The sequence below is a fragment of the Rutilus rutilus genome, assembly GCF_951802725.1.
Source record: "Rutilus rutilus genome assembly, chromosome: 8".
NCBI lineage: Eukaryota > Metazoa > Chordata > Actinopteri > Cypriniformes > Leuciscidae > Rutilus > Rutilus rutilus.
Genome location: NC_140222.1, coordinates 6,671,138 through 6,732,085, shown reverse-complemented (window position 1 = coordinate 6,732,085; position 60,948 = coordinate 6,671,138). Strand labels below are relative to the sequence as shown.

At 39.2% G+C, this 60,948-nt stretch overlaps 1 protein-coding gene and 2 long non-coding RNA genes across 4 annotated transcripts; all 3 read right to left on the bottom strand.

Annotated features, from left to right (window-relative positions):
* Nucleotides 1-302: 302 nt before the first annotated feature.
* On the bottom strand, nt 303-7,508 carry LOC311294924. Its single transcript, XR_014628135.1, has 3 exons — nt 7,428-7,508; nt 7,292-7,347; nt 303-448 (listed from the first exon to the last, which is right to left on the bottom strand). It is a non-coding gene; the product is annotated as an uncharacterized lncRNA (long non-coding RNA).
* Nucleotides 7,509-21,460: 13,952 nt separating this feature from the next.
* Nucleotides 21,461-22,816, bottom strand: LOC311294927. The gene is made up of 3 exons (XR_014628137.1): nt 22,631-22,816; nt 22,489-22,555; nt 21,461-22,090 (listed from the first exon to the last, which is right to left on the bottom strand). It is a non-coding gene; the product is annotated as an uncharacterized lncRNA (long non-coding RNA).
* A 13,762-nt stretch (nt 22,817-36,578) lies between these two features.
* Nucleotides 36,579-49,951, bottom strand: LOC311294923 (uncharacterized protein). Of its 2 annotated transcripts, none has more exons than XM_084416018.1 (5): nt 49,795-49,933; nt 41,278-41,595; nt 39,920-40,075; nt 39,787-39,842; nt 36,579-36,695 (listed from the first exon to the last, which is right to left on the bottom strand). In XM_084416018.1, the coding sequence occupies exons 1-5, from the start codon at nt 49,838-49,840 to the stop codon at nt 36,660-36,662; spliced, it is 612 nt and encodes a 203-aa protein (XP_084272144.1). In that variant the 5' UTR covers nt 49,841-49,933; the 3' UTR covers nt 36,579-36,659. The 2 variants fall into 2 exon arrangements, with proteins under 2 accessions (XP_084272144.1, XP_084272143.1); XM_084416017.1 differs by lacking the exon at nt 36,579-36,695 and adding an exon at nt 37,332-37,618 and having other exon boundaries at nt 49,795-49,951.
* Between the last annotated feature and the right edge of the window lie 10,997 nt (nt 49,952-60,948).

Here is a 60,948-nt window from a genome sequence, read left to right as displayed (position 1 = left end):
ATTAAACAGCAAGTGCAAACTATGCAAAAGCTTCCAGTGAACTCAGTGTCCATATTCACTCACTCGTTTTCATTCACTCCCTCAAGTGGACTATATTAGTGGAGTAATGTAGGGAGCAGTGAATGAGGGTATAGGGGATTTCAGACACAGCAATGGAGAGACTCTTGAACCTCAGAGAGAGAAAACTTTATTGATAAACACAAGCAGACACATATGGAGGATAAAGCATGTTATGCTAAATATTTAAAACAGTCTTTGGAAATCTACAGTATTTATCATTCAGAATCGCAATAAACTCACACAGAGGAAATATAAATGACAAAACAACAAATCAGATTATATGTGAAACAGTAATAAACTGTAAAGACAGATGCAGTTGTTGTGATCAGATCATCATTTGTGATTAAAATGTGAAATATGTGTAAATCACCTCCGTCATCTCAGATTCCTGTAACACAAACACAAAAGGAGAAAAACAAACTTGATAGAAACATAATCAATTAAAATGTATAAATGAGTTTTGAGGATTGTGATAGAAATATTTAATGTAATGGGTATTTTCAACATTAAATGTACAGAGAAATGCAGATTAAGGATGCTCAGGTCAAAGGTCATATATACTTACTTACCAGTGATGTGCGGGTTGATCCAAAATGAGCATTTTCCAATAACATTGTCTCTTAGCGCGCTACGAAAGACTCTTAAGGTATATCTTAACTAAAGGTATACTACCACTAAAGGTATATCATTGCTAGGCGTCTTCAGGGCTATCATCCACTCGCGAGGCAGAGGCGCTGAAAGGCAGAGGCGCTGGCGCCCTCCTAGCAATGGCGCTGTTTTTGGTAAAACATGATTTTGACGACTTCATTAAGTTTTGTTTTATAGAAAACTATTTTTAAAAGATTTTCTTTTTGTATAAATTGTATCTTAATTTAGATCAATGTTTTATCAATCAATTGTCCGTATTTAATAAATAAGAAGCAAATATACAGCAGACAATGTAATAAGGCGCCAGCACAATCACTTGCATTGCACGTGAACTGGAGGGTGCCGAAACTCAGCTTGTGCCTCACAGATTTGAGAAATATAGGCTATATATTACAGAAAGCTTTAAATGTCTACTTTTAAACGAAAATATTCAAACCAAAATAAATAGGCTACTCTCTGATTATGTAATCCATATGAAATGTGCATTTCTCTCTGGCGTTCATGGCGAGTCCGCAATCTCCGCATCATCAACTTCATCTTTGCAGCGACACAGAAAACACCAGTTTATTACCAAACAATTAAATGTCTCCTTGCTAATTTAGACACATTCATAATCATTACTTTAACCGGTTCTTTGTGGCAAGCTTTATGCGTGCGGTCATAACGCTTATTATCCTGTAGACTATAGCCTATTTAAGTAATTAAATTAATATAAAGGGGTGATTTGTCCACGAATGGCTTAAATGAATAACTACTAGTCGACTAGAAAAAAAAAAATTGTCGGAGGCAGCCCTTATTCCGCATATTTTCGAACCAGGTTTAGGCCGGTCTGGGTTGAGCGAGCGACCCTGCGGAATGAGCGAGCGGAGCGGAATATTCAGAAATGCGCTCTCCACTCACGAGCTCTGATCGGAACAAACCCGAACCGCACTGTCTGCTGAACTTGCGCAGAAACATCAAAATAGACATAGCCAGCTTTTTAAAATTGATTTTAAAACTAAACATTTAGACTATTTTAGTACAAATTATGAGCTTATTGACGATTTTTTATAATTCTTGACAAAATTAGAATATATTAAGTTATATTAAAGGAGTCATAACCTGCAATTTTCACTTTTCCACGAGAATCAATGTATGTTATGATCGACTAACGATTATACACTGGCCGGGAAGCCGATATTTAAAAGTGAAGCGTTTGTTTACCTCAGGGTAAATAAACCAGCGCGCGTGCACGCGCACTCAAATACGAGATTTTGATTTCAGCTCCCTCTTGACGTCATGAGGTAGTAGGATATACCATATATGGACACCGCAGCAGGAAGCCCCCCCTTCCCCTCTCCCCTCTCCCCCTCATATTCAGTTCAGTCGAGAAAGATGGAGAAACCGAGTGCACACCGGACTTGCTCTGTGGTTGGTTGCCATAAAAAACATGTAAATGTGTTTTATCTCCCAAAATCGGACGAAACTATCAGGGACCAGTGGATGAAATTCATTTTTAATGACGCTGTCCCAACAACCCTTTCAACTGGCGTATCGTTATGTGTGTGCGCTAAACATTTGACACCTGAATCATTTACAAATTTGGGGCAATATCAGGCGAAGTTGGCCTCGAAGCTCAGTTTGGGAAAAGGTGCCATCGTGATAGTAAACGTCTCATCTCAATAACCACTGTAAGCTGATAAAATAAGTAGACTACATCTCCGTTAATGTAATCGACATTAAATAAAAGGTAAACCTATGTGGGAGAAAATAGCAACAAACGTTTTAGCTCGTTACCGATGTTAATGTATGTCTCAGTCAAAATGATTGTCTTTACCATTCAGAGACATCTTGATGTAGACGTTCATCCAACAACTCTACATCTTCCCTTTCCAGCTCTGGTTCAGAGTCCGGCTCAAACATGTAGGGTTGAATCCCGTAGGTCGCGGCCGAGTCGGGTTCATTCACCACTTGCGCCATGATGTCAGTTTGTAATGATGCTGACGTTACCTGCGTGTCAACCCCCCTCCTTCCTTCAACCAATCAACGCGCCCCTCATTTGCATTATTAAAATGAGCGTCCACGACAGCCAAAACATCGCATTGATCTCGCGAGACAATAATGCCTTCAGAAATAAGGGTAAAAGTAGGTCTGTGTTTATTTTTTTTCCACTTTTCTTTTTTAGAAGGGCCTGAAAGACTATAATACAGCAGTAGGTATCCAATGTAATACTAGGTTATGACTCCTTTAAGACGCTACGATGAGCATTTACTACTTTTAAAAAATGCGGGTCAGGAAGAGGGTCGGGTACAATATTTTCTTTTTCTTTTTTTGCGGTCCGAGTTGCGGGCGGGTTAGTTGAAAACGTCGGTCGGGTGCGGTTTGTTTATACATTGACCCGCACATCACTGATACTTACCAAAATAGTGCTTAACACAGAAGAACTAACAGTCATATGATTAGCTTAGATCATTTTAAACTAATCACCAGAACAAATCACAGTGAAGAAGACTTGAGTGACATTGATTTTTACTCAACTGTATGATATAAATGTACATGTATCTTTTGTTCTGGAGACTCACTTGGTTGTTGTGGCCAGTGATCTCCCAGGTGAATAAAACTTCAAGGGCTCTATCTTGCACTCAGCGCAATTGACTTTGTACACCGACGCATGTATCATTCCTATTTTGCACCCGAGGCACAGCGGACTTTTCCCTCCACAGACACAATTCGGTAAATTAGAGAATGAACTTGCGCTCCTGGGGGCGGTTCAGCGCAAAAAAGGAGGCGTGTTCCAGCGCAAACGTTTCCTGGTGCTATTTTGCAGTTCCAGAAAAAAATTCCACCACAGACCAGGAGAAACCTAGTCTAAAGTCAGTGGCGCGTTATTCAGATGCTATTTTAAGGGCGCATGCTTGGCCATAATGTAGCGTGTGCACAACGCACATACACTTTGCTTCTCTCATCTACACACAGATGCAGCAGTTTTCATTTTTGCAAATCATGAAGATGTGAAAAAATAGGCATAAATCTAGCTTACACATTTACCCAAATTATCATACGCCTGTTTAACCGAAGCTAATTTGGGTGTGTTTCTCCATCCCCAATGTCACTTCTCTGTGTTTTACGGCCCTGACGAGAAAGTCGGTCTCCTCGGCTGTGAACCGCTCCTGGCGTGCGTCTGGCAAATCCACCGTTATAATAGCAATCCGCCATGGAACAAGCGCGCCTGCTCTTAAAGGGAATGTGAGATGACGCTCTGATTGGTTTATTTCACGTTACGCCCAAACCACACCTATGAGTAATGAAGCTACTTCAGACCAACCCCTTTTAGATTTGCGTTGGGTGCAAGAGTCATTTATCCCCCCGGTATAATAGCAACATCGCCCGAGACCTGCCCACAAAGTTACTTGCGTTTCGTGCTTGATACTTGCGTTTCAGATCGTTAAAATAGGGCCCTATTTCTACAAAGAGCAACTTGTCGTGTCAGGTATTTGCTGCGCAGCTGAGAAACAGATTCTACGCTCAAAAGACAACAACAGAACATCTATGTATGATTGAGGTAGTATTAGAAGTACTAAAGATTCTACGCTCAAAAGACCATCGCAGAGACAGTGATAGTGTTGAAGACTATAGAGCCACCCTCGGGGTGAGGCGGTGATACTCTGAGTTAGTATTAATGATCCTGTGTCGGACCAGCGTACACCTGAGAAGGACGGTGAGAGTGTATAGATGATAAAGACCTGTGTGCTCATGTGTGATTGAGGTAGTGATAGTAGCTTCTTGACAGGACGCCGTCACCTTACTTCAGGGAGGTATTGTACAGTAAGTATTCAGGTAATTCAGGGAATTACCTCGAGAGACTGAATTTATTATTTTTTACAACTGGAAGTTGTCCGTGGCGAAGAAGTCAGATTAAGTAGGTTGTATTCGTAAGAATTTCCACGACAGGATTGATAATGCACTGGACCTGAGCATTGTTATAATACTCAAATGTGCAGATTGAGTATTATCGGATACAAATCAGTTTTTTTTTTTTTTTTTTTATCGACTGATTGTTTTGTGTTTGTTCATAATGTAGGATTTCTGTCTTTTAAATTTTATTCTGAAATTTTAGAACACAAGAGCAACTTTATTACCAGTACCAAAAATAAAAACCAACAAGAGAGACTCTGGAAACCATAAAACTTGTTCAACAACAACACATATTATACCGCACACTGCCAAAAATATGTTCAACAAGTTTGTTTAAAGGTAGGGTAGGTAGGAATTGTCTAAAAAACTTCTTTTCCAAATTTGTTTAAACTTTATTTATATATCAATACATAATTAAAATGTAAGTACTCTGAAAAAGAAAGTATAAAAATCGAGTGTCTGTAGACCTCTCACGACTGTTTTAAAGACAGCTCATTATTTCCATTCACTCCACCCCCTCCCTTCTGGGCTCCTTCCAAAGCCACGCCCCCAAAACACATGAACGTGCGACTCCGACCGCTGAGCTGGAAGACGCATTATTTACCTGAGACGAGCGGAGAGGAAGGAGCACAGTGCATGTAGTGACATCATGTCCGAATCACATGTAATAAAAAAATCGAACTTTATCATTATGAATATAAACAAATAAGATGTATTTTAGTACTCACTATCAAGCTAGCATATTGATATTGGTAAAGTTTAAAATATATATTTTTTGATTCGCTAACGAGGTAGTTATATCTATAAGGCAAAGCTAAAAACAGGTTGCATTGATACACGTTTTTCCATTACCATCAGTTACATTGTGATGAAGATGAATTTCGTGTAAGATTCATAACATATATGGTGTTCTGCATGTAGGGGTGGGAGATATTGACAAAAATGAATATCTCGATATTTTTTCCCAATATCTCGATATCGATATTCAGGCGATATTTTTGCCATCCTTCAAAGAAATGTGTGCAAACTGGCAAAGAAGGTCCAGTTGGTCTTTTGACTTGCTGCATTTGACCTATTATTGTAGGCTTTAGAAAAATAAAAAACAATAAAGGATCCGAGCTAACTAAACAGAATCTGAGGTCGCCCCTACTTTTTCCACTCACTAAAAAAGAAAAGAAAAACGGAACTAGGTATCTCTTGCAACAGTGATTATTAAATCAAACAACAATATTGTTGATGATCAATTCAAAGTAAAAAAATATATATATATTTTCAAAACGCTATAAATCCATCCATTTTTTCCCCCAAAACGCTATAAATCCATCTTTTTTATTTTTTCAAAAATGTATGGTTTGTCTTTTTAAAAAAGTCTTGCATTTATGAGGAAAAACAATATTACATGACAGTTCTCCATTATGGACGCGAGCGCTCTGAAAGCGCACTAAAAGACTTTCAAACTTTCACAGAGACCTCAAAACAGAAAGCACAAAGCCTTTCTTTAAAACGAATTTCGTTTTGTTTTAATTGTATCTTAATTTTAATATTTTTTTCATTAACCAATTTCCTGGATTTATTACATAAAAGTAAATATATCAATCACAACATAAGGTGCTTGAACTGGAGATTATATCATCACCTCGCCTCACAGGCCTAAAAAATGTGAAATATATTTACAGAAATCTGGTTCTAAACAAAACCATCCAAAAATAAAATAAAACTATGTAATAAATGTGCATTTCTCCGGTGCGTTCACTACTGCGAAGATCGCGAGTCAATAGCCTATCGTCAATTTCATCTTTGCAGCCGACACAGAAATTAATAAACAATTAAAATGTCTTATTGCAATATTTTACATATTCATAATCATTACTTTTGCTGGTTCTTTGAGGCAGCTTTTTAGGTTTATGGCGTTTTGGAAAAGAGCTCTTCACGTAGGCTACAAACACCGTTTCACCAAGGCACAGCAGCCCTTCAGCACATAAGAAAAAAAAGAGAAAAAGCACGGACTTACTAATTACGAAACTTTGATGTGGTTGAACATGTGAAACAGTCACAAATTCCTCTGCAACTCAAACCTTCTCAGTACGAGTTATGAAGGAAGAGAACAGCATTACAGTTTTCAGCGCGTCCTCCTCTGATTGCGGTGTTGTGACTGGAAAAGTGCGTGCAGAAGCACATGCAAAACGTAAGTTTGTAAAATGTCCTTTTGTCTTCCTTTTTTAGCCTTGTTTGCTGGTAATGTGAATTTTGATTGCTCTTTCTCTGCCATTGTTTTGCTCCTAGGTTCCGTGCCTTTTGAATTCCTCAAATCAAACGTGCGCGCGCAAGTGGGCAGATCCCGTGGCAAAAGGGTGGTTGCTATGGTTGCGAGTGAGAGTGACAGTTGCCTAAGCCAATCCTTTGTTTCGTCCCGAATGGAAATAATGAGCTGTGTTTAACACAGATTAAACGGTCTAGAGTCACGCGATTTTTATACTCTTTTTTTTCAGAGTACTTACATTTTAATTATGTATTGATATATATAGAAAGTTTAAACAAATTTGGAAAAAAGTATTTTATAAAATTCCTACCTACCCTGCCTTTAAGTAGTTTGCGGAATGAAATCATACACATTTTAAACAGGAATCTTGATATATGCTCTGCGGTTATTTGTTAATTAAACTGACTGAAATGACTCAGAGACACTTACCTTCATTTGTCCAAAGTGTTTATAGAGAGTTGCATCAGTTTGATCATGATTCTGATCTGTAATGACACACACGTTCAATCAAAACATGAATAATATTGTTTTTTTTAAGGATGTTCAAGCTGTAGTTTCACTTTACCTTCATCTCTGTGTTTCCTGCAGTAACAAAACATCCAAATTACAGCCACAATCAGCAGAACACCAGCACCAGCAGCAACAGCAGCAGAGACCAGCACTGTCAGAGAAACAGAACCTGAAGAAGGATCTGAAGGAGTGTGTGGGTCCAGTGTTATAGCGGAGAAAGAAAGACAGTCTTTAGTCTGAGTGAATTTGTCTGATCTACAACAGAAGACAGAGATCGGCTCAATAAATAAACACTATATAGTCAAATTTAACAAGATTACACTGCCAGAGAAGAACAAGTCATATCAAAATGCCCAATCTTAACCCTTGTGTGGTGTTCATATTTTTGTTATTCAGCCTTTTCTGCATTTTTGGGTTTTTAATTCAACATAATCAATAATTTATGTTAAAATACTCAACAGATGTTTACTTAATCCCAATTACAAGCAATATAAACAGCATACATGGTTAATATTTTCCCTTTACCTTTGTTAGATCACATTTAAGAATTGCAACCTTGTGCAGGAACGGCAGGGGTAGAAACAATACTCACTTTTGCACTCACACTCTCTCACACTTACACACAATCTCTCTCTCACACGCATGCACACACTCACTCGCACACACGTACACACGCACACACACACACACACACACACACACACACACTCACTCACTTGGATATGTGGTTTACGGGGACTCTCCATAGGCGTAATGGTTTTACTAATGTTGTAGGCCCCTTCTGTCTCAAAAGACAATGGCTGCGCCTTCTTTATCTTTTTCAGTCAATTTTGTTGTTGGCAACATCTGGAGTGGCTCAGTAGTCCTATCCGTGCATGGCAGTCTCTGCCGCAATTTAGGCAGACAAAGCTGGATGGCGGGTTAGAGTCATGGCTTGGTTTCCTCTCCTTCCTGCGACTTCTTTTGTCCTTCAACTGCTGGAGTCTCTTCACTTCTCCCCTTTGGATTCCATTACATACTGTGGTTCTCCATGCGCTGCGATTTTCTGCAAGTGACTCCCAGGTAGCTGGGTTTATACCAGTGGTTTTCAAATCACGCTTGAAAACATCCTTGTAACGCAGTGCTGGTCGGCCTAGAGGACGGTGTCCTGTAGCTAGTTCACCATATAGTATATCTTTGGGAATACGGCCGTCCTTCATACGGCGCACATGACCTATCTATCGGAGCCGACGTTGAGTTAGTAAAATATGCATGCTGTGGGAATTTGTCTGTTCCAGGACAGATGTGTTGGTGATCTTGTCTTCCCAGGTTATACCAAGGATTCGACGCAGGCAGCGGAGATGGAAACTTTCCAAGCGGTTTTCCTGTCTGGCATATGTCGTCCAGGTTTCGCTGCTATACAGCAAGGTGTTGAGAACGCATGCTTGGTATACTCTGAGTTTGGTATTCAATGAGATGTTATTGTTGTCCCACACTTTCATGCTGAGTTTGGACAATATTGCAGCAGCTTTTGCAATACGTGTGTCTATTTCTTTGTCAAGCGACAGGTGACTGGTGATAGTGGAGCCCAGATACTTGAAGTGGTCAGTGTTTTCTAGCACCTTGTCGTCAATGCTGATTGATGGTGGTGAAGGAACATTTTGGCTCATGACATTGGTCTTTTTAATGCTGATCGTGAGCCCGAACTCTTTGCAGGCATGGGAAAACTGACTGAGCAGCTGCTGTAGTTCTTCTTTAGTGTGCGCCACCAGGGCTGCATCGTCTGCAAACAGCATCTCTCTAATGAGTACTGAGCGGACTTTAGTCTTGGCTTTCAGGCGGGTCAGATTGAACAACCTTCCGTCACTCCTGGTGTGTAAATGAACACCTTCTGTGGAGTGTCTAAAGGCAAATGTTAGCAGCATGGAGAAGAAGATGCCAAACAAGGTTGAGGCAAGGACACATCCTTGTTTGACGCCGCTCTTGATTTCAAAGGGTTTAGAAGTTTCGCCATCACAGCTTACTATCCCCTTCATGTCATCATGAAAAGAGGCTATGATATTGAGCAACTGTGGGGGGCAACCAATCTTCTGCATCAGCTGGAACAGAACCTTCCTGCTCACTAGGTCAAACGCCTTAGTGAGGTCGATGAAGGCGATGAAGAGTGGCATCTGCTGTTCTCTACATTTTTCTTGAAGCTAACGCACAGAGAATATCATGTCCACTGTACCTCTTTTAGCCCTGAATCCGCATTGTGACTCTGGATAGATGCGGTCAGCAAGGACTTGCAGTCATTTTAAGATCACTCTAGCAAACACCTTGCCCACTACGCTCAACAGTGAGATGCCCCGGTAGTTGTTGCAGTCTCTGCGGTCGCCCTTGTTCTTATAGAGTGTAATGATCTTAACATTTCGCATGTCATGAGGCACCATCCCTTCTCTCCAGCAGAGGCACAAGAGATCATGCAGCGGTTCCAGCAAAGCTGGTTTACCACACTTGATGATTTCCAGTGGTATGCTGTCCTCACCTGGTGCCTTGCCACTGGCTAATTCGTTGATGGCTTTGCTGAGATCTTCCAAAGTTGGCTCAGTGTCCAGGTCATCCAGCACTGGCAGGTTTTCAAAGCTGTCGAGGGCTTCTTGGGTAACAATGTTTTCTTTGGAAAAGAGTTCCAGGTAGTGCTCAGCCCAACGACATATTTGCTTGTCCCTGCCAGTGATGACATCTCCTGTTTTGGACTTCAGAGGCGCAGTTTTCCATGTTGGTATGCCTGTTGCCTGCTTGATCCCCTCATACATTTTCCTAATGTTGCCAGTGTCTGAGGCTTCCTGGATGTTGTCTGAGAGTTGGAGCCAATAATCGTTTGCGCAGCGTCTTGCTGTTCGTTGTGCTTCATTGCGAGCAGTTCTCAGTGCTTGCATATTTTTCTGGCTGGGGTTTCGCTTATAGTTGATCAGTGCATCCCGTTTGGCTTCAATGACTGGTTCCAATTCCATAATGTTGGCCTCAAACCAGTCCGTGCTCTTGTGTTCTTTCTTTCCATATGTCAAGAGTGCAGAGTCAAAGATGGTATTCCTGAGGAAATTCCATTGATCTTCTGCATTCAGCCCTTCTCTTTTGGCCAGAGTCTCTTCAAGTCGCTTGATGAACTCCTGGTTTTTGTCAGCGTAGGCAGTTTTGCAGGTATCAATCTTTGGTTGACCTTTCTGTTTCTTGTGGTGAAGTTTCTTGGGCTTCAGTTTGACCATGGAGGCTACCAGAGAGTGGTCAGTATCACAGTCGGCACTGTGGTATGCTCTGGTGTTGCAGACACTGTTCAGGGAATCCTTCCTAGTGATAATCAGGTCTAGCTGATGCCAGTGTTTTGACCTGGGATGTCTCCAAGATGTTTTGTGACACGCCTTGTTCTGGAAAAAGGTGTTGGCCACACAGAGGTTGTGATAGCAGCAGAGTTCTAAAAGTCTCTGACCATTTTCGTTCATGTTTCCTATGCCTTGATGACCTAGGATGCTTGGCCAAGACTCTCTGTCTGCACCAACCTGAGCATTGAAGTCCCCCAGAAGATAGACTTGTTCTGATGATGATATGCCCTTGATGATGTGGTCTAGTAACTCGTAAAACTGGTCTTTGGTCTCAGTTGAGGCTAGCTGTGTTGGTGCATAAATACATATAAGATTTATAACACCTCGGACTGTTGAGAGACGTAGGGTAAGGGTTCTCTCTGTACCACCTGTTGGTGGCTCAATCATACTTCGTAGAGTGTTCATGACGGCAAACCCCACCCCATATTCTCTGGTTTCCTCTGCGCTTTTCCCTTGCCAGAAGATGGTATAGTTTTCCTCCTTCAATGATCCACTGTTTGGCAGACGCGTCTCCTGCAGAGCTGCTATGTCGATGTTTAGCCTTAGCAGTTCACAATAAATTACTGCTGTCTTGCGAGTGTCATCAATGGCTTACCAATGGGATACGAAGAGCTGGAATCTTCGGTTTATCCTTTTTATTTTTGCTTGGTGCAAGGTTAACAGTCAGCTTGTTGAGCAGTGCTCTTATCTCCAGGCACCCAATGGAGCAGGCAGACCGTGGCGTGCCAACACCTAACTGGCCGGGGGCTGCCCGGCTTGAGGCGGGCGGTAGTTGACAAGTGGAATACTGGCGTCCCACTCTACGCCAATAGAGCAGGGACTTATAACCCGTAACTGCTGTCTTCCGTGTTGTGCACTCGCCAGATGGCGAGACTGGAGTGACCTCTCCAGGGCGCAGACCTGGGCAAGTATATATGGAGGCCTAGTGCTGCCCAGACGACAGGACCCCCCTCTCGGCTTCGCCGGCAGAGTCCAAGGGAATGCTATACATTACTTTTGGGGCCAGCTTTGCTGCAGGAGTTGCCGGGAGAAAGCCATTTTTGACTTCCAACCGCCTACGGGGCTCCACTCCGGATTTTGTCTCTGGATTTCCTTCCATAGCCTTTCCCATGATTGGATATAGCCGCAAGGCAGTGGAGGTTTTAATATCAGGGTTTTCCTTCCCTTAGATGAACTGCCTTTCTAGGCTTACAAGCTCCGTCTGCCCTAAGCAACTGGTTTTGAGGCGCCAGTGATCCGACTACGACCCTGGTTTTACTGATGGTTTTACTAATGTAAATGTTTTTAATGGTTTTACTAATATACAAACTGTATAATCTATCCCCCTACACTAACCCTACCCCTAAACCTGCCAATCACAGAAAACTTTTAATATGTTTTTTTACACAGATGTCCTCATAAACCATGTTTACGTTGTAATACCCATGTCATTATACACATTTGTGTCCTCATAAACCATATACAAGCACGCACACACACACACACACACACACACACACACACACACACACACAATAACAGCAAGCCCTGACAGGAGGAGGACAAAGTAAAGGTACACAGGGGTGTACAGTGTGTGGTCATTGAAAATGTGTTCTGATATATGATCTTCACAGAAAATGAGCCAAGGCCAATGAGTCTAGGGTAGAAAATATAATTAATCTTATCATTTTTCTTTTGATAAAAAATGAAAACGGGTCCTACAGACCCGAACACCATACAATGATTAAATGAGTAAGTGGTTGTGTTGCTGGGCCAGAACTAATCTGGAGAAATGTATATCTAAACCAAGCGAAGGTGGAGGACACATATCTAGTTTATACAACATGCTATTATTAGGTTCTCAGGGGTAATCTTCATCCAGATTAGCCATGTGGGAACAAGACCTCGGATTGGAGATAGATAAGGAAAAATGGGATCAAAAAAAAGGCTGTAAAGGTTCATTTTTTGCTATTATCCAGATAACTGGAATATTAAAAAGGACAATCAAATATTGATAGACGTGTATTCTACATGCCAAATGGCTCATCGCCATCTATTGAAGAAGAAAAAAAGACAGAAAGGCCTACTATAACTCAGTGGTTAATGCCGAGACACACTTAACAAACATTCTACGACCGACTTCACACACTTACAGAGTGTTTCCAACGATTGAAGATTTTAAACACCGACTGAACGCAACTGTCCTGACTCAGCCCAGTTTGATCAGTCGTACATTCATAATCGGGCTTAAAGTCGTTAAGTGTGTCTGGGCTTAAGAGAAATATCTTCACGCACTGCAATGGAAAAGAGAACCGATATTCTTAAATGATAATTCCGGTATTTAGCGTCTATTTTCTGGTTTGTTTTGGATGAACTAGAGTGGTGGACACGGAAATTTTGTCGAGACAGGGCCCATCGTCAACATTTCTGTGTCCACCACTCTAGTTCATCCAAAACAAACCAGAAAAGAGACTCAAAGTGCTAATTATCCTTTAAGGGCAAAGAAGACGAATTTAGGGTCTGAGTCCATTTTTATTTATTGAACATGGGGATATTAACAATATAATAGAGGAATGAAATTGATTAGGTATTATATTAATATGAAAATATATTTGAATGTGCACTATATTAACCATACTTTATTGCTTATATGTGGTTATTAATGACTGCAATGTATTGTTAACTCTGACTCACAAAGTACTGTATTATCCAATGTCGGTTTGTGCTATTGCACTTCTCATGTATGAGCCCTAGTGTTTGTTTTTTATTGTTTTAAAAAAAGTTATTGTTTTTGGGCATTATATGTGTTGTTACAGACATGTGATGTACATTGTTGTGTAAGTGTTTAAGAGAACTTCATAAAAAAAATAGTATTAAAAAGTATTATTATTGTGTAAAAATATTTAAAACACAATTATTATTGTGTAATTGTGTCTCACCATAGACAGTAACACTGAATCTGTGTTGAGTCACTGATCTGCTGCCGCTGATGATCTCAACTTCATAAAGTCCAGTATGTTCAGTTCTGATGTTCATGATGGTCAGAGATCCAGTCTTCCTGTCCAGCTTCAGTCTGTCTCTGAATCTCCCATCAAGATTATCAGGGATCATGTTGTTCACTCCATCAGTTTTAGCTATAAGAGGCCCGTTAGTTCCAAACCTCCAGAATATCTGTTCACCTCTCTGTATTTCAGTAAGATCAGAGTTTAGAGTGACTGAATCTCCCTCCATCACTGACACTGACTTCACTTCATCATCAGCACACACTCCTGAAGAACAAACAGAAAAAGTCGAACCTGTTTGAGATTTGAATAACATCTCTACAACAGAACAGACACAACAGAAGCAAAATGGTGTTAAAATGGCATGAATCATTGCATCTCATGTTGAATAAAACTCTGATTTGCACGGCTGGAACTGAAGTTGGTCTGATCTCCACACAACATCAAACACAGAAGACACTTTTACTTCAGACGAGAATCACGTCACACTGAAACTAATGCTGTTTGAGCTTCAGTGTTTTATAGAACCAACATTTACAACATCAACATTTAGAGAAACAAACAGTGAATCTGATGCAGAAGCAACTGAAGTCATAAAAACGCATTTAAACTCACCATCCAGACGCCAGAAACACAAGCAGAGCAAAACAGGGAGAAACATCTTCATCGGTTTCAGTCCACAAATATGAAAAGACAAACTCTTCAAAACTGGTTCAGTAATAAACAGACGTGCTGATGTGAAGCTGCTCTGTAGTAAAGTGAAGTCAAACTCTACAATCAGTTAAAATATCTGCCTATTAATTCAGAGTTAATGCATGTTACCGTCTAACTCTTTCTTTGCTGATTAATTTATACTCTGAACATTGTCAGTTTGAGCTCCAGTAGACCTCAACTTCCTGTAAGTCAATGACATCATTTTCAGCAGAAATAAACTGACCAATAATGTGTTAAAAACATCTTAAAGCAACAGTTTGATCTTGTCATGAGATCCTGTGAGTGTTTGGCTCTGCTCTCTCCTGTAACTCTCTTCAGGACATTAGTTGTTCATTTCTGATCAAATGTCTCGATTGTTTCTCCTCTCAGACTGATTTCAGAGTTTCTCTAATGGTTTTATGGAGCAGGAACAGATCGCCTGCTATAACTGTGTGGATGAAAGTGTTCTCTGATATCTTCATATGATTAATATTCAATTATACCATGGTCTGGGTGAATACTCGATTCTGATTGGCTGCAGGGTGTCCGTTAAAAAGTGATAATGTACACCTAGGAAAGGCGTCCCGTCAATTTGCCTGATGACAGTTCTAAATGATTGCGCTGGCTCAAACTCATTGACCAAATGCTGCGGTCGGGTCGCTGTGGCCACGTTGCTTGGCAACACCTGTATACGGGAGATATTAAATAGTGCGCTCGACTTAATAAATAAAAACCCTCACGATTTTTACTCTAAAACACATTCAAGTATTATTAATTGATTAAATATTTCTTTCTTTCGTAAGTAACCATGGAATAAGCGGGTTAATGCCCTTCGAGGTGTCCGTTATCAGATTTTAATGGACTTCCGCTGCGCGTCGGACGGTTCACGCCTCGCCATCGTCCATTAAAACCTGATAATGGACACCTCGTCGGGCATTAACCCTTACATAATATGCTCAATTCATACAAACAATATCTGTGTCAGGAACAGGAAATACTGCTGTAATCATATCAAATGTTTATAGAATAGAATAGAATAGAATAGAATAGAATAGAATAGAATAGAATAGAATAGAATAGAATAGAATGTTAGAGAAGATATGAGAGATGAACATCAAACATCTTAATGTTGAGATTTAAACAACCTTCAATCTCACACTGACGTCATACAGCAATGATGGAGCGGATCCTGTTCAGCTCTTCTGGATCTGATGTCATAAACCAGTATAATGACAGTAGCCACGCCCACCAGAGCAGAGAGGACCAATCGGATCACAGCTTCAGTAGGACCACAACAGTGGACAGAGTCTGAGGAATAAACACATCAAACTGAGATCAGATCAGTCAATAAACGGTTTGTAAAGTCATTCTGTGAGTTTTATTGTGATTTTAGATATATATTTTTAAAAGTTACACTTCCTGATATCGGAATAATTCATGAAAATAAATAATCTCAGATTGTCTCATTTCAAGATATCAAATACTTTTATTCATTTAAATGTGAAGTGAATAATATTCTGCAGCAGTAAACACAAACAAAAGATGATAAATGAAAAGATAAATAGATTAAAAAAATGTATATGAATCAATAACTAAGCAACAAATAGACAAAATTTTACTTCACATAAGTGTAATGTCACACTCAAACTAATGCTGTTGGGTATTTGAGCTTCATATTCATTTTATGTTATATTATTTTATTTAATAATCACTAATAACTGAGTTTAGAGCTGAACTCAAACTTGATCTTTCAGTAAAATCACAGTTAAATAATTTCTATATGAGACTAACTGTGAATGTTAATCTTTGACTAATTTCACCAGTTATAAAATGCCACAATGATAGTGGGAAACGGGAAGACTCCTCTAGTGGTCATCAAGAGCACTTCATTATTTAATGTGACATTTTTATTTTTAAAAATAATTTATAGGAAAAATGACTCATGACTCATTGATTACTCTGTGAGGAAACAAACAAATATACAGAATTTATTGTCTTTTATAAACATTAATTTCTTAAATCTAACCATGACAGAAAGTTTATAAACAATAAAATGTTTTTGTTTTTTTCTAAAAAAAAATGATAAAAAAGTGTACAGAGTAAACAAATTACAATTTAATAGTAAATGAAAAAAATATATATTTTTGAAAAAGAATAATGATCTTAACAATAATGTACATTTACCAATGATGGTTTAAATAATGTAAAGCTGTATATGTTGCTCTCTGCTGGAAATATATATATATATATAAAGTTAGTATTCCTCCAGGAGGCGCTCGACATAATAAATGTAATAAAACATGCATGGGCTGTGTCCGAAATCACCACTAGACCCTTAAATAGGCCATAATTTGAGGGAACAGCCATTTGTAGTGGTGTCTGACACCATAGTGGACGTTACTGAGTGCACTCATTCAATCCCACAATGCACCGCAATAACGAGTGTACGGCTGCGTCCGAAAGCTGATAAATGCTGCCGGATTCTGTTGTAGATCATTAAACTGTTACTGTACGCTGCCTCAGAAGAGTGTCTGAAATCAGTTTTGAGACGTATCTTCGTACGCAAACGCTGCCAGCCGGCTCCATCTTCACACAGATCTGCAACAGATCACTAGAGCTGTGTGAAGTTTCTTCCTGCTTCAAACGCTCCACCATCATCCCCGTCCCAAAGAAACCCAAAATCACTGGACTGAATGACTACTGACCTGTTGCCTTAACATCTGTGGTCATGAAGTCATTTGAAAGACTGGTGCTGGCCCACCTGGAGAACCTCACTGGACCCTTGCTGGACAGTTTGCTTATCGAGCGATCAGGTCTGTGGATGATGCAGTCAACTTGGGACTGCATTATATCCTACAACATCTGGACAAACCAGGGACTTATGTGAGGATCCTGTATGTGGACTTCAGCTCGGCCTTCAACACCATCATACCAAACATCCTCCTGTCCAAATGAACCCAGCTCCCTGTGCCCGCCTCCATCTGTCAGTGGATCACCAGCTTCCTGACCGACAGGCAAAATCCTCATCCAGCTCCTGCATAATCAGCACTGGCGCCCCCCAGGGGTACTGTGGACTGTTCACAGCGCCATCTAGTGGCTTTCTTGAGTAACAGACACAATCACTGGATCTCATTACAGAGACTGAGTAAATAACTCCTGATAACATGTGAGTTCAGGTTGAGCCACTAGATGGAGGTGTTGCTCCTCAGACGAGACCACAGAGACAAATCACACTAGAGATTTAAAGACTTTATCGTTGGAGGAAATGGAGAATGATTCCTGTTAACTTTGAAGAAGTTGATGTTATACTAAAATGTTTTTCATTTGATGGTGATAAAAATCTTTTGTTTAAATTTGATTTCATTATTATGATTGGCCGATACTATATTCATAAAGTCAAATGGAATGAAAAAGCCACATTTTGAACAATTTAAAATTGATATTAAAATATATTTAAAAACAATATTCAAATATAAAAACTTAAAAGCAAGGAAAACTACACAGCAGTTTACAGTTTTTCTCGATTGGTTAAACACTATAGCCAGGCTTTTGAACTAAAATTTCAAAACCATAATGCCATTTATCAAAAAGCACACCCATTTCACTAAACTATAAACACTATTCCCTGTTTTGACACATGAGTCAGATTTGTTGAACTGTCACTGCAAAACTCTACACACAAATCCCTTATTTTCTCATTGCCTACACCATGTTGTCATTTAGAAAGCACTAGCATTCAAAATTGTTCACTCAAGTCAGCACAGCTTCAGCTCAGTTAGCACACAATTACCCAGGTGGAAACACTAAGAGTCAAAATTGAACACACATCAATCAGATCCTTCAATAGATAGATAAAAGGGTCCAAATCAGTTTATTGAGTTTTGGAACAATGGATCAAGAAAGACATGAAGGAAGAGGGATAAGGAGGAGGAGGAGGAGGAGGAGGAGGAGGAGGAGGAGGAGGAGGAGGAGGAGGAGGAAGGGCAAGGGCAAGAAGACAAGCAGTCTCAGATGAAATTCAAGCCACTCTAGTTGCCCATGTCTTAGTCAATGGTATGACTATGAGGGAGGCTGGAAGGCCAAATTTGAGTCGCTTTACCGTCGCCTCGAGAACCTTCAGGGAGGTGTGGTGGCAAACAGAATTATATCACTGAATAAAAGACAAACATTTCCAATAGTCTCTGATGAGGTGTATTTTCTTGCAAGAAAAGTCCAGCAGTCGTACAGTCACCCAGAGTGACACAGAGTGTGACAGTGAAGGTTGGCCATCCTTCATCCTTTATAGTCTTGACTCCCAGAATGTTATCTTTCTAGGCCAATGATGGTATTTCAACCATATGTGGAACATTCTTAGACGTGTTCATCATATTGTCTCCTTGAGTGGAGGCCCTCCTGTCACGTAACAACACTCTTTACCATTCCAATACAATTCCATATTAGAATAAGGTTTGTGTGTGCTCTTTTACTGTCATATGATGGTCACACACATCTTACTGTAAGTAAATATAAAATAAATGTTTAGAGGAGAGAATAAAAAAAGAAGAAGAGTAAAAAAAAAAAGAATGTTTTTTTGTGTGTGTTGTACTGTGTAGTACATGAATGAATAAAAATGTGCCAATGTATCCACTGGTTGTGTCTTTTGTGTTCATCATGTGAAAAGGTTTGTGAGGGGGGAACCACAAGCAACATAACTTACCAGTTTTGGAAATGTTGTTTTGAATTTATTGCACCAGTGTGTTAGACTATGTTGTAGTGTGTGTGATTTTGAGGGCTTGTGTGTCCTGTCTGAGGCCAAAGTTTGGTTTTTCAGCAAGAGTGAATGGTTTTGAGTGAAGAGCTTCATTTTGACCTGAAAATAGGATGTTTGGGGAATTGGGTGAGACGTTATGGATTTGTGTTTACAGTTTCGAGAATACGAGGCATAGTTTCAAGAAATGTGTTTAAGCAATCGAGAAAAACTGTAATAGGTTCAAGTTTTCTTTTCCTGTAAAATGACTTTCCTTTTCTCTCTTTCTTTCTTCCTTTTCCCCCTTGTTTACCCCTGACATATATGGTTATATGTACTCCTGTACGTACATTATGTTTTGTTGTTATTAAAATGCATACAAAAAATTAAATAAGTATTGTGAGATCGTTGACGTGATAATAAAGTAAAATATATGTGATCTGTAACACAAACTTATGGCTTTTTACGATTGCTATGACAGATTTTTCAATACATTTAACAATTTTCCAAAACTCTTAACACAGTTAGCACTACATCCGTCTGTGTAAGCTATACTATTACAGTTTTTCTCGATTGCTTAAACACATTTCTTGAAACTATGCCTCGTATTCTCAAAACTATAAACACAAATCCATAACGTCTCACCCAATTCCCCACACATCCTATTTTCAGGTCAAAATGAAGCTCTACACTCAAAACCATTCACTCTTGCTGAAAAACCAAACTTTGCCCTCAGACAGGACACACAAGCCCTCAAAATCACACACACTACAACATAGTCTAACACACTGGTGCAATAAATTCAAAACAACATTTCCAAAACTGGTAAGTTATGTTGCTTGTGGTTCCCCCCCCTCACAAACCTTTTCACATGATGAACACAAAAGACACAATCAATGGATACATTGGCACATTTTTATTCATTCATGTACTACACAGTACAACACACACACACACACACACAAAAAAACAAAAAAAAATTCTTCCTGTTTTACTCTTCTTTTTTTTTTTTTACTCTCTCCTCTAAAGATGTGTGTGACCATCATATGACAGTAAAAGAGCACACACAAACCTTATTCTAATATGAAATTGTACTGGAATGGTAAAGAGTGTTGGGACGTGACAGGAGGACCTCCACTCAAGGAGACAATATGATCAACACGTCTAAGAATGTTCCACATATGGTTGAAATACCATCATTTGCCTAGAAAGACAACATTCTGGGAGTCAAGACTATAAAGGAGAAAGGATGCCCTCCCTTCACTGTCACACTCTGCAACCACTCTGTGTGTGACTGTACGACTGCTGGCCTTTTCTTGCAAGAAAATAAACCTCATCAAAGACTATTGGAAATGTTTGTCTTTTATTCAGTGATAGAATTTTGTTTGCCACTACACCTCCATGAAGGTTCTCGAGGCGACGATAAAGCTACTCAAATTTGGCCTTACTCGTAGCCCAGCCTCCCTCATAGTCATACCATTGACTAAGACATGGGCAACTAAATTTCATCTGAGACTGCTTGTCTTCTTGCCCTTCATCCTCCTCCTCCTCCTCCTCCTCCTCCTCCTCCTCCTCCTTCTCCTCCTCCTCCTCCTCCTTCTCCTCCTCCTCCTCCTCCATCTCTTCCTTCATGTCTTTCTGGATCCATTGTTCCAAAACTCAATAAACTGATTTGGGTTCTTTCATCTATCTATTGAAGGATCTGATTGATGTGTGTTAAATTTTGACTCTTAGTGTTTCCACCTGGGTAATTGTGTGCTAACTGAGCTGAAGCTGTGCTGACTTGAGTGAACAATATTGAATGCTAGTGCTTTATACATGACAACATGGTGTAGGCAATGAGAAATGAAGGGATTTGTGTGTAGAGTTTTGCAGTGACAGTTCAACAAATCTGACTCATGTGTCAAAACAGGGAATAGTGTTTATAGTTTAGTGAAATGGGTGTGCTTTTTGATAAATGGCATTATGGTTTTGAAATTTTAGTTCAAAAGCCTGGTTATAGTGTTTAAGCAATCGAGAAAAACTGTAAAATGCATACAAAAAATTAAATAAGTATTGTGAGATCGTTGACGTGATAATAAAGTAAAATATATGTGATCTGTAACACAAACTTATGGCTTTTTACGATTGCTATGACAGATTTTTCAATACATTTAACAATTTTCCAAAACTCTTAACACAGTTAGCACTACATCCGTCTGTGTAAGCTATACTATTACAGTTTTTCTCGATTGCTTAAACACATTTCTTGAAACTATGCCTCGTATTCTCAAAACTATAAACACAAATCCATAACGTCTCACCCAATTCCCCACACATCCTATTTTCAGGTCAAAATGAAGCTCTACACTCAAAACCATTTGTAACGGGTGTTTGAGACGGTTAACCGATATTAATATGTCTTAGGCTAGTAAAATAACAGAAGTCTAAATTCGTCTACAGGAGCTGGTGGTCAGTAACAACACAGAAACATAAGTTTAAATTTGGTGCAGGTACCATATATTGCAAAATAATTAAACAAAATATTTACAAATAGAAATAATGAAAGAAAAGAAAAAGAAAAGAATCCCAAAATATTTACAGACTGCAGTTGAACCGGTTTGTAGTTAAGTGCACTTGATAGTTGTTGTTCAAGTATAGACTAATATAAATTACAGCAAATACACACACACAAAAACCAAAAAGAAAAAGAACTGTCCCAGCAATAGATGGTATACAAGACCAGCGCGACAACCCACAAGGGTTTTATGGAAGTTTGTAGTGATAAGTCCGTAAGTTATTGTTCATCATGTGAAGGATGTGTATGTGGGGTTGAAGCACTAGTCTATGGAGAAGTGTGTGGGGGACAGGCTGTGGACAACCTTCCTACCAGACCAGTAGGATGGCTATTCAGTGGATGCTACACGGATGGTAGGCTCCCAGCAATAGAAATTCGGCTCGCCATCATTCGTCTCCAGACAGAGAGAAAAAACCTGGCCTGTAGTACAACAACAGGACCAGTAAATAACAGGGCAAAGTTGAAACTAAGCATCAGCTCATTCCACACTCAGATATCATTTTCATGTGCACACAATTCTAAATTATTACAAAATGAATCAATAAATGTACAAACTACAAATAATAAACATTAAGGGCATGACAACACAATAAACAGTACAATGTTAAAGTTGTATTGGCTGCACAAAGTTCAAATAAATTCAACAGTACTATAATCAGATTTCCTTACTACATATAAACACACTTACTGAAAACAAATATATTTGTAACCCACAAATGCAAATGTCACAAAAGCATAAAATTAATCAAAACCAGTTGGTGAATATTTGGCTAATATGTTAGCTTTCAGCATGTAGTTCATTCATTCAGAGTACTCACCAGTTCCTCTAAGTAAACATATGGCAATCTGGTGACGGTGGCAATCCCCTGCAGCCACTAAGTTATTCTAAAAGTTACAATGATGTGTTTAACTTAAAAGAATAAATCAAGTAAAAGAGTGAATTGTTTGTTGAACACAAACCTGTCCACAGCTGCCGATCAGCTTCCCCACACCTCTGAATGAGGAAGAAGCTGCAGCCTAATTAAACTCGTGCTCTACTGCGCGATTGGCCAAGCACAGTCACATGACTGGGGTGGCATGAGATCACTTCTTAAAGGGGCAGCAGAACTAATAATATATTACCAGATTTCAACCTGGGTTACACCCTCCCCCTTTAAACCCATGCACGTCCCGTTGCATGTTAAACCACGTGAATAACTGAACTGGTGGTAGAAGCAGGATTAAATGCCTCAGATATACTATGTAAAAGGGTTTGAACCACAGATATCAGGGGATTACCAAGCGAACTGTACTGCAACCTTTTAGGTGGTAATCGTTGACGCACAGAACGTCTTGGACCGGGTTCTGGTTCTACAGAATCATGAGTTAAATCAAAGTTTAGGGGCTCAAAGACACTAGAAACTGACGTCTCAGGATCGACAGATTCTTCAGAGTCTTCAGTGAGTGGAATTTCAACAAATTCGGGACTGACACTTCCAGAGTTTCTTTCCACAGGTAGTTCGACAGACTCTTCTTCTTCCTCGGCTTCAGACTCAAATAGGTGTTCAGGTAAGTCAGCTTCAACAGGTGCTACCGATTCTTCAGCTTCAGATAAATGGTCAGGTGTTACAGGTAACGTCTCTTCTTCAGGTAAGTGCTCACTCTCTGCTCCTTCATCAACAACAGCTGGTTCACTCGCAGGTGTCATTGGTGGAGAAAGATAGTCATTGGCAACACTTGGGGATGAAGCCTTTTTATTAAACTTCTCCACAGTGAACTTCATTGGACTTGAATCCAGACCAAGAACTGTTGGTTCAGGTGGAGAGTCTTCCTCTTCAGAGACCTCAGAGTCAGGAGGGATCTCACGCTGCTGCCGCGTTCTTGGCCTTGAGACTGAACTGGCCTCAATGAACGGCTCTTCAACAGCAGGGAGGAAACCACATGGTAAAAGAAGATCTCTGTGAAGAGTACGTTTAGGACCATCACAATGCTCTGGCTTCACTGTATAGACTGGTAGGTCTCCAGCTTGATCCACCACAACGTAGATGTCCTGCTCCCACTTATCACTGAGCTTGTGTTTACCTCTCAATCGAACATTACGGACAAGCACTCGATCTCCAGGCTCCAACCTTGAAGGAATAACTCTTTGATCAAAGCGGACCTTGTTCTTTTCAGATGCTTTAACAGCATTCTTCGAGGCAATATCGTAGCTTTCTTTCAACCGGGACTTCAGATTTTGGACATACTGTGAATGAGGTTGGTGTTTTTCCCCACTCAGAGGTAATCCAAAAGCCAGGTCGACCGGAAGACGGGGAGAACGTCCAAACATCAGCTCGTATGGTGTATATCCTGTGGTCTCATTCCTTGTACAATTGTAAGCGTGTACCAAGGGTTTGACGAAGTCTTTCCATTTCATTTTTTGTTTTGCTTCCAGAGTCCCCAACATGTTGAGCAGAGTGCGATTGAACCTTTCTACCGGATTCCCTCGAGGATGGTATGGTGTCGTCCGACACTTCTTGATTCCAGCCACTTCACATAACTCCTTGATCAGTTTGGACTCAAAGTCCCGCCCTTGGTCTGTATGTAGTCGTTCTGGTATCCCATAATAGACTATAAAGTTGTCCCACAGACATTTGGCCACTGTCCTAGCCTTCTGATTAGAGGTTGGAAAGGCTAAGGCGAATTTAGTGAAGTGGTCTGTTAACACAAGGATGTCTTTGGTGTTGCTGGTGTCTGGTTCAAGACTGAGAAAATCCATGCAGATGAGTTCAAGTGGTCTAAAAGTTTGAATACTGATGAGAGGAGCGGCTCTCTCAGGAAGAGCTTTGCGACGAATGCACCGTCCACAAGTCTTTATCTTGTGCTCTATGTCAGCAGACATTTTGGGCCAATAGAAGCGGGTACGAGCGAGGTCTAACGTGCGCTCTATCCCCATATGACCCATATCATTATGGAGACTCTGCAAAACAGGGGAACGAAGTTCTTCAGGCAGGACAAGTTGATATGAAGTCTGTTCATTGTCTTGTCGCTTTCTGTAGAGAATGCCTTCGACTAGTTCGAGCTTGTTGAGCTCCCTCAGCAACAAGGAGATCTCAGGCAGCCCCTCCCTGGCAGTAGGAGGAACTTTCTCACCTGTCTCCATCTGGTGAATGACTTCCCGAAGATTTGGGTCAGCCCGCTGTTTGTCCCGGAGCTCAAGATGGGACAGAGTCGGAACCACAGGCAGCCCAAGATCTTCTATATAACTCTCAGGAAGAACGTCTGCCTTGATGGACAGGGACTCAATCAAAGGGCTGGCTGCTTCCGCTCGGAAGAGGCAACTCTCACAAATGGCAGTGACAACCTCAGATGAAATTGAGGGGTCACCAGGATAAGAAAGATGTTGTCTGGTGAACTGATCGAGGAGTTCTTGATCAGATTCGCAACAGGACGGGTCCTCCTGTGGTCGGCGGGAAAGTGCATCCGCATCCAGATTCTGTCGTCCAGCTCTATATTGCAACTTAAAGGAAAACGTGGAAAGTGCAGCCAACCACCGATGGCTCGTTGCATCCAGCTTGGCTGATGTCAGGATGTAGGTAAGAGGGTTATTATCAGTAACCACAGTAAAATGGGCACCATACAGATAGTCCTGAAATTTTTCTGTCACACTCCACTTTAGTGCTAAAAACTCAAGTTTATGAGCCGGATAACGAGTTTCGCTTGATGTGAGTCCTCGGCTTGCGAAAGCAATAGGTCGAAGGTTGGAGTCTTGCTCTTGATAGAGCGCTGCACCCAGCCCAATGGTGCTTGCATCTGTATGCAGAATATAAGGGCGCTTTGGATCAGCAAAGCCCAGGACTGGTGCACTGGTAAGTTTTTCAATCAAGGAAGTGAAAGCAAGTTGACAGTCGGGACTCCACCGAGAACCGAAGGGTTGCTTTGGATCGAACTGGTGGACCTTTGAGTCAAGGGGTTTTAAGTTCTTTCTTGTGGAAGAATATCCGCGGGTAAGGTCGTTGAGAGGCTTTGCAATGGCTGAATACCCCTTAATAAAACGGCGGTAATAGCCTGCGAATCCCAGGAAGGATCTTAAGGTCTTGAGATTAGTGGGAACTGGCCAGGATTTTAGTGCAGATACCTTCTCTGGGTCGGTCTCAACACCATTTTCAGAAACAATGTGTCCTAGATATTTGACTGATGTCTGACAGAATTTACACTTTTCAGGCGATAGTTTCAATCCGTACTCTCGTAGACGGCTCAGCACTCTAAGCAGACGGCTCTCGTGCTCCTCAAGCGTGTTGGAAAAAATGATCAGGTCATCCAAAAACACCAGGACCTCTTCCAAGTGGAGATCTCCCATACACTTTTCCATTAACCTTTGGAAGGTTGAAGGTGCATTGGTTACTCCCTGGGGCATACGGTTAAATTCCCAGAATCCAAGAGGTGTAACAAAGGCTGTTTTTGGTTTATCTGTTTCATTCATTTCGATTTGATAATAACCTGACTTGAGATCTAGCACCGAAAACCACTTGGATCCAGTGAGTGCAGAAAACGATTCCTCCAAGTTTGGCAATGCATATGCATCCTTTACAGTCTGCAAATTGAGCTTGCGGTAATCAATACATAATCGAATATCTCCATTTTTCTTCTTGACAACAACTATAGGCGACGAGAATGGTGACTCGGATTCTCTGATAACACCAGCATCTAGAAGCTCTCTCAGATGTTTGCGAACAGCTTCTATATCCTGAGGATGAATTGGTCTTGCTCGGTGCTTGAACGGAGTGTTGTCATGGAGATTAATATGATGTTTCACATGACTAGCGCAGCCAACATCCATGTCATGCTGGGAAAAGACATTGGACATTGCATTCAACTTGCTGGTTATTCTTTCCTTCCATTCCGGGGGTAATGGCGATTCCCCAAAGTTGAAAACTAGTGGAGTGCCGTTGGGCCCATGTGCTGAGGAACTGGTCACATGCTGCTCTGAGACGATGCACTCATACACTCCCAGTTCTGCTATGATGGTCGAAGATGGTATGTAGATGTCTTGCTCCGATTCGTTTCTCACCATGACAGGTACTTGGTGAGGAAAACGCGTTGGCATAGAGACAAGACAGCTGCTAACGCACAAACCACCCGGTAGACCTGAATCCGGATGTTGGACGACAGCATACTGACTTGCTGGAGCAGAGACTTTAGCGGAGCCTTTCAGCAATACGGTGTGGCCAGCAGGAACGAGCACAGAGGATTTACTGAGCAGAGTTACAACTCCAAGATGGTCGCTGCAGCTTTGTTGGTAAGTCACTTGGAGAGTTTGTAGTACAGCTCGGTAACCTAATGCATTTGGTTGGAAGGAAGAATTGTCGCTTTGCCGAAACTTGTCATAGAGCGTCTCGAGAGTGTTCATGCCAATCAAGATTGAGGTGGGAAATCCTGGTCTGACATCAGGAACAATGAGTGCAAGAGTTGGAACAGTAATGATGCTTCCAACAAAGTCTTTAGGAAAAGTCACTGTAGTTTCAACGTAGCCAAGATATGGAACAGTTTGGCCTGCTGCTCCTTCAACGTGGAGTAGCTCATGCAGGGGTTGAACTGGTTGATTGGAGAGACGTTCATTGTAAAAGGAAACCGGAATGGTCGTAACTTGGGACCCGGTATCCAAAAGACAGGAACCTTGGTGACCGGCGACTTTGACATCAGCAGTACATCTGGATCCTATAAGTCCTTTTGGTACTCTCCTTGATGTAGACTGCAGCTCAGAACAGTTGACAGGAAGCTTACTCTTGGCGGGACAAATTTGGTCCTGCTCAGCCCCTGGGTGTCCCACACCAGGAACTGAAGCTAGTTTAAATGCTTCTTTGCAGATGGATTTTGTCCCTGCCACTTCTGCTGCCTGTCTTGAAACTGCTTTCGCTTGGCGCTAACCAGTGCTGGGTTCGGATCAGAATCACACTGAGGCTTAATGTGGCCATCCTCCCCACAGCGAAAGCAAAACCCAGGTTTTGGATAGGAAGAAGCTAGTTTGGCATTTCTCCCCGTCTTCCCGGTTTCAGACTGCTTTGAGGCAGAATACATAGCTGCTGGCTGATGTCTGTTGGTTTGACCGGCGTTGAGAGCGGCAAGCTGTTGTTGAATGGCTGTCATCTGGTGTGAAAGCTCCTTGGTGAACTTTGTTATCGCAGTGCACAGATTTGATTCTTCATCCGGCCTGTTTACAAATTGAGCATGAGTGGTTACCTTTTGTTTGGTTCCTCCAAGGTGCTGTTTCATTCTTCGCTCCTTTGCTGCTTCTCTGTCCTCCTCTGTTCGCAGGAGTAGTAAAAGTTCAGCAAAAGATGGTGGACTGGATTTCCTTTGTTTGAGTTGGAGTTCTGAAATCAGTCCATTGTCCCAACACTCTCTGCAGAATTGAGCCAATAAACGTTTATCCATATCTCTCTCAGATACTCCTCCTCTCCTCACAGCATGTTGCAGTGCCACCTGGAGTCTCTGCAGGTACTCAGACGGCTTCTCTCCATGATTTTGGTAAGTGTCCATGAACTTGGCGTAAAGTTCTTCACCATCCTGGACAGTGCCATACGCTGACTCCAGCTGCTGCAGATACACATCAGGCAGCGCATCATGGCTTAGATGTTTCACCATGTCACAGGCAGGGGGCAGCAGGCTGTCACGAATTAGTCTGGCGCGTTGGAGATCAGATATGGCTGGATCACGCAGCACTAATTCGACGCCAGACCGCCAGGTGTCGTAGTCCATTTCATGGTTTGGCCTGGGCACTTTACCAGAGAACGGTCTCAGCCGGTGGGTGGCATGCATGGATGTATCACCGCTCCGAACCACATGCTCCACGACGTAACGCTGCACCTCAGGAGGGTTAAGGTCACCAGGTGCAATCGGTCGTCCCCCGGCGCTGTTCATACCGGCACTGTTAAAAGCAGAAGCAGGTGGAGTGAGAGAGGTTTGTAAGGGAGCATACACTGGACCAAAAGTTCGACTTGGTACAGAAGGAGGTACAAATGGCTCTGGAGGGTTTTTTGGTTGGTCAGCTATCTTTTGTTCAATTTTAGGGACATTTACAGCAGCGGGAGGAAGTTGTGCTATAGCTTGTTGTATCTGGGACATCATTTCACCAAGAACCATCGAATAATCTTTTCCAGACATTTTAGCAATTCCTTTCAAGTCAGATAAATAAGTGTCAGTCTTTGAACCACCCAACTTTGAAGTGTAAATTTGGGATAAATTCCTAATATGGAATTCGTTATTTTCATCAGAAATAAATGTATACGGCAGTCGTGAAGACAGTTTTGCTACGGACACTCCTGACACAAATTCAACAATGAGCATATGATGAAATTCGGATTCGCTATCATCAATAATGTCATCGCGATTAATGTCGCCATATTGATCAAGAAAATCTATAACTTCAGAGGAACTCTCTTCAACCGGCCCATCCACTAAGACGGCATTAGGAATTTTTATCCCGAGTGTTTCGAAAACTTCCATCGCAAAAACGAACTGGTGAGTCTGAATAAACGGTTTCTGTTAAAAAAAATGTTAATTACTGTACAAACCAGCTCCTGGCTGGCTCGCCAAGATGTAACGGGTGTTTGAGACGGTTAACCGATATTAATATGTCTTAGGCTAGTAAAATAACAGAAGTCTAAATTCGTCTACAGGAGCTGGTGGTCAGTAACAACACAGAAACATAAGTTTAAATTTGGTGCAGGTACCATATATTGCAAAATAATTAAACAAAATATTTACAAATAGAAATAATGAAAGAAAAGAAAAAGAAAAGAATCCCAAAATATTTACAGACTGCAGTTGAACCGGTTTGTAGTTAAGTGCACTTGATAGTTGTTGTTCAAGTATAGACTAATATAAATTACAGCAAATACACACACACAAAAACCAAAAAGAAAAAGAACTGTCCCAGCAATAGATGGTATACAAGACCAGCGCGACAACCCACAAGGGTTTTATGGAAGTTTGTAGTGATAAGTCCGTAAGTTATTGTTCATCATGTGAAGGATGTGTATGTGGGGTTGAAGCACTAGTCTATGGAGAAGTGTGTGGGGGACAGGCTGTGGACAACCTTCCTACCAGACCAGTAGGATGGCTATTCAGTGGATGCTACACGGATGGTAGGCTCCCAGCAATAGAAATTCGGCTCGCCATCATTCGTCTCCAGACAGAGAGAAAAAACCTGGCCTGTAGTACAACAACAGGACCAGTAAATAACAGGGCAAAGTTGAAACTAAGCATCAGCTCATTCCACACTCAGATATCATTTTCATGTGCACACAATTCTAAATTATTACAAAATGAATCAATAAATGTACAAACTACAAATAATAAACATTAAGGGCATGACAACACAATAAACAGTACAATGTTAAAGTTGTATTGGCTGCACAAAGTTCAAATAAATTCAACAGTACTATAATCAGATTTCCTTACTACATATAAACACACTTACTGAAAACAAATATATTTGTAACCCACAAATGCAAATGTCACAAAAGCATAAAATTAATCAAAACCAGTTGGTGAATATTTGGCTAATATGTTAGCTTTCAGCATGTAGTTCATTCATTCAGAGTACTCACCAGTTCCTCTAAGTAAACATATGGCAATCTGGTGACGGTGGCAATCCCCTGCAGCCACTAAGTTATTCTAAAAGTTACAATGATGTGTTTAACTTAAAAGAATAAATCAAGTAAAAGAGTGAATTGTTTGTTGAACACAAACCTGTCCACAGCTGCCGATCAGCTTCCCCACACCTCTGAATGAGGAAGAAGCTGCAGCCTAATTAAACTCGTGCTCTACTGCGCGATTGGCCAAGCACAGTCACATGACTGGGGTGGCATGAGATCACTTCTTAAAGGGGCAGCAGAACTAATAATATATTACCAGATTTCAACCTGGGTTACACATTCACTCTTGCTGAAAAACCAAACTTTGCCCTCAGACAGGACACACAAGCCCTCAAAATCACACACACTACAACATAGTCTAACACACTGGTGCAATAAATTCAAAACAACATTTCCAAAACTGGTAAGTTATGTTGCTTGTGGTTCCCCCCTCACAAACCTTTTCACATGATGAACACAAAAGACACAATCAATGGATACATTGGCACATTTTTATTCATTCATGTACTACACAGTACAACACACACACACACACACACACACAAAAAAACAAAAAAAAATTCTTCCTGTTTTACTCTTCTTTTTTTTTTTTTACTCTCTCCTCTAAAGATGTGTGTGACCATCATATGACAGTAAAAGAGCACACACAAACCTTATTCTAATATGAAATTGTACTGGAATGGTAAAGAGTGTTGGGACGTGACAGGAGGACCTCCACTCAAGGAGACAATATGATCAACACGTCTAAGAATGTTCCACATATGGTTGAAATACCATCATTTGCCTAGAAAGACAACATTCTGGGAGTCAAGACTATAAAGGAGAAAGGATGCCCTCCCTTCACTGTCACACTCTGCAACCACTCTGTGTGTGACTGTACGACTGCTGGCCTTTTCTTGCAAGAAAATAAACCTCATCAAAGACTATTGGAAATGTTTGTCTTTTATTCAGTGATAGAATTTTGTTTGCCACTACACCTCCATGAAGGTTCTCGAGGCGACGATAAAGCTACTCAAATTTGGCCTTACTCGTAGCCCAGCCTCCCTCATAGTCATACCATTGACTAAGACATGGGCAACTAAATTTCATCTGAGACTGCTTGTCTTCTTGCCCTTCATCCTCCTCCTCCTCCTCCTCCTCCTCCTCCTCCTCCTCCTTCTCCTCCTCCTCCTCCTCCTTCTCCTCCTCCTCCTCCTCCATCTCTTCCTTCATGTCTTTCTGGATCCATTGTTCCAAAACTCAATAAACTGATTTGGGTTCTTTCATCTATCTATTGAAGGATCTGATTGATGTGTGTTAAATTTTGACTCTTAGTGTTTCCACCTGGGTAATTGTGTGCTAACTGAGCTGAAGCTGTGCTGACTTGAGTGAACAATATTGAATGCTAGTGCTTTATACATGACAACATGGTGTAGGCAATGAGAAATGAAGGGATTTGTGTGTAGAGTTTTGCAGTGACAGTTCAACAAATCTGACTCATGTGTCAAAACAGGGAATAGTGTTTATAGTTTAGTGAAATGGGTGTGCTTTTTGATAAATGGCATTATGGTTTTGAAATTTTAGTTCAAAAGCCTGGTTATAGTGTTTAAGCAATCGAGAAAAACTGTAAAACATTTCTTGTTGCTTTAACACAAAATGCATACAATTAACACAAATTTAAAATGCTTGAACTTCTTTTACACACAAGCTCAAACAAGACCAATACAATGGATTTTTACTGCCAAATTTACCAATGCTTTAACACTGTATGCCAAAACAGATAACACCATGCTCTAAACCTAACCTTACAGTAAAATCAAGGTAAACAACTGCTTAATATTGTGAACTGAAACACAAATATATCCTCTGTATTTTATTCCATTGCTACTGAGAAACAGCTGATTGAATTATGCAAATAGATAATTAGAAGACGACTCTTTTTTTTTTACTTTCTTTTTTTTTTTTATTCTGGTGCTTTTTCTGTTCGTATATATTGTATTTTCACATTATTCCATTGCTAGTGAGAAACAGCTGATTGAAGTTATGCAAATATGGGACAATGTGGCATTCCAGCATTCCTGTCTAGACACAGCCTGGTTTGACGCCCATCAGAGGATGATGTCCATTTTCCTTCCCTTTCCTCAACCCCATTGAGGAGTGTTTTGAGGAGATGAAAGGTTTTTGACCATAGTCCACAGGACCAAATGTCCCTCCTGTATGCAAAAGATGCTGCATACACTGTAAAAAAATGATTTTTTGGTGAAGTAAATACTACTGAAAAAAAACCAATGTAATTTACATGAAAAAGTTAGTTCAGGCAAGAATTAAAAAAACAAAGTAAATTCCATATCAGTACTTACAGTTTTTCTCGATTGTTTACACACATTTTCTGAAAGCATGCCTCATATTCTCAGAACTCTACACACAAATCCAAAAACACACACACAATGGGCAAAACCCCTCAATTCTCCTGCAAAATGAAACTTTACATTCAAAGCAATGTTATTTCTTCTCAAAATGGTATTTTGTTTTCAAATGACACACTGTAAAAAATGAATCATGAGTCTTGTAATTTTCATTAAAAAAATTGAGGTGATCATTAAAAATATTATGTATATTTTATTAAGAAAATTGTGGTTAGGGTTTTATTGAAAATATTGAGAAAATTTCACTAATAACACCAAGAGATACATTTTCCTATTTTTTTTAAGTAAACATACACAATTTTAAGGCTTGAATTGAGGAACTGATAAACCTCATAAAATTAAGGAAAAGGGGCTACCTATTTATTTTAAGAGAATTAGCTCATTTATGCGGTTTTATTTAGAGACGCCATTGTTTGTTCCCAGCATGCTTTGCACATGGCTGGAAATGGAGAGTAAATCTTGAAATTAAGTGTTATTTCATGTGTTTTTGAGTAAAGGGAAACATCTGTTAATGTTTAATGTTCAGGTATGTTTGACATTTGAAAGAGTTTCTATTATGTTAAAGTTTTGATCGTTACCATTGTGCAGAAGAGTAGGGCTTATGGTTAGGTTGTGAATAACTGCATTTATTTAATATTATAAAACATATTGTTATATACATGTAGCAATAACTCTGCTAATGATAGTGCAGTAACAAGTTTGATTCTGTGCTGTTCTAGCAGTATGCGGTCTTTTTATAAAACAATATATCTCAAAGTTAAATATAAACAGGTCATATCCATTCACTTAACTTCACACAATTTTGAGAATAAAAAATACTTCAAATAAAAAAGCACATTTTCACTAAAAAATTGTGTGTCATAGACTAAATAAATTAGGGCATTTTACATGATTTATTCAGGTAGATTCCATGAATGAAATCAAGCTTTAACTACTCAAAAATATTATGTGTAATATTGTTACCATATTTTTTTTAAGTAAATAGCAGTAACATTTTTTACAGTGCACACACAAACCATAATATGAATAGACATTTATAAGAACCAGTTGAACACTGATGTGCTCAATGTAAAACACTATGATGAATGGAAAACACTTCTTCTCCATTCATCATAACGATTTAGGCCTTTTATTGTTCAGTGTTACACTTACTACAGACAGTACATACATAAGTGTGTTGTAAAATATTTGAGAATATTGTTTTTATACTCAGAACACACAAATACACGGTAACAAACATATTTAATTTTGATTTGATTTACGTAACATCCCAACCTACACAAAGTTGTACATACAGTGGTCTACATACAAAACAACAGAAGAATTTACAGTATACAGTTACAGTAAAAACAAAAAATCCAATGTTGGCATCCATTGCTCCATTGAAGAGCTCACCTGTTGCCCTTTTATGCTATAGCTCTGATTGCTAATTGTAAAACTGTGTGACGGGTGTTTGCCCATGTGATGAGTCAGTGTGTTCCTTGTGAAAACAAGAGATTTTTTGCATGAAAATTGTGCCAAAAGCAGAGAATTGTGTGTAGTATTTTGAAAAAAAGTGTGTTTTAGAACTGCAGTTTGAGTGTAAAGCAGGAATTGTGCTTGTAGTTTAGCAGAATTGGTTCAGGGGGCTGGTGAATGAGTTACATGTTGTGGTCATTGTGTCTCATGTACCAGAATTTGTGTGTAAACAATTGAGAAAAACTGTAATTCAAGCGAGTAGAAATGAAAGCGTAAATATCAACTCAATAAAATTAAGTAAAAATTACTCAACTTTTCTGATACTGGGGTTCCCATCATGCACTGGACCTTGAATAATTAATGAGGTTAATTTTTCACTGGTTTCCAGCTGTATTTACACTGTTTTATCATTGCTTTTGTTGTCAGGATTAGTAACTTGCCATTTTGTGACATTTCAAGTAAATTTTCTGCTCAAAATGACACATTCGAACACAAAAACGATCCATCAAATGTTACCGTCATTGTGTATTGTCTACCAAGTATTGAGGTCTTTGCATTCACATGATGCTGTAGTATAAATTACTTAGATAATCTAAATAAAACATATACTATAAATGACTGGTATAACCCAATATTATTGTTTGAGTAAAATGTAATGCAAATGAAATTTCAACTAGATCGATATTAATCAACCTTTTACTAGCCAAGTTAAAATAACTTATTTTCTTTGTTACTTTCACTTAACTAGGTTAAGTAAAGTTTACTTAATTCCATATTCCAAGTAAATTTAACTTAAAGATTTCTAATTAAAGCTACTGATAAATATGTTTAGGTTTTTACTTGGCAAATATTTGTAAATTTACTAGCATTTTCTGAGTGGACAAAGTTGCCTAGCTTTTTTCAAGTAAATCCTACTCCAAATTTTTTTCAGTGTACCAAGACATCACAGCTGAACACTGCCAGGGGTGGATAAGGCATGTTACTGTAAAAGATTCTTCCCAAGATGCCATGCCAGAGAAGATATCAGGTGTGATGTGGATGAGAACATCTTTTTCTGTTTGTATATTTTGTATTTTCACATACAGTAATACTGTAAATGGCAGCTATATTGCATATTTTTGTTATCTTGCAGAAATGTCCTGTTGCAAATAAAGCCGTTACTGCAGCAATTCTGTCTCTGTCTTCTTTTTTCATAAACCATACATTCAATAAAGCTACTCTAAGAAGAGTCATTTATTTTGTTGTATTGAATTTCTGCTGCAAAAAAACAACAACAAAATGCATGCATTTACTGAACCCAAACAAAACAAAAATGTAGAGAGACTTCAAAAGAAACTGCAGTGCAAAACACAATCTATGATCAATACAATATACTGTCTATTGTAGGCTATAAGGGCAGACCTGACACACATAAAATAATGCAGTTTCTGTAATTCCATCTGATGTTAGTGTTTTTATGACATTGTGCTATGATTGACTAAATGTTCCTGTTGGAAGAGAACATGTGTTAGTGTTTTGGTAGACATGTTGTATTGTTTTAGTGTATTATTGTATTTTGAAAATTAGTGTTCGAGTTTAGTTTACAATGTGTGATTTTGAGCATGAAATTAACTGTTTTGCCAATTGTGTGTTGTAGGTGTGTTGGTGTGTTAAGAGTTTAGGAAATTTGTTAAAAGTATTGAAAAATATGTCATAGCAATCGTAAAAAAACTGTAACACTGTATTGTATATTTTTCTTGTAGTAAATCTGCAGCTAGAACATGTAACAGAGTTAGTTTTATGAATAAAATAATAAAATAATATTTTAGCTGTATATGTTGTCTATGCCAGAATATATTAAAAGAAAAACAAACTAATTGGTAATATTAAAAATAAATAAATAAATAAATAAATAAATAATGTTTTTACAGATAGGCTATAAGAAGCACCTGTGAAAAGAGTAGAAATAAAGCTGTATATGGTACACTGCTGAAATATTTAAAATATACATAAAGTTTGTATTCCTCTGAATAAATCATGAGAGACTCTTGAACCTCAGAGTGAGAAACTTTATTGATAAAGGCAAGAAAATACATATGACAAATATACAGCAGTAGTAAAGAGAGATCTGTGTGCCTCTTCATTCACTTTTTTTTTGTATCTGAGAGAAGTTATAAACAATAAAGTGACACTGTTAAAATCTGACACTGCAAGAGAGCACAAACTCAAATAATCATCAGTATTTATTATGAAAAAAACACTAGAAGAACAAAAACACACTTGAAGAAACTTTAAAGTTCAGCGTTCTGCTTTAGATTTCGATACTTCCTGAAAAAGATGAACATATCAAGGCATATATATCTGACATACATTAAAATATGCAGTATCATTTTGTGTGAAATGACATCATCAATCATGTACCTGATGTGTGAATATGTGCTTGATCTCGTTCAGCTCTTCTGGATCTGATCTCATAAACCACAATAATGACAGTAGCCACGCCCACCAGAGCAGAGAGGACCAATCGGATCACAGCTTCAGTAGGACCACACCAGTGGACAGAGTCTGAGGAATAAACACATCAAACTGAGATCAGATCAGTCAATAAACACTAATATCAGCGCTGACATCAACTAATATTTCTGAATACACAGAAATATGATCAACAATATTATATTCAGTTCTTATATGATTTGTCATTTCAAACTCTAAAATGATTCAACAATTCAATATATACAAATAGTGAATAAAATAAGAATATTTGATGGACAAGACTAATAATCTCTACTCACCATAGACAGAAACTCTGAACGGCTAGAGAATACCCATAATGCACTGTGAGAGTCGCGTGCTGAATGAGAAGATGTGCCACAGCTGAATTAATCGTTTTCAAACCCGTGCTGGTCCAGTGTAATATCATATAAATTCCTTTTTAATTTATTATTCAATTGTTTAATTACAGTTTACATGCTAGTTTCCATAGCAGAGGTCAGGATAAATCGTTTCACTACTGGAGCTGCAAGACTGCTACGCCCTTTATTTATTATTAAACAGCACAAATTATGCAAAAGCTCAGCCCTTCCAGTGAACTCAGTGTCCGAATTCACTCCGTCAAGTGGACTATATTAGTGGAGTAATGTAGGGAACAGTGAATGAGGGTATAGGGGATTTCAGAGACAGCAATGGAGAGACTCTTGAACCTCAGAGAGAGAAAACTTTATTGATGAACACAAGCAGACACATATGGAGGATAAAGCATGTTATACTAAATATTTAAAATGGTATTTGGTAATCTACTGTATTTATCATTCAGGATCACAATAAACTCATCAAAGATCACTTAGAGGAAATATAAATGACAAAACAACAAATCAGATTATATGTGAAACAGTAATAAACTGTAAAGACAGATGCAGTTGTTGTGATCAGATCATCATTTGTGATTAAAATGTGAAATATGTGTAAATCACCTCCGTCATCTCAGATTCCTGTAACACAAACACAAAAGGAGAAAAACAAACTTGATACAAACATAATCAATGAAAATTTAAAAATGAGTTTTGAGGATTGTGATAGAGATATTTTATGTAATGGGTATTTTCAACATTAAATGTACAGAGAAATGCAGATTAAGGATGCTAGCTGCCAATCTTGCTAATGAGAGACCCATCGACGCCAGAGTTCAGAGCTGAGAAGAGCGCATCCAGTACATCACGCCAAACAACCTGTTGCTTGGTCGAGCCACACAAAGTGGAGACTTCAAAACTGTTGACTACACCATTTATCCATTCGAGAGACTCAAAGAAATACAAACTATAGTCAACAACTTCTGGAAGTCCTGGAGCCAACTCACTGGTCCGAACCTGTTCATTCGCAGTAAGTGGCATACTGCTGAAAGGAACGTTGCTGTTGGAGAAGTAGTTTGGCTCTGTGACCAAAACGCACTGAGAGGGCAGTTCAGACTTGCAAGAGTCGTCGGCGTGAATCCTGATTCCAGAAGTGTTGTTCGAGATGTTTATGTGAGGGTCTCTCTAAGCTCCAGCATTTCGGTGAGAAATCCCAAACCGAGTGCCAGAGATCCCGAATCGAGTACCATTCTGCATCGGGACGTCCGGTGCCTTGTGGTCCTTGTACCGGTGGAAGATCAGGTCAGAGACCAGCCCACTCGAGAGTGCGATCTTTCCGGGTATTGCCACGTAAAAGATCGAGTGGGAGGTGTCATGCTAACCTGGTGGAGGTGTGGCTGTCTTCCATGTACCCGTCATTTCTTTTTCCTTCATGCCGCCTCCCCTGCTCTGCATGCCAGCCCGCACGTGACTGTGCGCGCGCTCTGGTGTAGGCTCAACCAGGTGAATTGACCAATTGCCGTGGACGTGGTTGTATACAAGAGATAACAACGATATAAATACTGTTCGTTTTCTCACACAAACCGCTCGTTTCGTGTCTTAGGCCATCAATGTGTACTAACGATGGGGAATTGTTTTAATTTGGACTCTGTGCATGCTCTTTGAGACCGTGACCATAGACCTGCATGATATGACTGTCAGACAAGGATGGTTTGACCTAAAAATATCAAAATTGAAACTACTGCGGAAAAAAAGACACCTACATCTTGGATGCCCTTGGGGTAAGCTAAAACAAACCAAAATTTAATTTCAAAGTGAACTATCCCTTTAAAACGCCTTTGGAATGGGAGGAGCTAGAAAGTAATATTCAGTTGGTAGTCATATACAATTTCACCGCTAGATGGGAGTAAATCCCACACAGTGTAGCTTTAAAGGTTTTTCACCTGTTACATCTGATCCTGATCCTACAACTGATCAAATAAATATTATTCTGAGTGAAATCCCAAGTCTGGTCCTTTTCAAGTGTGGACACCTCACAGTTAAAATACACTTGTCAGTGTGATTGAGGTAGGAATAGAAGTACTAAAGATTCTACTCTCAGAAGACCATCGCAGAGACAGTGATAGTGTTGAAGACTATAGAGCCACCCTCGGGGTGAGGCGGTGATACTCTGAGTTAGAGTTACTCTGATCCTGTGTCGGACCAGCATACACCTGAGAAGGACGGTGAGAGTGTATAGATGATAAAGACCTGTGTGCTCATGTGTGATTGAGGTAGTGATAGTAACTGAGTATTATCAGATAGATACAAATCAGTTTTTTTTTTTTTTTTGCATTGACTAATTTTGTGTTTGTTCATAATGTAGGAGTTTCTGTCTTTTAAATTTTATTATGAAACTTTATAACACAAGAACAACTTTAACAGTACCAAAAATAAAAACCAACAAGAGAGACTCTGGAAACCAGTGGTTCCCAAAACTGTCCTGAAGGACCCCCAACACTGCACGTTTTCTTTGTCTCCCTAATCAAACACACCTGATTCAACTCATCAGCTCATTATTACATGGGTTAACAAGGAAAACGTGCAGTTTTGGGGGTACTCCAGGACAGGTTTGGGAACCACTGCTGTAAACCATAAAACTTGTTAAACAACAACACATATTATACCGCACACTGCCAAATATATGTTCAACAAGTTTGTTGTAAAGTAGTTTGCGGAATGAAATCATACACATTTTAAACAGGAATATTGCTATATGCTCTGTGGTTATTTATTAATTGAACTGACTGAAATGACTCAGAGACACTTACCTTCATTTGTCCAAAGTGTTTATAGAGAGTTGCATCAGTTTGATCATGATTCTGATCTGTAATTACACACACGTTCAATCAAAACATGAATAATATTGTTTTTAAGGATGTTCAAGCTGTAGTTTCACTTTACCTTCATCTCTGTGTTTACTGTTACAAAACATCCCAAATATAGCCACAATCAGCAGAAAACCAGCAGCAGGAACAGCAGCAGTAGAGATCAGCACTATCAGAGAAACTAAGTATATAGGATCTGAAGGAGGACCTGAAGGAGGACCTGAAGGAGAACCTGAAGGAGAACGTGAAGAAATGTGTGGGTCTGGTGTTATAGCAGAGAAAGAAAGACAGTCTTTAGTCTGAGTGAATGTGTCTGATCTACAACAGAAGACAGAGATCAGCTCAATAAATAAACACTATATAGTCAAATTTAACAAGATTACACTGCCAGAGAAGAACATGTCATATAAAAATGCACAATCTTAAATGAGTAAGTGGTTTGTTTGTTTGTTTGTTTGTTTGTTTTGTAAACTTAATGAATAATTATTTGTGTTGCTGGGCCAGAACTAATCTGGAGAAATGTATATCTAAACCAAGCGACGATGGAGGACACACTAGTTTATACATTATTATTAGGTTCTCAGGAGTAATCTTCATCCAGATTAGCCATGTGGGAACAAGACCTCGGATTGGAGATAGACAAGGAAAACAGGTCTGTGAGGAAAACAGCAGACTAAAACTCTTACAGTACAATTTTGCTATGCTTACTTATATAACTCTGGTATATTACACACCAGATACTTCAACGGAACAGAGCGAAAGCCACATTAATTTATTGTATGTGGGAATGTGATAAAATATCAGAGTTTTGGAAATAATTCAATAATATGATATGGCATATAGCTCTGGATTCTGGGTGTTTCATTATCCAGATAACTGGAATATTAAAAAGGACAATCAAGTATTGATAGACATGTATTCTGCCAAATGGCTCATCAAAAGGGTGGTGGGTGGTGATGGCGCAGTGGATAAGACACATGCCTTTGGTGTGAGAGACCCGGGTTCGAATCCACTGTGAGACACCAATGTGTCCCTGAGCAAGACACTTAACCCCTAGTTGCTCCAGAGGTGTGCGACCTCTGACATGTATAGAAATGTATGAAATGCTTGATATTAGGTATTACCGGTATATTAATATGAAATATTTAAATGTGCACTATATTAACCCTACTTTATTGCTTATATGTGGTTATTATTGACTGCAATATATTGTTAACTCTGACTCCCAAAGTACATAATGCATTATACAATGTCGGTTTGTGCTATTGCACTTTTCATGTATGAGCCCTAGTTTTTTATAAGTTTTGGGGAATTATACGTGATGTACATTGTTGTGTAAGTGTTTAAGATAATTTCATTAAAAAAAATAGTATTAAATTATTATTTGTGTCAAAATATTTAATAAACCATTATTATTGTGTAATTGTGTCTCACCATAGACAGTAACACTGAATCTGTGTTTAGTTGTTGAGCTGCTGCGGCTGATCTTAACTTCATAAAGTCCATCATGTTCAGGTCTGATGTTCATGATGGTCAGAGATCCAGTCTTCTTGTCCAGCTTCAGTCTGTCTCTGAATCTCCCATCAAGATTATCAGGGATCATGATAATGTTCACTCCATTGGTTTTAGCAATAAGAGTTCCAAACCTCCACAATATCTCTTCATCTTTCTGTATTTCAGTAAGACGAGAGTTTAGAGTAACTGAATCTCCCTCCATCACTGACACTGACTCCTCTTCATCACCAAACACACCTGAGGAACAAACAGAAAAAGTAGGCTAACCTGTTAGAGATTTAAATAACATCTACACAACAGAACAGACACAACAGAAGCAAAATGGTGTTAAAATGGCATGAATCATTGCATCTCATTGTGGCGGGGGAGGTCTGCGACGGGAGAGCGGGGAGACGAGCGGCGGTAAGTAGGTCAAGTGCAAAATGATTTACACCTGTGTCTCGTTGCAGTAATTGGCGTGGAGACCGCATATAAACCAGACAGGAACCAGCGATCGAGAAGAGAGGACTGAGGACTCGTGGGGATTGTGAACAGAGGACTCTGATCGAGAGAAATTTTAATTTCTCTTTTTAAAGAATTTAAGCTTTATTAAAGACAGGTTGTATCGAGTGACCCAAGACACTCGGACAAAGGAAGAAACAACCCAATTGTTAGTACCACGAGCCGTCAGGAAATGCTTTTCCAGACGGCGCATTGTAATCCGATGGCAGAGCATCTAGGGATGACAGCTACGTTAAATCGTCTAATGACCCAATTCTTTTGGCCGGGCATTCACAAGAACGTGCGCAGATGGTGCGCGTCATGTCAGGAATGTCAGTTGGTGAACCCACCGGCTGCCCCAAAAGCGCCATTGCGCCCTCTACCTCTTGTGTCGGTCCCCTTCGAATGAATTGGTACGGACCTCATTGGGCCATTAGAATGGTCAGCACGGGGACATCGCTTTGCGTTAGTTATAGTAGACTATGCAATGCAATATCCCGAAGCAGTGGCACTCCGCACCATATCAGCTAAGAGTGTGGCGGACGCCCTGTTTCGTTTAATCTCCCGCGTGGGAATCCCGAAAGAGATTCTCACGGATCAGGGCACCGAGTTTAAGCGAGTTGTACGAATTATTGGCCATTAAATCGGTGCGCACCAGCGCCTATCACCCACAAACGGATGGTCTGGTCGAACGGTTTAATCGCACTTGATGATTCGTAAATTCGTACAAGACGACGCGAAAAATTGGGACAGATGGCTAGAACCCCTCTTATTCGCTGTGCGCGAAGTCCCGCAAGCATCCACAGGGTTTTCCCCCTTTGAGCTTCTTTATGGACGTCAGCTCCATGGGGTTTTAGACATCCTAAAAGAAACTTGGGAGGACGGACGCTCAGATAGCAAAAAATGAAATTCAGTATGTCATGGACCTGAGAGCAAAACTCCATATACTGGGGCGGCTCTCTATGGAGAATTTGCTTCAGGCTCAGGACAGACAAAGCCGGCTGTATTACAGGGGAACTAAGCTTCAAAAGTTTGCACCAGGAGATAAAGTGCTCGTTTTACTACCAACCTCCAGCTCCAAATTGTTAGTGAAGTGGCAAGATCTCAATTATGAGGTAATACGAACAGACAGAGGCGATTCACGGCAAATCTACCACCTCAACCTTCTAAAAAAATGGAGTGAGTAGGAGTCAGTGTTGCTTGCGACAGCAGTGAGCGGAGAGGAGGATCTCGGGCCAGAAGCGATCATCAAAGAAAAATCTCTCGCCCAGGCCCCGCGGGGGATCACCTCTCGCCCTCGCAGCTCACTGACATCACAAGATTACAAACAGAGTTTGCAGATGTGTTTTCACCCCTGCCTGGTCATACTAATCTGATTCAGCACCATATTGAAACAGAGCCGGGCGTGGTGGTTCGCGGCCGGCCGTACAGGTTGCCTGAACACAAAAAAAAGTGGTTCAGACGGAATTAGAGGCAATGCTGGAGATGGGAGTAATTGAGGAGTCCCATAGTGACTGGGCGAGCCCGATAGTTTTAGTTCCTAAAACTGATGGCTCAGTACGGTGATGTGTGGACTATCGCATGGTGAACGCAGTGTCGAAGTTCGATGCATATTACACTCAATTAGTAAAAATTTATCATTTTAAATCGAATTTATTAGACCTATCAACTGGTGTTCCACAAGGGTCCATACTGGGCCCAATTCTTTTTAGCTTGTATATTAATGATTTACCTAAGGAGTGTGAACAATGTAATATTCTAATGTATGCTGACGATACAGTAATTTTTACACATGGTAAAAATGCAGAAGAGGTTGCAAAAAAGTTGACAGACGTTATGGTAAAAGTTACATCCTGGCTAAATCAGAGTTTTCTGAGGTTAAATGTGTCAAAAACAGTCTGTATGTTATTTTCTAAAGGACGTAGGCCTGATATAAAGCAGGACATTTTTATTTCAGGAGAAAGATTACAGGTCGTTTCAGAATGTAAATATTTAGGGGTACATCTGGACTCCTGTCTTGGTTTTAAAACTCACATAAAAAAAGTTTGCAAAAAGATTAAATTTAATTTGGTTAACTTTAGGTTTATTAGAAATTGTTTATCAAATGAGGCAGCAAAGATATATTTTCACTCTATGATTCTTTCTCATGTCACATATTGTTTGACAAGTTGGTCAAATACACATTCTATAGTCCTAAAACCATTAGAATCACTATACAAACAAGCACTTAACATTTTAGATAAAAAACAATTCAGCTTTCATCATTGTCACATTTTAAATAAGTATAACTTGTTTAACTGGGAAATTTTAATCAACTTTAAAAATGTTTGTTTAGTTTATAAGATCATGCATGGTTTGGCTCCTCCTCCTTTGGCTGATTTTATTAAATTTAAATCTATTGAAAACAGAATTACAAGAGGAGCAATTAGAGCGGATTGTATAATTCCACGTAGGAAAACATCGTTTGGCCAAGCTGTTTTCTCATACAGAGCTTCACATCAGTGGAATACTGTACCTCACTCAATTAGAGAGTGCTCAACATTTAACTCTTTTAAGCTTAATCTTAAGAAATGGCTTCTTCATAACCAACAATGTGAACATTAATGCTGCTCCTCTATTATTATTATTATTATTATTAATCTTATTATTAATTTTATTATAGACCTAATCAGTCATATTTAACTCATAACAATTTTTTTTCTATTGTGTGTACAGATGGTGGACAACCAGAATCCCTATTACCGCCGCGCCAGCTGCCGCGGCGAAATCACCGCGGCGAAAATAAACCAGCCGCATTTCAAAGTCGTTCCCGAAATGACCGCCAGGTGGCGCAAAGGGACATTGTGCAAAACAGCAGCAATTGCCGTATTTTAAAATGTAAGTGGGTTAAATATAAAACCCTAAGCCTAATAGGCATATTTTTCATATATATAAATAGGCCTATAGGCTACAACAGAATAGAACCAAAGATAGAATCAATTTTAGAGCTGAAAAAATAGAATCAAAAGTTAAAAATAGAGACGATATTAGGAGCAATGACGCGGAATATTTTTACTATTCTATTGAGGAATTAGATAAATGAAGAGCTCTCGAGAGCGATACAATTGCATAGTAATTTATAGTGATTTCAAAAGCAGTATAAAAAAAAAAATACATGGAGTAGTGTGGCATAATTTTTGAGAGATTACTCGGAACGCGTTTTAGTTAAGATCCCGGTTTCAATGCCCTTAATGTATATAGGCTAGGCTACTGCTTTAAAAAAATGTCACAACGCGTTTTGAGATTGTTTTGAATTAAACATTGAAGTTTAAAATGTAGTGTTTTGGCACACCAGGCCGAGTGGCGTTAGGCATTGTTAAAAAATCAGGTTTTATTCTGGCATGTTGAATTGGCGTTAGATTTTTTTTTTAGATTTATTAGATTTAGATTTTAGATTTCGTTAGATTTATTTTTCTCATAACAGCTAAACTAACTAATATATGCCTTGTCTTAATATGACCTACTTAATATAGGCAATAGGCATATAATAGCCTATATAATAAATTAGCAAAACTTGGCCACTAAATATTTAATTTTCAATTATTTTAATTATCACAATTAAAGTTTTAATTTTATTAAATTGAACAAGCGCAACAATCAGCATTTAATCAAATATTCTAAAAGATGTATTATTAATAATAATGTTATTTCAACATAATATTTCGTTTTTTCGACATAATGTGTGCGTGCAACAAGCAAGATGTGTATTTGTAAATCCGGTGATGCGTGCATTGATTTTTATCAATAAACAAGTGTTTTCTGACAGTGTCGACTGCAAAGATGAAGTTGACGATCGCCATATTTATAGTGAATGCACATAAAGACATAATCAGAGAGTAGCCTTTTTCTTTTCGTTTTGAATTATTTCGTTTGAAGACATTTCAAGCTTTGTGTATTTGATGTATTTATCATGTATGTGTGAGGCATACGCTGAGTTTCGTTAAGTTAGGAGGATGAGATGCGCTCCAGCTGACGTGCAATGCAAGTGACCGCGCGGGCGCCTCCATGATTAGTGTCTGTTATATTTGCTTCTCTTACTTATTTAAATCCAGGCAATTGGTTGATGAAAAATTGATTAAAATTAAGATACAATTTATAGAAAACGAAATTCACTTTAAAGAAAGGTTTTCTACTAAACAAAACTTAATATCCCACTCCATATCCATCTCTCGATATAATGCATCCTATCTTACTCGTGCTGTTCACTTTTCATATTCAACATAGATGGAAAAAAATAACATTATAATATTTTAACAAATATGATACTAAATGAGATTATTTAATGGCTACAACAGTATAGTAGGCCTATAGACTTTTTTTTTTAGAATAGAATTTTGCTGTGCACTTGCATATTAGTGTCAGCTGGGAAGGAAATATAGAGACCAGACCTCTTGGAACTTTAATTGAATACATAGCGTTGGTAAAGCATACTGAAATTACATCCCTACAAATGTATTAGGCCCTACTGAAAATAAATGTATCGAATTTAAGCAAAGTAGCCTAAATGTTAAGACTGTAAGCCCTTTGCTTTTTTACGTAGCCTATAAAGGACTCTTATAGCCGACTTTGTGTTAATTTAATTTGTAGAGGATTTTTTTTAACTCAAACATTAACACTGAAATAAATGAAACTAAATTATTGTAAATTTTGTACAATTTTTGTAATATTTTGTTTTAAATGTATTTTTACATATTTTTCTTTCGTTAATGTTAACCAATTCTGTTGTAGCATAATAGGCCTATATTTTTTCCCTAAAAGTTTGTTTTATTCTCTGCTTTGTTTGTTTATATTTTTACATATTCAATCAGTCTCATTTTTGTTCAAATAATGAAATTTTTTTTTTTTTTTTTTTTTTTTACAAGATCTTGCGCCATGTTTCTTTTTTTTCAATTTTTTTTTTTTTTTAAATAAACAGATAGGAAACTTACCTTTTAAAATGCCGCAGTTGCTGCCGTTTTGCCCTGTCACTTGTGCCACCCGGTATAGCCTAGTCATTTCGCGAACGACTTTGAAATTCGACTGGTTTATTTTTGCTGCGGCAGTAATAGGCATTGTGGTTGATTATTTATTAAATAATTAAATTGATAATCATAACAACATGTAAGCCTATTTAATTCTGAATATAACAAAGAATGCTTAAACCGACTAACATCGGTTAGTAACTGCAAGTCCTGAAAATGTTTTAATTTTACGTAAGTAAATGACAAGTAACCTATTGACATAGCCTTTCTAAATTATAGAAAAACTGGGCACACAATTGTAACGTGTCTACTTTGTTTAAATTTAATGAATTTGAATTCGTTTAACCACAATATTTATCTTGAATTTATCTATGGCCTCAGCTCAGATTACTGCCGCGGCAGATTACGTCATAAAGAGAATAAACGGACACTTTTCAAAGTCTGTGATTACAGCGCCACTCAGCGGTAAAAGGCAGCAAATACACATCCCAATTTTACCGCCGCGGGAACGGCGGCGGTAAAAGTCTCATTCTGGTTGTCCACCATCTGTATATTGTCTTTTTGTATAATGTTCTTAATTGTATTTTATAGAGGTGTTTACAAGTTCTAGATTTATGATTGTTGTAGTGTATTTTTTCTTTTTTCTAGTTTAGAGCCTAATAACATCCGGCAAAGGGACTACCAATGAAAACTAGCCTTCGGGCTAATTTGGGTACATTTACATTTATGAATGTTAATTAATGTACATTGTCCCTTTTCTAAATAAATAAATAAATAAATAAAAATATCCAATGCCGCGGATTGACGAGCTGCTTGATCGGTTAGGTAAGTTTTTATTCGACACTGGACTTAAAGGGGTCATATAATAGTACATGCACTTTTACAAGTTGATTGCACTGAAATGTCTGTTGGGAGTGCCAGTACACAACCATCCTATTATGATAAAAATCCATCCAGTGGTTTTGTTTTAATCTCCTTATATGTTTTCCCCTTCATTATATTGAGCCGTTCGATATTGTGACGTCACAATATCCAACGCCCCTCCCGCGATTGTTGACTGACAGCCGTGTTTCAACACAAGACCCGCCCTGAGCGAGCTGTGACAGCTATCGTCATAGTAGTCTGCCATTGTTGATATGCTGGAGCAGAATGGCGTCTAAGCGATTGTGGTGTTCTGTTCTTAGATGTAATAAGGAACACAGCAGTCATTTTACTGTTCTGAAATCAGACCCGCTGAAGACGCAGTGGCTGAGTTTTGTTTTTGAAGGAAATATTCCCAACGATCAATCTAAATGCCATTATGTTTGCGCTAATCATTTCTCACCAGACTGCTTTTTAAACGAGTATCAGTATAAAGCTGGTTTTGCTAAGAGGCTGCTACTGAAAAACGAATCTGTACCAACTATTCGTGTGCCTGCTGCAATTCCAGAAGAAGTAAGTATAACATTTTATTAACCTGTATATTAATCTTTGCAAATCGCTTGCACTTTATGATGAATGTGGCTAATGTTTACACTCATTACTGCATCGTAGGGTACATTACGGCATGTTTTCTATGTAACGAGTCTAACGACGTTCTCAAAACAACTTGACAACAACTCAAATCCTATACTGTATAATAATGAACAACGCATTATGGTTAATGTGTTATAAAAACTGTGTACACAGGTGTTATAGTTAACGTGGTAACACTAAGTTACACCTGGTTTACTTGTACTAAGTATAATGTTTTATTAACCTGTATATTAATCATTGTCATAATGCAATGAACATAAACGTACTTTACAACAAATTATTAGGTATCTTTCAACTACTGCTAGAAACAGTCAACACAGAGATAATGTTACGCAATACGCATCATTGAGAAGCCTAACATTTACAAAAAAAGTTTTTCAGCATCAATCTGTCAACGAACTAACCTATACATAAGTAAAGTTAAACACATAGCGTTTGTATCTCACTATTCTACCGTGCCAGTACATACAAAAATAGATCAAAATGACATTACGTTAACCAACCAATCAGAAACGTCCTGTCCGAGCCGTAATGGTCGAACTTCTTCGGGGCCGTCATCTTGTTCAGAGTCCGACTCGGGTTCAAATTGGTATGGTTGCAAAGACGTATCCCCAGAAACTCCCGTTGCCATTCTTGTTCCAAAATATAACCTCAACTGTTGTCAAGGCAACGGTCCACGTGCGTTGTTTCAGAACGCCCCACAGAACAGAGGGGCAGGGTGAGCAAAGCTCATTATCATTTAAAGACACATGCACTGAAACGGTGTGCTGAAAACAGAGCTGTTTTTGACCAGGTAAAATTAGTGTTTTCTTACAATACTAATGAGAATTTTTAATTAAAGTATATTACAAACTTTTAATTTAGACCCTAAAGAAACATATTAGCTTGTACAAAAATGGCATTATATGACCCCTTTAACGAAAGGATATTGGCAGATCCCCTTATCTCCCATGTCCAAAGAAAAAACATGCCTTTTGGATTACACCAATTTGTGACACTTCCTTTCGGGCTGTTCGGGGCCCCGGCCATGTTTCAGCGCCTCATGGACAGAGTTCTGCGGCCCAATGCTGCATATGCCGCTGCTTACTTGGATGATATCATCATCTACAGTAATGACTGGCAGCGGCATATGGAGCATTTGTAATAAAATACCCAAGAGCCTCAGCCAGCCGACCCCGGTCTCCTTCCTTCTCACATTCACAAACAAGGGAATTTTACACTCATATTAAATAAAACTCTGATTTGCACGGCTGGAACTGAACTTGGTCTGATCTCCACACAACATCAAACACACAAGACACTTTTACTTCAGACGAGAATCACGTCACACTGAAACTAATGCTGTTTGAGCTTCAGTGTTTTATAGAACCAACATTTAGAGAAACAAACAGTGAATCTGATGCAGAAACAACTGAAGCCATAAAAACACATTTAAACTCACCATCCAGACGCCAGAAACACAAGCAGAGCAAAACAGGGAGAAACATCTTCAACGGTTTCAGTCCACAAATATGAAAAGACAAACTCTTCAAAACTGGTTCAGTAATAAAAATGACAGACGCACTGATGTGAAGCTGCTCTGTAGTAAAGTGAAGTGAAACTCTACAATTACTTAAAATAACTGCCTATTTATTCAGTGTTAATGGGTGTGACCATCTAGCTCTATTTTGGATGATTAATTCACACTTTGATCATTGTCAGTTTGAGCTCCAGTAGGCCTCAACTTCCTGTAAGTCACTGGTGTGACTTTCAACAGAAATAAACTGACCAATAATGTGTTAAAAACATCTTAAAGCAACAGTTTGATCTTGTCATGAGATCCTGTGAGTGTTTGGCTCTGCTCTCTCCTGTAACTCTCTTCAGGACGTTTGTTGTTCATTTCTGATCAAATGTCTCGATTGTTACTCCTCTCAGACTGATTTCAGAGTTTCTCTAATGGCTGTATGGAGCAGGAACAGATCGCCTGCTATAACTGTGTGTATGAAAGTGTTCTCTGATATCTTCATATGAATAATAGTCAAATAAATATGCTCTATTAATACAAACTCACCAGGATGTTGAATATCTGTGTCAGGAACAGGAAATACTGCTGTAATCATGCCCGCCGACAGGGGGGGACAAACGGGTCTGTTGTCCCGGGCCCATATTAGAGGGGGGGCCCAGAACTGGGCCCTCATTAAATTATGGAATAATTGAAAATTATTTTGTTTAAATAGGCCCATTTGTGGAAATAAATATGTAATATTTGAGTTACATAAAAGCTTTTTGTTTGTTTTCTTCCTAATTGTCCTTGAAATAGTGGTCAAGAACCCCTCCACCCCCCAACACAAAAATGGTTTGGCCACTGATCAAAATTTGATGTTGTCATTTGATTTGAAGTTCAGTTCAGTTCAAAATGTCCGGTCAGCACAAGTCCGGTGCTCAGAAAAGGAAAGAAAAGAGAAGAATAGAAGAAGAAAAAAGAGCCCTGGGAGATTTTTTAAACAAATATTTAAAAAAAGGTGGTGACGGTGAAGCTGTAACTAGTAAAGTCAACGTAGAGCAAGGTAAGAAACAGCGCAGCCAACGTTTACGAGACTTGTCAGGGGTTTTCCTGCATAAGATTTTTTTTGAAGCAATTTTTTTTTTGTCCTGCCAAAGCCTTATTTGATCGGTGACTTATGTATAATAGAAGAATGAATGATTGCTGCGCTTGACAGGGCGATAACAGGGGGGAAGGAAGTCGACCGGAAGTTGAAGTCGGCTGCGTGCCGCCATCTTGTAGCAGAACTTCACCTGCAGTTAGCATCCCATTGACTCCCATTCATTTTGGCGTCACTTTGACAGCAAATAACTTTACATCTGAGGCGTTTAAAGACTCCATTTGTCCATTATTTATTTCTAAAGAAACACGACAATGTATAAAATGCTCCATTACCTTGTAGCTTATGTTATGGCCCCGTAGAAGCAGTTTTTGTAAAAGTAGGCTAACGATTGCGTCATAACCACACGACTCTCTGTCGCACAGTAGAGAGATTACCGTATGGACAGGAGGAGAAGCTCGCGGGCAATCGGGAGGACGTGTAGGCAAAATGACTATATAATTAATCAGAATACCTAGCAAAAGTTGCTCCTGCTCCAAGCTCATGGACAGCTCCTACTCACACTCTCCGTCTCTGCAAGATTCGGAAGGGAATGATTCAGATTTTTCTTGGCACAGCTACTAGAAGACAGACGGGTTGCTCACGTGGTCCGTGTAAAGCTTTGCTCGGTTTGAGTCTGCGCGTCAGGAAAGGAAGTGCTAAGAAATCGCTAAAAATGGGCTTCACTTGTCTCAATTGAGTTCCAATGGGGTCGCTGTGTCCATTTCTTTTACTGTCTATGGGCGATAACGACCAGAGAGAGCCCCGGCCGCGCGCGCGCACTCTCACGTCTTCAAACAACACGAGCGCTGTCTTGCGCTCTCTCCCTCGCGCATAATAATCAGTCAATTGACACGATAGTAAAAGGTCGGAAGACCGTAGTTTCACGTGGAGCATTTGGAGATTCTGAATTACCGCGGGGTGTGAATTGTGCTAAAAAAAAACTTTGCCTTATCTTTTCCAAAAAGCGATCCGCCCATTCAGCTGACATAAACCACAATTTCAGTAAACGAAAAAACCTATCCAGTGATGAAATGTTTTCTGTGTTGACACAAATCTTGTGCGATGTCCTAAACACCCGAGATAATCACACAATGCGAGCCATATACGCAAACGAATGACTCCTTTGAACCATTCACTTTAATGAATGGTTAAAACAACTGTCCAACACTGAATTGGTGTATAAAAAAATCAGTCACACTTTACAATAATGTTTCATTTATTAAAGGTGCTCTAAGCAATGTCCAAGCAAACATCTCCGCAAGCTGCCTGTCCCCTGAACACACTGTAAAAAAAAACGCGGCCTCTGTAGACAGCCCAGGCTCCACAAATGGCAAGAAAAACCAACTGGGCTCACCCGCACCACGAAACATAAAAACTGCTCCAGCCAATAACCGACAAGAAGGATCTGGGGTGGGGTTTGGGGGGTTAGTGCGCGAATGAGGAGGAGGGAGGGTCCAGCTAGCCTCCATTTTGTTTGACAATACTTTAAACGTCAACTAGAAGTAACGTCACCCAACATCACTTAGAGCACCTTTAAACTATAGTTAACTAAATTAGTTAACATAATATTAATAACCTGCACTTCTACAGCATTGTTCATTTTAATTTTAATATTTAGGCTATTAATAGCCCCATCTAGATTATCTTGTCCCGGGCCCAGGCAAGACTGTCAGCTGGCCTGGCTGTAATCATATCAAATATTTACATAGAATAGAATAGAATAGAATAGAATAGAATAGAATAGAATAGAGTAGAATGTTCTAAAGCATAAGTTCTCAAAGTGCGGCCCGCGGGCCAATGGCGGCCAGCAGAAACATTTCTGGCGGCCCGCGATAACATCTGATAACATCTGTAAAACTGTTAAAACTGTACATTGCTTTGAAAAAAATAATCTCCGTTTAGTGGTGTTTAGCGGCATCTATAGGCATAAGCGGTAATTACAGGTGTGGTCCGACCGATCGCATGTGACAAGTGACTTAATGACAAGCTTATTAATAGCCGCGTTTCCATTACCTTTCAAATTTTTCGCGGGCGCGAACACTTGCATTTTCCTATCAACAGTGGAAAGAACTTAAAATACTCTATAATTTCTGGTCATACAGAAAATAATAATACATTATTCGCAACTAGACTACTTTTATTTGTGTAAACTCATAATAACAATAAAACGTTGTGCTTTTGTAAAATAAAATAAAACAATCAGTAGCCTACGCGCTTTCATGATCTCCGTGAACTGGAGCGCGAGAACTGAAACAAAATATAGCCTATGTAGGCTAAACCTTGAAATGTCCACTTTTAAACAAACAAACACGAATCGAAAGCTAATACCTTCTGATTATGTAATCCGTATGAAAGGTGCATTTCTCTCTAAAAGCGCATCTGCTTAACAGCGGAGATGGAGATATGTTTTTAGCCGACACTTAGAAAACAATAGTTTATTAATAAACAATTAAAATGCCTCGCTGTTTTTTCAGACACATTAATTATCATTTTACTATAACTCACCTTTCTGTGGGCTGTGGTTCCAGAGACACAGGCTATATATTCAGCACTGTGGGGAAAAATATCAATTCCAGGTTCTAATTTGGCCTTAGAAAACCAGTAAAATCGACATGTTTTTATTAATTTGTGAATATTTTAAATGTTTAATAAAGGGGCAAAAAGTCATAAACAAAAATCAGAAAATTCATCAATATTTACTTTTTTGCGCAGCAGTTGGTGTAGCCAATTCAAATTCAAATTTTGGTGTTCAACTTTGCGTTTTAAAAAGACAACAACCGTTCATTTTTCGTTTTTCAATTACGGGTTAAAAAAATAGATAATATATTATTATAATAGCGCAAAACTTTTGCGCAAATCTGTAATAATGGAAACGCGACTGACAGGCAATTATAGATATGAATGATGATGATGATGACTTGTTTGGTAAGCTTCTATTTTAAAAGTCTCTCTCTCTCTCTTTCTCTCTCTCTCTCTCTCTCTCTCTCCTTCTCTCCCCCTGTCCCTGTCCCTGTCAGGTTTTCCTGTGGTGCTTTGGTAGCTTAGCCTAGAAATCTAGACGCACCCTAGCGGCAGCAAAATTATTTTGCAGCCAGGGTGGGTCTAGCAACTCTCAATAGACCTTTTTGCTGCAAAAACCTAAATTGGGTCAGGCCAATCACGTCGTGTATAGAGTAGGCTCGTTTTTTTTTTTAGCAATGAAAAATAAACACAAAATGCTCTGTTAATTTTGATCTTTCATTTTCGTGTAATACATCAATCGATCCTGTTCAGTTTCTATTTTTTTTCTGTATACTCACAATAAAAATAAAGTGTTTTGCTTTTTGACAAATAAAGAAAAACTAACATGATGCTATTTCTGCCTTCTCTCTGTCAGTAAACTCCCATTTGAAACGCGTTCGAAAATGATCTATAACTCCGCGAAAATTCAGTCAAACAGGGAAACAGACCCACGGGCATAAAGCTTGAGATCGCAGCTTTTAAATGAAGTAATTTATATAAAAAACAAATATTATCAGCTTCTGTAATCTGTATAAAAAGAGAGCGACTCCAGTCGAGCTCATTACGAGATGATTCACAGTAATTTGACCACGCCCCGGAGAGCGCGTGCTATTCAAACGCAAATTCTGAGAACCATTTCAGTCTGTGAAACGCCCACATCAACTGTAAACAAAGAGGCATAATATAGCCTACCTTATGGAGAAAATTTTCCGTGCTGATATGAGGAGCAGATCCCGCTGAGGAGTGAGGTAGGCTAAGTTATCCTTTCTCAAGTGTTAATGTGGAATAACGTTATGGAATAACGTTAGTGTAGGCCTATGTAAACAAAAAGATGAATCGCGTTTCTATAATATGAATCGCGTTTCTGTGAGATGAATGAAGGGTACATATTTGTAAAGACTGTTTACCCTAAATATGAATCGCGTTTCTGTGAGATGAATGAAGGGTACATATTTGTAAAGACTGTTTAGCCTAAATATGAATCGCGTTTCTGTGAGATGAATGAAGGGTACATATTTGTAAAGACTGTTTACCCTAAATATGAATCGCGTTTCTGTGAGATGAATGAAGGGTACATATTTGTAAAGACTGTTTAGCCTAAATATGAATCGCGCGTCTGTGTGTGAATAAACTGCTTTGCTAGAGCCTACTGAGATGAATAAAAATCGACTGAAATATGTTGAAATAAAATGTATTTGTATAAGCAACGTATTAAACTGCAAATTAACATTTATAGGCTATGCCCTAATATTTCATAAAAACAACGTTACAGTCAGGCGAAGTATGAAAGACAATATTTTGTTGACTAGATTTGGGTACAGTTTTTACTGTAGAATATACTGTCACATCAAATAAGCTTTTCTGCTCATATATATAAAATACTATTTTGTCAAAAATAAAGTCATAGACTAAGATGTTCCAATGTTGGCTATATTCAAACTAATGAATACATATGATAAAATGTAGGCCTATAATCTTTTTTTTTTTTTTTACAAAGAAAGAGTACTTTTTTTGCAGAAATATTGCTGAAATTGTAATTATTGTTGTAATTGTAACCTTTTTAATAAAATAGCAAAACATATTTACAAGATAGATGTAAGCAAAATCTTAAATGGTCAATATAAGTCTTCTTCTAAATATATAGGCTATTTTGTCCTTGCATTGTGGCTCAGTCAGTGTCACACCTGAATGAATGGCTAATTATGCAGAGTCATTATGCAGAGTGGGTGGGACATTGTAATCTAAGGTGTAAACTACTCCTCCCCCTCGCATATTGGCTTTCCAAGCAAAACCTGTTTTACACCATTTAAATCAATGTATTTTTTTTTGTGAACGATAAAGCAAGACTATTTTCACATAATTTTGAAGCTAGAACTCGAAGAGAAAACATCCATTAGTCAAAAGTCTTGTGGGCACATATTTTGTATGAGTTTTGTGGTCTTATTTCAGCAACTTTCATTTTTATTTTTTTAAATAACCACGCATAAACATTATTCTCTTAAAAATACAAACATCTACATACATGTTGCTCGCATATTATGGTAGGCCTGTTTGTGCTATATAGAGTGAATTTACACCTTTGCCATTAACATGTTTATAAATAACTGAAAAAAGCACAAATGTCAGAGCATGTCAGAACATCTCAAGGGCCCCAAAAACAGCTTGGTCCCCAGAGGGTTAACATATGACGACAGAGTTGCGACGGCTCCCTGCCACTTGAAAACAAAGAATGGCTGCTGCGGATGGAGAACAACGGTCTTTCGAATCGGCTTTGGCCGCAACTCTGGAGGAGTTGGAGTTAAGTTTTTCTTTGAGAAAAGAACAAAGAACGGCACTTAAGTCATTCTTAAAAAAAGGAAGATGTGTTCGTAGTTTTGTCGGCCAGATTTAAAAGTTGAATCTATCAACTAAGCTCCGCTGTTGGGAAAACGCTCTGGTTGGTTGAAGCGCTGTCCGCAAGCGATTGTGTGCAGAGGGAATTTGAAAGACAGCCGTTTATCCCGCCCATCAGATTGACCGTGTCTATGGTGAGTTGCCAGACTAAACATCTTGATGTACGTCTGGCTTGCCAGGCTATTGGTAGCTGGAATTGTCCCTGAATAAGGCCTATGCTGATAAGAAGCAAGGCACACTGAGACTGTTTGTTCTAAATAAGTTTGTTCTTGAAATGGACTGCACACAGGACTGTTATATCCCAAATTTGTCTGTTGAGGGTAGAGAACCCCAGGGATTTTGTTTGCATTGCAATTTTTCTCAAGATTTTCACAAGTTTTGCCAGGTTTAGCCTCAGTTATAAATTAAAAAGTGTTTATTGCAATAAATGTAAACTGTAGAGTTGCAACCTGGTCATTCAGATTATTTCAAATGGGATTTTCTTTTCAGTATTTTTTTTTTCTTTTTCTCCCCCGCCCCTTTGGCGGCCCTCAGTTCAATGTTGGGTTCCTAAATTGGCCCTCACCTATCAAAACTTTGAGAACCCCTGTTCTAAAGGATATGAGAGATGAACATCAAACATCTTAATGTTGAGATTCAAACTAACAACCTTCAGTCTCACACTGACGTCATACAGCACTGATGGAGCTTCAGGTCTCACTCCTCGAGGAAGAGGAATATAGAAAGACATTAAAAATCAATAATCCTGTTATCTCTTCTGGATCAGATCTGATGTGATAAACCAGAATGATGACAGTAGCCACGCCCACCAGAGCAGAGAGGACCAATCGGATCACAGCTTCAGTAGGACCACAACAGTGGACAGAGTCTGAGGAATAAACACATCAAACTGAGATCAGGGCTGCGTTTCCCAAAAGCATCGTAAGCCTAAACTGATCGTAAAAATGATCGTACGACTGATCTTAATATTACGGTCTGTTTCCCAAAAGCATCGTAGCTTAAGTAGCACTTGAAAATATTCGTAGAACTACGAGTGCTCTGGAGTAATCGTACATCCCCAAGTGCATCGTTATCGGGAAACCCGGCCCAGATCAGTCAATAAACGGTTTGTAAGTAATTCAGTGAGTTTTATTGTGATTTTAGATATACATTTTTAAAAGTTACACTTCCTGAGAGGCCAATATCGGAATAATTAATGAAAATAAATAATCTCAGATTTTCTCATTTCAAGATATTCATTGAAATGTCAAATTACAACAAATTGTTGTTGATAAAAAAAAAATGTATATGGACCAATAACTAAGCAACAACTTCACATAAGAGTAATGTCACACTCAAACTAATGCTGTTGGGTATTTGAGCTTCATATTTATTCTATTTTATATTATTTTATTTAATAATCACTAATAACTGAGTTTAGAGCTGAACTCAAACTTGATCTTTCAGTAAAATCACAGTTAAATAATTTCTATATGAGACTAACTGTGAATGTTAATCTTTGACTAATTTCACCAGTTATAAAATGCCACAATGATTGTGGGAAACGGGAAGACTCCTCTAGTGGTCATCAAGAGCACTTCATTATTTAATGTGACATTTTTATTTTTAAAAATAATTTATAGGAAAAATGACTCATGACTCATTGATTACTCTGTGAGGAAACAAACAAATATACAGAATTTATTGTCTTTTATAAACATTAATTTCTTAAATCTAACCATGACAGAAAGTTTATAAACAATAAAATGTTTTTTTGAAATAAGAGTAATAAACAAATTACAATTTAATAGTAAATGAAAAAATATATTTCTGAAAAAGAATAATGATCTTAACAATAATGTACATTTACCAATGATGGTTTAAATCATGTAAAGCTGTATATGTTGCTCTCTGCTGATAATTATATATATATAAAGTTAGTATTCCTCCAGGAGGCGCTCAACATAATAAATGTAATAAAACATGGGCTGTGTCCGAAATCGCCACTAGACCCTTAAATAGGCCATAATTTGAGGGAACAGTCATTTGTTGTCCAACACCATAGTGGACGTTATTGAGTGCACTCATTCAATCCCACAATGCACCGCAATAACGAGTGTACGGCTGCGTCCGAAAGCTGATAAATGCTGCCGGACTCATTCCAAGGTCGGAAGACATCAAGGCACGTCCGCATGCAATGTTAGCTCACTTGTCTCCTGGGTCACCGTGATTTTGCCAAGTAAGACATGTTCCTGGATCAACATATATTCATATCCTGGAATAACATTCCTGTCACAAAATGTAGTCCTTACCCTATCCCAGGGGCGGATCTACTGGGGTGGCACGGGGTGGTAGCTGCCATCCCTAGTAAAGGTCTTGCCACCCCATTGATGTCAGCCAGGCCGGCTGAAAATAAGACGACATTTACGGTAAAAACCTTTGTTTCCTGGGCGCCCCTAAACGCATCATGACTTGAGTAGAGCCTCTCCCTCCCCATGACATGTGCAGTCCAGCCAAGCAGTCTTTCAACTTTTCTCGACAAGTTTCAAGTGAGGCTCACGTGGACACACACGACGAAACACGGTAAGAAGAACACGCTTTTATACATCATATTTTCAAAAATGGCTAACATGATGCAACTCTATCAGAAGGGTCGATAATGTTACAATGGGACAGCCCGCCTCGCTAATGTTGAACCAAAAAAGTATTCTTGTTTTTAATGCGAACGCGGTGAATCCAAACGGCGGACAGCGGTGGCAGTGCTTTCGGTAGTTTCGAAGAAGGAAAGGCACAGAAAGACTAAACTGTGTCAGTCATTTGAATCTGCTTGCCTGCAAAGTACAGACCGCAAAGTACCGGGTTTAAGCAGGGACCAACATGAGTTTCAGTTGGTTAACAGCTAAGTTTTCGGAGCAGTCATTGTGACACTTGTGTGCCATCTCTCCTGTTTACAGGTAATGACGACGACTAAAGTCCTTCCCGCGGCTGCCCATCAGTGTCAGTCTCTTCCCTTTCCCTCGTTCTATTAAAGTATTAAATTGCTCCCATACCCAACTTTGTCCTAATTCGATCAGTTGCATCATGATAAGAAAATAATGAGAATATCAATCTCAGTGTGGTACTTTACTGTCATATAAATAAAATGTATATCGTCCAATCATTAAAAAAAACCAACTTAATTATTGACACTTAAGATGTGTTCATGTATCAAAACAAAACAGATCTTAAATCAAATGCATGCATAAATATGTCCAGAATGTGTCCATTGTTTACTTGACCCCACAATGCTGTTTAATGGCAAAGACTAAGTGTTTCTCTTTCTCTTTTTCTATAGATGATGACCTAATGAATGGGAGAGGAGAGGGTTGGTCCTGATCTCCCATTGTGGCAGTAAGTAAAGTATTTTTGAGACATTGGATATAGTCGAGTCCCAAAATAGATAAATAGCCCTGGATAAGATGCAGTAGGCATTTTTGAGGAAAAGTACTTCAAGTGTTGTTTCTATATGATTTTTAGGTGCTGAATCCATTTCTGCCGTATAACAAGTTGTAAACATCACTGTTTTGGCATAAACAATAAAAACAAAATGGCTGCCAAAAAAAAAAAAGTTTTAATGCATTTATTGCAGTTTAAACATTAAACATTATAACTAAACTATGCATTCTCAGAATATTTAAACATGTAAACAATGAAAAAACAACATTAACATGAAAGGGACAGTTTTTAATGGCTGCTGGAATTATGCCAAGGTACCAAGGTACACTGGGAAGCATATATCAGTGGAAATATGCAATTATGCCCAGCCCGAAGAGGGGAACTTGGAATACACATGACCCCAGGGGGCTGCATATTGAGAATCACTGGGGTGTCCAGCCGCAGGTGGAATATTTCAAACCCAGGGGTGGCAAGGTGGCTTGCCGAGGGCAAGACTCAGAGAGGCTTACAGTGGACTACACACATGGGGGTCGCCCAGAGGCCGTGTTAGGTGTCGCCCAGCCTGCAGCTCTACAGATGTCTGTTAGCGAGGCGCCATGCGCTAGAGCCCAAGAGGATGCCACACTCCGGGTGGAGTGGGCCGTCACACCAAGGGGGCACGGTCGACTTTGCTGCTGGTAAGCCAAAGCAATGGCGTCCACTATCCAGTGAGACAACCTTTGCTTGGAGAGAGCCTTTCCCTTCAGCTTCCCACCATGACAGACAAAGAGCTGGTCTGAAGTCCTGAAACACTGCGTTCTGTCTACGTAAGCATGGAGGGTGCGTACTGGACAGAGCAGTGCCAAGGCTGGGTCTGCCTCCTCCGAGGGCAGCGCTTGCAGGTTCACCACCTGGTCTCGAAAGGGTGTGGTGGGAACCTTGGGCACATATCCAGGCCGGGGTCTCAGGATCACGTAAGAGTTAGCCGGTCCAAATTCCAGGCACGCTTCGTCAACCAAAAATGCCTACAGGTCCCCTACCCTCTTGATGGAGGCCAATGCAACCAGGAGCACTGTCTTCATTGACAGGAACTTAAGCTCCACTGATTGCAGAGGCTCAAAGGGAGCACTCTGCAGAGCAGTTAAAACCACTGAGAGGTCCCAAGAGGGAATGAGAGGAGAGCG

Bases quoted from the DNA above. Each gene is read 5' to 3' on its own strand.
- LOC311294923 (XM_084416017.1), bottom strand. From the start codon at position 49,840: ATGTTTCTCCCTGTTTTGCTCTGCTTGTGTTTCTGGCGTCTGGATG. The intron at 41,596-49,794 runs GTGAGTTTAAAT...TTTGTTCCTCAG, and splicing joins GTGTTTCTGGCGTCTGGATG to GTGTGTTTGGTGATGAAGAG. The intron at 40,076-41,277 runs GTGAGACACAAT...GTTCTCCTTCAG, and splicing joins ATTCAGTGTTACTGTCTATG to GTTCTCCTTCAGGTCCTCCT.